The following is a 72089-nucleotide window of genomic DNA, read 5'->3' on the forward strand; positions in this document are numbered from 1 at the left end:
TTCAAACGGTATTTTTTCTTTTCAAATTATAATAAAACCTGGTGTTGCAAACACGGCCCTTCAGCGCCTCGGGGACGAAGATTTTTAAGGCTGTGTGGGTTCATATCTCAAAATGACCCAAAGGCGGCTGTTTATGCCAAATCAGCCTTCCGGCGTCCCTTTCGGGAACATTTGGCTATTTATGACAAAACAGCATCACCTGACTTATTTATAACTCTTTTTTATCGTTTTTCAATGCAAACACGGCCTTTCAACGTCTCGGGGACGAAGACTTTAGGCTGTGGGGGTCAACTGGATCAAGTCTTAAAAAAATGACCCAAAGGTGGCTGTTTATGCAAAGTCAGCCTTCCGGCGTCCCTTTCGGAAACATTCGGCTATGTCTTGTTGAAGCAGCGTCACCCAACTTCTTTATGACAAAATTAAAATTTGACATATATTTTTGTTTATTATTATTAATTTGTTTTTGGCTTTTTAGCAAAAGGTGGGGTTGGACATCACCCGGCTTATTTATGACAAGATTAAAATTTTTGATTTTTGGCTATTTTTGCAAAAGGTGGGTTGGACATCACCCGACTTATTTATGACAAGATTAAAATTTGACATATTATTCTTTTATTATTATTTGTTTTTGGCTTTTTAGCAAAAGGTGGGGTTAGACCTGATGAGGGTTGCCTACGTATCTCACATCCGGTGAGAATCAAACCCGCGTAGTTCGGGTAAATAAACTATTTTGGAGAAGACCCTTTTCCATTTTCTATTTTTTATTATATTTTTTCCACAACAATCAAATAGACTATTATTTTTCATTCATAACAAACAAACAAATTAACAAAAAAACATACAAAAAACATAAAACATTCCTTCTTTTTCCTTTGTTTTTCTTATTCTAAAGAAAAAGAAAAAAAAATTGGAATTTTTACCTTGCTTAAAAAATATTTTTTTTGAATTTTGGATTTTAAAGAAGAATCAAAATGTTTTCGGATTTTTTTTTTTAATTTTGAATTTTTTTTTTGATTATATATATATTTATTTTGGAACAGATAATAAAATCATGTTAACGCCCGACTCCCTTTTTTATTTTTATTTGGCAGTTTCATAGACTTTTTTTTTTATTTTTATTTAATGGCACAACAAACTATTTTCTTTTTGGAAAAAAAAACAAGACAGAACAATGATGATTTTTTCTTCTTTTTTTCCTTTGCTTTTAATATAACAAACTAATAAGACATTTTTTTTTATTTCTCAAAATTTCGGCAGAGTTTCGATACTACTTGGACATTGCTTTTTCTAAAAATAAGTAGTTATATCTCTACACTGTTATTTTCTCCTCTTTTTCACGATTTTCTAATTTATGGAAAATGATGACAACATACAAAATCTTTTGAATTTCATGCTCTTTATATATATATATATATATATATATATATATATTTTATATTTATTGTATTGTTTTTCAAAAATGTGGCATGGGGGACATAGGTAATTCCAAGACTTCTTGGATTCCGCAAATGTTCCCCATGTGCTTTTCCCAAAAATGAAGCATGGGGGACATAGGGAATTCCAAGACTTCTTGGATTCCACAAAGGTTCCCCATGTGCTTTTTCCCAAAATGTAAAGCGTGGGGGACATATGGAATACCAAGGCCTCTTGAATTCCACAAATGTTCCCCATGCTTTTGATTAAAATAAGATCATGCTGGAAAAACGTGCGGCCTTCTTATTAAACGTGATCAACATAACAATTCACCCTTGAATAAGTACAACATGTAGCACATAGGATGCCAAAAGATGGTCTATTATTTTCAGGTTGCTTGTCCTAGACGGACCCAACCCCTGTGTTGAGTCCCCTAAGTCAAATGCACATGATGCAAATAAACGTTCCTACTAGGGATCCGGCATGTGGCTTTGTTATACTAGGTTCAGAACCTGGGTGTTTGTTCTAGACCTGGCTTACCCGAGCGGACAGCTCGAGCCGAGGGGGGGCAGCGTACCGGGAATACAGAAGCTTCACCGGCTTAGCAACTTGTCCGAACCTCGTTCTAAATTGGGATTTGACACTATACAGAAAAGAAGTCGTATGAAGTACACCCTTCTTCATGATTTAGAAGACTCAGAAAGGATAGGGATTTCGGCACAGTTTATATACAGTTCACGTAATATCAAAGCGGTAAAAGACAACCAATTAGCACATTAAGCACAGATCATGTAACAAAATCAGATAAAACCAAATATAACAATTTATCTAAGCTCGAATTTCTAACCCTGAACCAGTGGTTCTGGGCCTATCCCCAGCAGAGTCGCCAGAGCTATTGCACCTCCTTTTTTCGCACCCGCGTGGGCGCAAGGGAGTTTTTTCCAATTAAAGGACAATCGAGACGGGATTGGTTTATTTATTTCAGAGTCGCCACTTGGGAGATTTAGGGTGTCCCAAGTCACCAATTTTAATCCCGAATCGAGGAAAAGAATGACTCCATATTACAGTCTGCGTACCAGAAATCTGGATAAGGAATTCTGTTAACCCGGGAGAAGGTGTTAGGCATTCCCGAGTTCCGTGATTCTAGCACGGTCGCTCAACTGTTATATTCGGCTTGATTATCTGATTTTATACAAGTGTGAACTTATGTGCAAAATTTAACTTTTAACCGCTTTTATCATTTATTTTAAGGAATGTGAACATCGCTTAAAACATGTCTTTGGACTGCGTCACATGAAATGCACCCGCAATCCGGAAACATATTTTATTTGACGTTTTGGGATTTGGATTTGGGTCGCATGAAATGCACACCCAAGTTTAAGAAAGTAGATTATTAAACACGCGCCTAAAGAGACTATCGTGTTATTATTTTGGGAAGGCCACGAAATTCGCTAAGCGGCCCTCCTGAATTCTAAGTAAATTTAAAACAAGTATTTACTGAGGGCCCCGCAAGTTGCATTTTTTTTGTTTGTCGAGGCTCGTCCCATTTATTATTTTAAAAAAAATGAATTTGCAACGTCATGAAAATGCATCTCAGACCACGTCACAGTCAATGTACCCGTGATTAGAGACACATTTCGATTTCGTTGAGATTTGGATTTGGGTCACATAAATGTGCACCCGAGTTTAGGGAGATAACATTATTAAGGCGCGCCTAAAGCAACTAGCGCATCTTTTGTTTTTGTAGGGCCGTGAAATTTGCTAAACGGCCTGTCCCGAGTTCTAAGCATTTAATACATATATTTTGTGAGGGCTCCGCAATCTGTACATTTTTATTTTTGGCGAAGCTAGTCTCGTTTTATTTATTATTTTTTTTCTTTTTTTTTTTAGAAAAAGGACAAGGCTAAAATGACTACATTTCTTTGCTACTTCGCGAGGTCATGAATCGTAGATTAAACTTATTTGATGAAACGAGTATTTTTTCCGCGGGATTAAATTACTACTATGATTTTAACATTACTACTACATGTATAAACAACTATTAAGACAAACATTGAGATAACAATAATCTGAGCATGAAGAAACAAAATGCCGAATAACTACTTAACATGACGAAACAAAGGAAATACATTCACGACCAAATTTCAATATCATACGGAGTTAATTAACAAGAAATAGCAACTTACAAACATCATATGAATATGTCTCGCTCATTTGCATACTATTCGCATGAACTAGGATTGTATTTCAACAAACACAGGTACATGTTACTAAACAACAAATATGAAGGACACGGACAGGGATGACCTACTTGATATTATCGTCTGATGCGTTGGACCTGCGATGAAACCTCGGACAACAACCTCGACGTACCGGACCTCGACGAACCAAAGACGACCTCAACGGACAACAGAAAACTCGGCCAAGCAGGATCGAAGCAACCCACCGTTGCTCGGAAACGCAGCTACGACTGCTTGGCATGCAGCAATAGCTGCTCGTTGGACTGAAAATGGCGGACTGGTTCTTGGCTACGGCGAAGGAGAAAAATGGTCGTGGGGCTGCTTGGTTCAGCAGGTGGTGATGGAGGTGGGAGTTGGTTGCGACGGGCTGTCGACGATGGAGCTGGGAGGAGGAGGAATGGTCGTAGGCAGTTTGGGTGGTTTGACGATGCTGAGGGAGCTGGTGGCGACTTGAGGAGATGGTGGTTGAAGGGTCGTTTGGTGGTTTACTGGAGGGGTCGTGACGAAGAGGGGGTTAACTGGAGCGACTGGTTTGGAGGTGGAACGAGGGTGGTGGTGTTTGGTGGGTGTGACGACGAGGGAGTTGGGCTGTTTGGTGGTGGTTTTGGGGTGTTAATGGTGGTTTTGGGCAGTGTCGTTTGGGTGGTGGCTATGGCGTGGAGCAGTTGACAGTGGTGATGGGAGCTGAAGGTTTGTTGATGGAGGTTTGATGGATTGGTTTTCGAGACGACGAGGAAGATGGTGTCGTCGGAGCCGGTGATCGTTTGGACGTGGAGGAGTGGTGTCGCGACTGGTTTTGGGTTGCGACGGGTATGATGGAGTTGGGAGAAAACGGGGTTTTGGATCAGTTTGACGAGGGTTTTGGGTGGTCTGACATCTTTTACAGTAGGTTTTTGTTTGGTTCTTTCAAAGGAAGAAGACGAGGCTACAGTGCCCTCCAATTTTTTCAAAAAATCCCCCCTCTTTCAAAATGTTTCATCCGTGTTTTGTAATGGGTTTGCCCAAAAAAATGAGCCTACGCGTGGTGAGGTTCGAGATTTGTGTCCCCCACGCGTGGTGGGGTTCCCCATGTGTCCTGGAATCGGTTTATTATGGGCTAGGTCCGAAATTAGGCCTTAAACCGGGTAGTTTGAACCCGAATATTATTCTTTTGCCCGGACCCGAGAAATAGGAAAACGTTGCTTAACTAGTCCTATGTAAGCAAAATAACTACCAAAAATAAGACTAGTATTTAAACAAAACTATATCTTTTTTAAATATTTTTCAAGATTTAAAATAGCTACAAAATATTAATAAAACTATTTTTTGTAATTTTCGTAAATATTAAGATAAAATATGAAGTAGTATTTTTGTATTTTTCAAAGTTAAAATGACTATAAAATATTAATAAAACTATTTTTTTGTAATTTTCGTTTTTTTAATAAAGACAAAATATAAAGTAATATTTTTGTATTTTTCCAAGATTAAAACGACTATAAAACATTAATAGAATTATATTTTTTTGTAAATTTCGAATTTATATAAAGTACCAAAATAAAGTACAATTTTTTTTGTATTTTTCAAGTTTATGAGACGTACATAAACTAAAATTTATATATATATATTTGTGATTTTTCTTTTTGCAACGAAATAAAGTAAAATAGTTAAAATGACTATATTAGACCCAATTACATATTTATGCTAAAAATGTGAAAATCCTCGGGGAGGGTCAAAAATCACGTGCTTACACATGCCATAAGTAAAATGAAGACTCAATTTCATTACTCAAATATGCTATTACAAGCCATCATTAAAAGAAAACAAACGAAAATACAGACTCCATACTTTTTCTTTTTAAGAACGTTTGAAGAGAACACAAGGGTAGACAACAGACTCAAACAAGTGCAGGATTGAGCTAGGGATACATTAAAGCTTTGAATGTTGGTGCCCGCGAGGCATCGTTCGGCCTTTCCGCGGGCTTTGGTGCGAGTCCTCTTTGCAAGATTTTTAGTTCCTCCATGATCCGGTGGACATAATCCATGACTGAGGAAAAAAGGATATCACAGGGCATCTCTTCACATGTTAGGCACTTCGTGGTGATGTAGCGCCCTATCTCATTGATCCTACCCCTGATTCTATCCCTCTCTATGCACAACTGTTCTATCGGTTGATTCTTCAGTCCCAATATTCGAGTATTGTCAATGAGCTGATCTTGGAACCTCTCCATTTGTTCTTCCATCCGGGCTATTGACTCATAGCAGCGTTCTCTATCTATTCTAGCATCCCGGGTTTGTTTAAGGACCCGATCATTGAGAATGGAGTTTATTTCTCTCAATGTTCCGACACTCATTTCGTAGTCCCTTTTTACTTGCCATAGATGCTCTCTTCGCGCTGCTGTAACTTTTGCCCACCTGACCCGCATTCTTGCTATACAAGCCTCGGATCTCTTCAAATCCTCTCGGCTTTTGCTGACCTGACTCCTCAACTCTGCTATCAATCTTTCACTGGACCGAATTTTCTGTTGGTCACCGGCATTCTTTCTGTTTTGGCGGATTCGGGCTCTCAGGGCCTTGTTCTCTTGAATCAACTTGCTTTTCTCTCCTGTATCAGCATCAATTTGCAAGCTGTTTTGGTATTTTAGCCCCTCAATTTGCTGTTTTGACTTGCCAATCTCGACCCGATATTCCTTTTCTTTTGCTAGCCAATCCCATTGTGCTCGCGATGATTCTACAAAGTCTTGGACGTGAGCTCTCTTAGTTGGTATCTGGTGCTCAAGCTCTTTTCTGTACCATGTGAGGTATTTTGGCGATACTTCACCTTTGGCCCGGTCTTGTACACGAGTATCTACTTTCAGGGTTTGACATTCATTCCAGATTCTCCGAACGACTGCTTCAGGGAACTGCCTACCAGGCCCGATTTCGATTACCTGGCAACTGAGATCCTCTTCCTTTTGGACTATTTGGTATCGCCCCAATTGTCTCAAAACTCTGTATGGTGCGTAAGGCTGGATACTTTGGAGGCCCATCAACAACAAATGAGATTCGGTGGCTGACATGTGTATGATTTCATCTATGGGTAGCCACCTAAATGCCCATTCTATCTGGTTTGCTGAGACTCAACGCAACAAAGTGACCCATTCGGCGACCCCTTCTGGTAGGCTAAACCCATTGACCCTTGTGGAAAACTCTTCTATACAAGTCTTTTGTGACGACTCATATTTCAGGAACTGAGGGCGATGACATAGGTGTTCTATCATCCACATTTGCAGTAGTACATTCCAACCCTCAAAGAAACCTCCTCCGGTTTTGCAAACAGTGAGAGCGCGGAAGATGTCTGCTATAATCATTGGAGCCAGAGTGCTGTTGTTTTGCTTGAGCAAAGTGCTGACGACCCTAGCGACTTGTATGTTAATTTTCGCGTCTTTTCTAGGGAATACTAGAAGGCCCAGAAAGGCTACCATGAAAGCAATACACCTATGTACTTCCCATTTCAGCTGGTTTTCCCCGCTGCAGATCTTTCCCTCGGGATTGTTGAACCCTCCAAAATGACCGTATCTGTCGTACAAGAATGCAAAACTACAAAAACCTTCAGATAATTCTGGGTGGTGTATAACTCTGCGGATCTTCACGGTGTCTAAAAATTTGTGTATGGTCACGGTCCTCGGTGCGATAAGATACTGCTCTTTCATAGGGACTTTGGGACTCCCGATGTACCCTGCCATCTCTTCCAGTGTCGGTGTGAGCTCAAAGTCTGAGAAATGAAATACATTATGTGTTGGGTCCCAGAATGAGATTAGCGCCCTTATAATGTCCCCTCTTGGAATAATGTCCAGTAACCCAACTAAGTTTCCTAAGTACATCTTGACTGTATCTCGCCCTGATTCTTCTAAATCGTTCCACCACATGCATAAGCCTGAAGGGATCCCATTTACAATGGCCTCAAATGAATTCCTACTCGTGCTCATTCTGCACATTTATTAAGGGATTTAGACAAAAGCAAAAATCTTTATTTGACTCATAAACTAATTTTCCTATTTTTTCCTAATTTTTGAGGAAAAGAAAAATTGATTCTTTAAATACAACCTTCTGACTCTTCGGGGATGAAGATTTTAAGGCTGTAGGGATTTAACCAGCCGAAAGGTAAAAAAAACAAAGGTGGCTGCTTATGCAGAGTCAGCCTTTCAGCGCCCCTTTTAGGGAATGTTCGGCTATTTTTGCAACATGGCATAGCCTGACTCTTTATTTATTTTTTGGCATTTTTGTAGATAAATAAATAAATAAAACATTTAAAAACAAGACCTTTTTTTCATGGTAATACAAACTATTGTTTTTTTTAAAAAAAAAATAGGCAATTAATTCTCTACACTGTTACTTCGTCCTTTTTTCTCCACAATTTTCAATATTCCTGATTTTCCAAAGCCGGTAAGCATGAAGTCTAAAGCAAATAAATGCATAAAGCAAACAGGATGCAGCAGGATGGTCTTTACATTTCAGGTTGCTAGTCCTAGACGGACCCAACCCCTGTGTTGAGTCCCCTAAGTCCGATGCAACGTGATGCAAATAAGCGTTTTCCTACTAGTGATCCAGCATGAAGTCATGTTTTACTAAGCTTTAAACTGGGCTTTGTTCTAGACCTGGCTTACCCGAGCGGACAACTCGAGTCGAGGAGGGGGCTACGTACCGGGGACCCGCGGGGTCATCCGGCTTTGTAACTTATCCGAGCCTCTTTCTTATTTCAGGTATTGACACTAACAGAATAGGGAGTCTCGACCAGCGAGCTTCTCTCCGGAGGTAAGAAGAGAAGGGTATCGGCATAGTTTATATACAGTTCACATAATATCAAAGCGGTAAAGGCAATCAATTAGCACATTTAAGCCAAAATATGTAAATAAAATTAAATAAATAAATAAATCCAAATAATAACAATTATTCTAAGCTCGAATTCTTGAACCCTGAGCCAGAGATTCTGGGTTTTACCCTCCCCAGCAGAGTCGCCACAGCTGTCACACCTCCTTTTTCCGCCTCCGCGATGGTACGTAGGAGTTTTTTCCAATTAAAGGACAATTGAATCGGGATTTGTTTGTTTATTTCAGAGTCACCACTTGGGAGATTTAGGGTGTCCCAAGTCACCAATTTTAATCCCGAATCGAGGAAAAGAATGACTCTGTGTTACAGTCCGCGAACCAGAAATCCGGATAAGGAATTCTGTTAACCCGGGAGAAGGTGTTAGGCATTCCCGAGTTCCGTGGTTCTAGCACGGTCGCTCAACTGTTATATTTGGCTTGATTATCTGATTTTATACAAATATGGACTCATGTGCAAGTTTTATCTTTTTACCGCTTTCATTATTATATTTTTTAAAGAATGTGAACATCGTTTAAAAACATGTCTTTGGATTGGGTCACATAAAATGCATCCACGATCCGGAACGTATTTTTATTCAATGTTTTGGGATTTGGATTTGGGTCGCATAAATGCATACCCGTGTTTAAGAATGTATTATTATTATATCGCGCCTAAAGCAATTAGCGATTTATTACTTTGGGGTAGGGCCGTGAAATTTGCTAAAACGACTCCTCCTTAATTCTAAGCAATTAAATGTACATTTATTGAGGGCCCCGCAATCTATACATTTTATTAAGCGAGGCTCATCTCATTTATTTTCCTAAATGGATAAATCTTAAAGCGACTACATTTTGCTATTTAAAATTAGTCTCTAAAATGAATAAAGAAAATCCTAATTAATTACGTTTTTTTTATTATTATTATTTAAGAAAACATGACACGCTAATTGCTTGATTCATACAAATATTGATGAAAAAGGGATTTTATTCTTAATTTCGAAAATTATAAATTAAATAAAAATTCAACAACTAATATTCAAAATAAACAAATATAGCTAGATTAAAACTTAGCATTGTTATTTTTTTAAAAAAATATTATTGAGATTAATTATTCACAATCATTTGAAACTAAATTTAACCATAATTACTAAAGCTTATTAGAAAGTTTATTAGACTTAAACGTTCTTCTAATCTTGCTTAAGCTCAAGTCATGCCTTAATGCCTAATTTACGATGTTTAATTTAAATTCGTGTCTTAGCTAAATTTAGCTACTTGTTCATGATCAACCTATAATCTTGAAGCCTTCATAACTAGTGAATTAACCTATTTTGCCGAACCGATTTATTACAGACTAACTTATGATATTATTTTCTTATTCCAATTATTAATGCGTGTACAAGTGGACAACTGCTAAAAATTTTAAGGCTTCAACACTTCACTTTTGTATTCATGCTTCAAATTCTCAGATTACAAGGTTCAGCCATTCGATTGTGTACCTGATATTTTGAAAGCAAAGAAGTGAGCAAAATCAGTAGAAGCAACAGCAGTGTAAGCAGCAGCACAGCAGATTTAGCGACATAGCACCAACCAATGAAGCCAATAATAACAGTAGTAGACACCCCGTGGCAGAGTTTAAAAAAACCAGGAAATAAACCAAACAGTAACCCAACGGAACAATACTCGACAGTAGAACACTAGGAAATATCCAGCTGAAATCCAACAGCACCAAAAGAACACAGACAGGGGCAAAAGAAAAGAAAAACAGTGGTTTCTGATTTCTCCAACACTCAAATGAAAACTGAAGTTCTTCTATGTAAAGCCTAGCCTTATCCGGATCAACCAATCCACTGACTTAGCAAGGTAATAGCACAGCCTATGATCTCAAAACTAAACTGCCCTTTCCAAATTGGAAGACCAGCCCCAACCTTTTTTCTTTTAAGACTAACATCTTTTTTTTTCTCTCTTTTTCAGTCTGCCTTTTTTCTAAAATCTTTGTCTCTCTTTCAAAAAATCTGTTTTTTAGATAATCTCCCCCCTCTTTTCTTCTCTTTTTTTCTTTTGTCTTCTCCTAGGTATATATAATAACCAAACAGATTAGCCCCCCTTTGAAAAGCTTCACTTACCCGACCAAAATCCCAAAAAATCTGCCCATTTTCAACAAAATCCCACTAAGGAATGCTTTTCCTTATTTTATTCCCTAAATTAAGGCATGATATAAGGGCTTGTCCTCCACTAATATTAAACTAATATATAAACTCTTGTTTTATTAGTGCTTGACTAACGGACCACTAATTTAGTCAATTCTGCCCATTTTCCATTCCCAAAATACCCCTATAATCCTACTGTTATTACTGCCCTCCTAAGACAAACACTATTGTATTACAACTTTTAAAATATGCTTACCTTTTAACAAAGATTTTAAAATTAAAACTGATTTCAAATGTACCCAAACTTATTTCTGATTACTGAAGGGCTAAAATTAGAGATCAATTGGAACAAATGGACTCGGAATTAACTCAATCTAGACTTAACACAACATAGAACTTAACACAATCCCTAAAACTGAAGCTGAAATATGCACATGAATACAAACATCAGGAATGCAAGTTCATTGTTATTAGGATGACAATGCCCTGAAATCAAATGGCCATGGATCAAATATATACAACAAACGTTTGACGAACTTTCTGTTTTAACAAACGAGAGTGAATTAACTGTCGAAACTAATTAATGGACATGCTTATAACAACTGATACCAAACAATCAGACCCCAGACAATTTAGGTAATTCATAGGCAATTTCAGGGGTATTGATAGAAACATAGATTAACTGGAAATTAATCGACGTAACTCATTAATCGATTATACAAGTTATATCACATAACAATCATATCGAACCTAAACAAATGACAGAATTGATCCTACTGAATATGAACAAGGTCAATTAAGCAAAATAAATTTTAAAATAAATACAACAGATAAGCAGATATGTAGAGAAGCAAATACGAAGGAAAGAAAAAAAAAAAGAAAATACCTCATAATAACAGAATTATACGGATCTAGTCTTCGAAACTCTGATTCGGACACTTTGAAATCGAACAGACCTTAGTCGAAGTATTCTCAACTGAAAATACTTCGATTAAGGTCGATTAGACCTCAACCTTCTACTTAATTTGGGCAGATTCCAAGATTTGGGATTTTAGGGTTCTTGAGGGTATGATTTAGGGCTCAACCACTTCTGGTCAGATTCGAACCAAACCAAAGTGAGGTTAGGAGAGTGACTGGTGTGAGTTTAGGGTACATTGGGGTAGGTTTAGGTCATGCTCGAATCTTCGATTGAAGATTCGAGACGCTGTAGGGTGATTCGAGGTGAACAACCAACAGATCTGTAACGAGGGTGGTTAGGGGGTGTTGTGGTGTTAATTAGGGATTGGTTGGTTTGGATCTGAGTTTGGCTCGAATCTTCAAATGAAGATTCGAGAAGCTCTAGGAGGATTCGAGCTAAGTGGTTACCAGATTTGGATAGAGGATGGTCAGGTGGTCTTAGGGTGTTGGTTTGGTGGCCGGCAGCGTAGTTGCCTCCGGGTTTCAGGCGAGGGGGAGCTAGGGCGGCTAGGGTTTGGGGGTATCATCTTAGGGACGATGATGAAAAGGAAGACGAGGGGGGGTTTGGTTAGGGGGCTGGGGTGAGGGATTGAATTTATATAGGGGTGGGGTGGATGGATCCTAGCCGTTGGATCAATTGAGATCAATGGCCTGGATTAATTCATTTAAACAAACGGTGTCGTTTGGTATCTTTGAGAGGCTGGGTTCACCGGGTAAAAGTGGACCGGGTTGTGGGATCGGGTTTGGTCAAAGCTCTCGGGGCCATTGGATCAAAGAATATGGGCGGCTCAGATTGAGCACTTGAAACGGCGTCGTTTCAAACCAAACCAGGGCTGCACTGAACCGTTTGATTTGTTCGATCAACGGCTCAGATTGAAGGATGACGAAACAGGGTAGTTTCATCATCCTACTACGTCGTTTTGTTAGTTTTTGAGACCAACTGGTTTGGATTGGGTCAGGGATGAGTTTTGGGCCTGAATTTCTCCTGGCCCAGTCCGAATTTCCTTTACATTTACCCATTTTCCATTTTTCTTTAATTACAAAAATTAAACAAAAATCCTAAATAAATCGTAAAAATCAAAAAATAAAATTACACACATATTATTTAGCACCTATAATAATTATTACTCAAATTAAACAAAATCAACACATTGGCAAGAAACACATATGCATATTTTTTGTGATTTTCTTTCTTTATGGTTTATAATTTCCTAAATATATTATTTTATATTATCCTTTTATATAAACCCGTGATTAATTAATTATGAAAATGCAACATTAATTCCTAAATGCACATGTACCTATATTACTATTTTTCTGTATTTTTCCTTAATTAGAATAAAATGCACATGCACATACGAAATGTCACGAAAATTCAAAAATTGCATACAAAGAAAAATTATTTGTGATTTCTTTTGGAGTAGTTATCGTGAAGCAAAAATCACGTGCTCACAGTAGTCTGTGAGCTAGTGACACCAGACTCTGGGTAGCATTTTGATTCAAACTTCCGCACTTTTGGTTTTCAGTTGCTTTAGATTTAAAGTCTTCTGCTTAGATTTTGTCTCGTTTATTATATTGTTTGAAAGAAAGCAGGAAAGGAGTTTTAAATATTTGACTTGTCTAGCTCCGATAGTAGGCGCCATCACGACACCCAATGGTGGGAAATCCGGGTCGTGACAAGTTGGTATCAGAGCACTAGGTTACTTAGGTCTCACAACTCACGGACAAGCTCAGTAGAGTCTGAGGGATCGGTACGGAGACGTCTGTATTTATCCCGCAGAGGCTACTGAGTTAGGAAAACTTCACCTTGTTCATTCTTGTCGTGCGATTCTGTTTCTCAAGTGCTGATTGTCTTTCCACTCTGTTCTTTCGCAGATGGCGAGGACACGTGCTTCCTCTTCTACCGCGCAACAGCCTGAGCCCCCAGCAGCAGCCCCTATTAGGGGCAGAGGGCGAGGCCGAGGCCATGCCAGATGCCGAGGCCGGGGCAGAGCTCAGCCCCGAGCAGCATTTCCAGCGACGGAGCCTCAGGTCGATTTTGAGGAGGAGGTTCCGGCCCCAGCTGTTCCAGTGGGCCCAGCTCAGGTCCTAGAGGGTTTCATAGCCACTCCACTGCTTCAGGACGCTTTGGTCCGACTGGTAGGCTTTATGGAGGGCATTTCTAGAGCGGGTTTGCTTCCCGTATCTCCAGCCACATCTCAGGCTGGGGGAGGAGTTCAGACTCCCGATACTCATACTCCAGAGCCGGTAGCTCCTCAGGCTCAGGTTCCAGCAGTTCAGCCAGCTGTGGCAGTTCAGCCAGCTGTGGCAGCCCAGCCAGGTATTGCGGCTCAGTCCAGCTATGGTGCGGCTATGTCTATGGATGCTTTGTGGAGGCTTGATCGTTTCACCAAGCTCTTCACAACCACATATAGTGGCACCCCCTCAGAGGATGCTCAGGATTTCATATTCAGCTGTCATGAGGTTCTACGGACTCTGGGCATTGTAGAGACCAATGGGGTCGACTTTGCCACTTTTCACCTGGCAGGATCCGCCAAGACTTGGTGGAGGGATTTCTGTTTAGCCAGGCCAGCAGGGTCACCATCATTGACCTGGGATCAGTTTTCAAAGTTATTTCTTGGGAAGTTTCTTTCAGTTACTCAGCGAGATGCTCTTCGCGGGCAGTTTGAGTGTCTCTAGCAGGGTCCTATGACGGTCACCCAGTATGAGACCCGGTTCATTGATCTTGCTCGTCATGTCATTGTGATACTCCCCACCGATAGAGAGAGGGTGCGGAGGTTTATTGATGGGTTGGCCCAGCCAATCCGTGTTCAGATGGCCATGAGTGCCGGTAGTGAGATTTCATTTCAGGAGGCGGCAGATGGTGCCCACTGGATAGAGATGGCACTGGCTCATGGAGGTGGTCATGGGTCTAATAAGAGGCCCCGTCATTCTGGTAGATTCAGTGGTACCTAGTCTGGAGGTAGGGATTCTTATGGTAGAGGCCATCCTTCGAGGCCCTTTCAGTCAGCTCTCCAGGCTTCTCATGGTACACCAGGTGGTCGTGGTTCTCAGCCGCAGTATTCTGACCAGCAGCTCTTCAGTTCACCATCAGCACCTATCAGTGCACCACCACTTCGTTATTCTCAGCAGCCGAGGGCTTGTTATACTTGCGGCGATGTGAGTCACATTGCCAGATACTGCCCTCGAGCTTCCAGCAGCTCGCAGCAGCAGGGTCATCGCCCGATGATCCAGGTACCAGTTTCCCCACAACCTGCCCAGCCAGCTAGAGGCGGGGGTAGAGGACATAGAGGTGGAGGTAGAGGTCTTAGAGGTGGAGCTCAGACCGCTAGAGGTAGGGGTCAACCAGCAGAAGATCGTCCCAGGGAGGTGGGGCCCAGCCCCGTTGTTATGCTTTGCCAGCCAGGCCAGAGGCTGAGTCATCAGATGCTGTGATTACAGGTACTATTCTGGTCTGTGATAGGGATGCTTCTGTGCTATTTGATCCCGGATCTACGTATTCATATGTGTCGTCCTATTTTGCACCCTATTTGGTTATGCCTAGTGACTCGTTGAGTATTCCTGTTTATGTGTCAACACCGGTGGGTGATTCTATTGTGGTCGACCAAGTTCATCGTTCTTGTATCGTAGTGTTTGGGGGTCTTGAGACCCGTGTTGATTTGTTGCTTTTGGACATGGTCGACTTCGATGTTATATTGGGGATGGATTGGTTATCCCCGTACCATGCTATGTTGGATTGTCATGCCAAGACCGTAACCTTAGCCTTACCGAATTTAACCCGTTTAGAGTGAAGGGGGACTTCTGGTCACTGTACCCGCAGTGTTATCTCATATGTGAAAGCTCGGCGTATGGTAGAGAAGGGATGTTTGGCCTACTTGGCGTCCCTTCTATTGATTCTGTGCCAGTTGTTCGGGAGTTTCCTAAGTTTTTCCCTTCAAACTTGTCGGGTATGCCGCCCGACAGGGATATCGACTTTTGTATTGATTTGGCCCCGGGCACTCAGCCCATTTCTATCCCGCCATATCGTATGGCCCCGCCGGAGTTGAAAGAATTAAAGGAACAGCTACAGGATTTGCTTGAGAAAGGTTTCATTAGACCCAGTATTTCACCTTGGGGTGCGCCGGTGTTGTTTGTTAAGAAAAAGGATGGTTCGATGAGAATGTGCATCGATTACCGGCAATTGAACAAGGTTACAATTAAGAATAAGTATCCACTGCCGAGGATCGACGATTTATTCGACCAGCTTCAGGGTGCGAGGGTGTTTTCAAAGATAGATTTGAGATCTGGCTACCACCAGCTGAGGATTAGGGCGTCTGATGTCCCTAAGACAGCATTTCGCACTCGGTATGGGCACTATGAGTTTTTGGTCATGTCATTTGGATTGACTAATGCCCCAGCAGCGTTCATGGAGTTGATGAACCGAGTGTTCGGGCCTTATTTGGACTTGTTCGTGATAGTCTTCATTGACGATATTCTTATATACTCCCGCAGTCAGGAGGAGCATAAACAGCACCTCAGAGTGGTCCTTCAGACCCTAAAGGATAGTCAGTTGTATGCTAAGTTCTCAAAGTGCAAGTTTTGGTTGAGTTCGGTCGCATTCCTGGGTCATGTCGTATCAGCAACAGGTATTCAGGTAGACCCGAAGAAGATAGAGTCAGTCAAGAACTGGCCTCGACCAGCTTCAGCTACAGATATTCGGAGTTTCCTAGGATTAGCAGGTTACTACCGTTGGTTCGTGGAGGGGTTTTCATCCACTGCCGCCCTTATGACCAGATTGACCCAGAAGGGTGTCCAGTTCAGGTGGTCGGACGAGTGTGAGGCGAGCTTCCAGAAGCTCAAGAAGGCTCTGACTACGGCACCGGTATTGGTTCTGCCCACAGGTTCAGGGCCATATACGGTCTATTGTGATGTGTCTCGTATTGGGCTTGGTGCAGTGTTGATGCAGTTTGGGTCATTGTTGATAGGCTGACCAAGTCAGTGTATTTTGTTCCTGTTGTAGCCACCTATTCGTCCGAAAGGTTAGCCGAGATTTATATCAGGGAGATTGTTCGCCTTTATGGGGTGCCGCTATCTATCATTTCGGATCGGGGTATGCAGTTTACCTCGCATTTCTGGAGAGCGGTTCAGCAAGAGTTGGCACCTAGGTTGAGTTGAGTACAACATTTCATCCCCAGACGGATGGTCAGTCCGAGAGGACTATTCATATTCTTGAGGACATGCTCCGAGCCTGTGTCATTGATTTTGGAGGCTCGTGGGACCAGTTTTGCCTTTAGTAGAGTTCGCCTACAATAACAGCTACCAGTCCAGCATTCAGATGGCTCCGTATGAGGCATTGTATGGTAGGCGATGTCGGTCTCCAGTTGGATGGTTTGAGCTGGGAGAGGCTCGATTATTGGGTACGGATCTGGTTCAGGAAGCCTTGGACAAGGTCAGGATTATTCAGGATAGACTTCGTACAGCTCAATCCAGACAGAAGAGTTATGCAGACCGCAAGGTCAGAGATGTTGCTTTCATGGTTGGTGAGCGGGTATTGCTTCGTGTATCGCCTATGAAGGGCGTGATGAGATTTGGGAAGAAGGGCAAGCTCAGCCCTAGGTTCATCGGTCCATTTGAGATTCTTGATCGTGTGGGAGAGGTGGCTTATAGACTTGCCTTGCCACCTAGCTTGTCAGCTGTGCATCCCGTGTTTCATGTATCTATGCTCCGGAAGTATCGCGGAGATCCATCGCACGTGTTAGATTTCAGCACTGTCCAATTGGACAAGGATCTGTCATATGAGGAGGAGCCGGTGGCTATTCTAGACCGGCAGGTTCGACAGTTGAGGTCGAAGAGTTTTCCTTCGGTGCGTGTTTAGTGGAGAGGTCAGCCTCTTGAGGCATCGACCTGGGAGTCCGAGTCCGATATGCAGAGCCGTTATCCTCATTTATTTCCCGACTCAGGTACTTCTTTCTTTTGTCCGTTCGAGGACGAACGGTCATTTTAGAGGTCCCGTAGTTCTTCCTTGTTCCGCGCTTTCGAGGCCTTGAAAACCTCGCTTTTAGTTGCCTCGATTGGCGTGCGCAGTTCGGGCGCGTAGCCGGAAAGTTTTTATGTTAGAATATGTGAATTATGTGAAACATTTGATGAATTTTGGTATTAATATGCATAATGTTGACTTCGGTCAACATTTTGGGTAAACGGACCCGGACCTGTGATTCGACGGTCCCGGAGGGTCCGTAGAAAAATATGGGACTTGGGCGTGTGCCCGGAATCAAATTCTGAGGTCCCAAGCCCGAGAAATGAATTTTTGAAAGAAATTGTTTTTCTGAAATTTGATATGAAAATTTGAAATGAAAAAGGGGTTAGAAAATATAGGTATCGGGCTCGTATTTTGGTTCCGACGCCCGGTACAAGTCTTAAATATGTGTTAAGCACTATCTGTAAAGTTTGGCTAAAAACGGACGTCATATGACGTGTTTCGGACTAAAAATGGAGAATTTGAGTTATGAAAGTTGAAGAAAGAAAATCATGTGTTTGAGGCTTGATCCTATGTATATGATGTTATTTTGGCGATTTGATCGCACGAGTAAGTCCGTAAGATGTTTTTAAGGTTGTGTGCATGTTTGGTTTGGAGCCCCGAGGGCTCAGGTGAGTTTTGAATGGGGCCCGGGAGGTCTCGGACTTAAGAAAATGCAGGTTCAGGTGTTGCAGACACCAGCGCGGCCGCGGTCATTTCCGCGCGGTCCGCGCTGGAGCCGCGCGGTCGCGATGCCTTTCTGTGCGGTTCGCGTGGCTGAGTCTGAGAGCTAGGGTTTCAGGTCAACCAGCGCGGTCGCGCACCAAAACAGTGCGGTCCCGCTGGAAGGGTTCAGAGAAGCCCCAATTTTTCTCCCACTCGGTGCGGCCGCAACACATTTTTGTGCGGTCCGCGCCAGGTCCTCAGAAAGGTATACAAGTTCGGAAAATCTCAGTCATTTTTCACTTTTCGAATGCCTTTCAGTGCGGTCCGCGTGGCTGAGTCTGAGGGCTAGGTTTCAGGTCAACCAGCGTGGCCGCGCACCAAAACAGTGCGGTCCTGCTAGAAGGGTTCAGAGAAGCCCCAATTTTTCTCCCACTCGGCGCGGCCGCAATACATTTTTGTGTTGTCCGCGCCAGGTCCTCAGAAAGGTATACAAGTTCGGAAAATCTCAGTCATTTTTCACTTTTCAAAAACCCAAAACCTAAGAGGCGATTTTCCCAACAACTTTTCTTCCCCAAAACGATTGGTAAGTGATTTCTAACTTAATTTCTTTATTCCTTAACATCTTTTAACATAATTTCAACTTCAAATCAAAGATTTTCATGGGGAAAATTGGGTGTTTTGGGTAGAACCTAGGTTTTCTACAAATTGAGAAGTTGGACCTCAATTTGGGGTCCGATTTAAAAACAAATCATATATTGGGATTCATGGGGGAATGGGTAACCGGGTTTTGGTCCGAACCTCGAGTTTCGACCACGTGGGTCCGGGGGTATTTTTGACCTTTTTGGGAAAAACCTTGAAAAATCTATTTTCATGCATTGGGGATGATTCATTTAGTAATTATTAATGTGATTAAGTAACTTATGACTAGATTCGAGCGGATTGGTGGTGGAATCAAGAGGTAAAGCTATACTAGAAGCGTGAGTTGAGTTTGGAGCATTCGAGGTAAGTGTTTGTTCTAACTTTGGCTTGAGGGAATAGGATTAGGATGATATTTGCTACTTGCTAATGTGGAGTACGGTGTATAGGCATGGTGACGGTTATCTATGCACCGGAGTCTAGCATGACCGTGAGTCTTGATTGCTTTTAATTCGAATAATGTGACACAAGCTCCTTGTTTATTTGATAAGTTTCATATAATGTGAACGGTTGAGGAAGAATGATTTAAAAGGAGAATGTGTTGTGAATACTCCCTTGCCGGGATGTGTAGACTGATATATATATTCTCCCTTGTCGGGATATTTTGGGCTGTTAGCTGTACCCTTGCCGGGTTAAAGGTATTGAGTTGTTATTCTCCCCTGAAGGGGTCTACTATATGAAGTCAGATATTATGAACTATATTATGGGATCGTGTGGCACGCCGTCCACTTATATATGATATTATGGGATCGTGTGGCACGCCGTCCACTTATATATGATATTATGGGATCGTGTGGCACGCCGTCCACTTATATATGATATTATGGGATCGTGTGGCACGTCGTCCACTTATATATGATATTATGGGATCGTGTGGCACGCCGTCCACTTATATATGATATTATGGGATCGTGTGGCACGCCGTCCACTTATATATGATATTATGGGATCGTGTGGTACGCCGTCCACTTATATATATATATATATTCACTTATATATATATATATATACATCATGGGAACCGGAGTCTCTTCTGCTTATTTCCGATATTTCATTTTTATCTGTTACTCCCCGATAGCATGTCCCCTCCCAGTTTTACTTTGTATTATCTTGTTATTATTTTCTTGCACTTGTTGTATATATATATCTGTACAGGTTAATTGTGATAGGTACTGTCTAGCCTTGTCACTACTTCGCCGGGGTTAGGCCAGGCACTTACCAGCACATGGGGTCGGTTGTGTTGATGCTACACTCTGTGCATTTTTGGTGCACAGATCAGGGAGCAGTTTACGGACCGCAGCAGTAGGACTTCTGGGAGCTATCTTCAGTCCAGGGACTCTCGAGGTAGCCTAGCTGGCGTTCGCAGGCCGAAGTCCCTTTTCATGTTTTTCTTTGTTTGTTTATCTTGTATCAGACAAACATGATGTATTTTCCCTTGAGACATTAATTGTAGTATTCTATAGTAGTCCGTGAGCTAGTGACACCAGACTCTAGGTAGCATTTTGGTTCAAACTTCCGCACTTTTGGTTTTCAGTTGCTTTAGATTTAAAGTCTTCCGCTTAGATTTTGTCTCGTTTATTATATTGCTTGAAAGAAAGCAGGAAAGGTGTTTTAAATATTTGGCTTGTCTAGCTCTGATAGTAGGCGCCATCACGACACCCGATGTGGGAAATCCGGGTCGTGACAATATTTTATATGATATGGATCGGGCTGCGCGCCACAGCAGATATATATATTATACATATTATGGATCGGACTGCACGCCACATCAATTACTTATATGGATCGGGATGCACGCCGCAACAATTATAAAGCGCTTGGGCTGAAGGATCCCCTCCGGAGTCTGCACACCCCCAGTGAGCGCAGTCGGCTATTATTATTATGGATCGGGCTGTACGCCACAGCGATATGCGAATCGGGCTGCACGCCGCAGCGGTATATATATGTATATATTTTGATTCAGTTATCGTGAGAAGTATATGAATTGACAACTAAGGATAAGAACGAATAAATGAACTGAACTGCTTGAGGAGCTGATTTATGCTGATTATATATGTTTTACCTGGTTTAAAGAATTTCACATGATTTCCTTACCCACAGAGGTTTAAATGATTTTACTGTTTTGATATAGAACTGCTTAGTGCCTTTACGTGATTTCATACTATCAGCCATTATTTATTGTTATTACTCACTGAGTCGGAGTACTCACATTAATCCCTGCACCATGTGTGCAGATTCAGGTATAGCAGAGTTCGCACTTGAGCGCTGATTCCTTCCAGGCTTGGCAGTGATTTGGAGTTACGAGGTAGCTGTTGACGTCCGCAGCCCCTTGTCTCTCTTATCCTCTATCATTTATGTTTTCTTTAGACTGTTGTATCGGATCCCGTACTTTGTAGACCTATAGCAGATTCTATAGTAGCTCATGACTTGTGACACCCCGGTTTGGGCTGTGTCGGGATGGTTCCTGCTGTTATTATCGTTAAATTCCGCAATTTATGAGCATTATATTATATGTTATTACTGTTTATGATGATTAACTGTTTAAAAGAGTTATTCTCTTTTGGTCTGGCTGGCCTTGTCTCCATAAGAGGCGCCATCACGACCGGGTTCGGGGATTGGATCGTGACAGAATTGGACTTCTTTTCCTCTTGAAAAATGAAGTAGAGAATTCTTTTATAACCTCTTCTTTTATCTGCTTAGGAAATGTTAAATTCCTACCTACACCATTACTGTTTGAAAAACATGCCATTGCCAATTCATAGTCCAATTCTTTCCATTACCATCAACCTTGTCACTCTCAATTAAACTTTTTTTCCTCTTGAAAAATGAAGTAGAGAATTCCTCTGTAACGTCTTCTTTTATCTGCTTAGGAAATGTTAAATTCCTACCTACACCATAACTGTTTGAAACACATGCCATTGCCTTCTCATCATCATTGTCGCTAATGAGAACAACAATTGATCAAAGACACATCCTGTCGGGTACTGTATCTAAGATATTCTCTGTATCCAAGTTCATCCCGAGTAATAGTACCACAAGGATAATCACCAAAGCCACGAGACAGCTTTATGTTGCCAATGAAGCAAGATGAGCTATTCAATGAGACTCGTATTGTAAAGAAGAAGAAAGAGACTGATCCAGAAAGGTGGGTCGAGGGTCGAGCCTCGACTATACATGTAAGTTTTTTACTTTTCATTAAGTATTTTGATTTACTTTTATATAAATTTTGAAATACTAATTCAATATAATTTTTCTTATAGGTTCGCTTCACAGCTGATGTGGGGGAATTCATACGCAGTCAGCCACCTAATGAGTCGGGCGAGGCAATCCAACTTTCCGACGAGGATGCTGAAAGAACACTCCTTGAGTACTTTATATACTTTGAACTAGACAATAGAACCAGTTTTCGAATGGGCTTGTAATAAGCGTTAACTTAGTTTTGTTAGCTTAATGTGTTAGTTCTATTGAACTTTATACTTTGTTGCTTTTTATTGTTGTTGTCGGCATAAAATGCCTGTTTAGGATTTTTGGTAAGCTGGCAGGTGGTGTAGCTGCCAAAACAGGCAGTTTCTGCCAAAAATATACCAAGAAAAGCGACCAAATTTGATCGGTAGTTGGTCGTTTTTCCCTTAAAAAACAATTTTCTGGGCAATAGCGACCAACCTTGGTCGCTATTTAATCCAGATTTCTCAAAAGCGACCAACTTTGGTCGCTATACCATTTATAAAAAAAACTAATTTCTGGAAATATAGCAACCAAAGTTGGTCGCTTATAATTAAAAAAAAATATTTCTTGAAGTTAGCGACCAACTTTGGTCGCTTATTTTTTAAAAAAAAATAATTAAAAAAATTAATAAAAAATGACCAATCTTGGTCTCTATTTTTCAGATTTTAAAATATAATATTTGGATTAGAGACCAAAGTTGGTCGCTTTTTTATGATTAATAATAAATAAAAAAACGTATTTTACATTTAGAGACCAACTTTGGTCGCCAAAATTATATTATTAAAATAATAAAGCGACCAAAGTTGGTCGCTATAGTCTTTACCCGGAATATTTGGTCCTTTTACCTTAGAGACCAAAGTTGGTCGCTAATTAACGACCAACTTTGGTCCCTAAAATAAATGGACCAACAATATTGCAACCAGGCATATTTGGTCGCTTTTTGGTCGCTTTTAGGCCTATAAGCGATCAACTTTGATCGCTTTTTGTGATCACTTTTTACCGAATTTCTAGTGGTAAAAATAGCAACCTTTACTTTTAAGAAGAGTGAAATAGGAAAGCTAGGGGCACTCAATTGTTTATAATGAAAACAAAAAAAGAAAACAAGAAGGGATTGGATGATCTTGGTGGGAACTTTTTGTCTGCCACGGGACATGCATTGTGGTGATCGTTCCACCATGAAAAAGGTCAAAGATAATGACTTCCAATTCAAATCCATTTATATTTATTTCAAAATTTGTGGCAAAGAAATTTTTTACTTGGTTGCCTTTGTATTAGTAACTTGTGGAGATCATAATGCAAGTATTGTTTTTTAGTAATGAAAGGATTATTATGCAATGACTAATAATGAAGGGATTATTATATATGCAAGGACAAAAATGCTATTTTTAAGACAAAGAAAAATAGCATTTTTGGTCGTATCTTTGTCTTAAAATAGCATTTTTTTCCTTAAAAAATGATGTTTTAAATCTTATTTATAGTCTGTTTGGCCCGGCTTCTCCGAGGCCAAAAGCACTTTGTTTTCTTTCAAAAAAGTAATTTTTTTCCAAAGTTAAAGTATTTGGCCAAGCTTTTAGAAGAAAAAAATACTTTTGAGTAGAAACAGAAGCAGTTTTGGAGAAACAGAAAAAAACAGCTTCGCTCCGAAAGTACTTTTGAGAAAAATATATTTAAAAACACTTTTAAAAGCTTGGTCAAATACTAATTGTTGCTCAAGGTACTTAGAAGCTTGACCCTATTAATTTCATTCAATAAATTTCTATGAGACTATGTTAACTTTGTGCATTACTCCTCCATTTATATATTACTATGAAACGAGTCAGTTTCCAAGACTATTCCAATGCTAGTCCTATCATCAATTTACAGTATCATTGCCCATATCTTTCATATGGGAAAAAGGTTAGTCACGTTTATATTCGTTTCTATTTTCCGTCTAAAATTGTTCCTACCATTAAAAAAGTAGATAAAATTACCTTCAATCCTAACGAATTTCTAACATGGCAATAAGACCCCTTACTTAAACTGCCAACTGGGCAATTATCAACCATAACGGTTGGGGGAAAAAATAATTTACTCAATTTACTCAACTGGGCAATTATCAACCCTAACGGATCTCTTCTCTTTCTATGACTGTCATGTGGCTTAATTTTAGTTTTTAATTCTTAATCCAAGCTCTTTATTCCTCATACGAGAACAACAACCCAGTAGAATCTCACAAGTGGAGTTTGGGGAGGGTAGAGTGTAAGAAGACCTTACCCCTACTCCAAGAGAGACTGTTTTCGATAGACCATCGGCTCAACCCTCCTACGAGCATCTTCCTTATTTTTACCACAAATCAGTTATCTCCCTCCCTCCATAGAAGACTTCCCTTTTCCTTCGCCACTGCTATAGTTGGTGTCTCTTACCCTACCATCCTACCCTCCCCGGCCCCTTATCATCCACGCCGTTTCTCTTTCTCCTCTATCGTCGTTATTATCGTTGTTGTCAAATAAACCTTACCTCCTACGGTAAAGAACCAATTAACAAATCCAAATTTAAATAAAACTAAGCAAGAATCTAGAAAATGGAGAAATCTAATAGCTTGGAATGAAATTTCCATTGCCCTATCTTCTATTTCAAAAAAGTAGCGGCCATTGTAGGCTATGTTTGAACCTCTCTCTTCCATTAATTTAACTTTTTTACAAACCCAACAAATTTTTGAATATTTAAGACAAAGATACGATAAACTAAAAAATTCAACAAAGTATTGAATAACTTTCTTTCCTTTTTATTATTTTTCACTTGAGCAATGTTGAGCTAAAATTTCCATAGTCTAACCTATGGGTTCTAAGAAAGATGAGAGGTGGCCACTAGCCATTAATGGGCACGGGTCTTTAAAATTTGGGTTGATAATTGCCTGGTTGGCAGTTTAAGTGACGGGTCTCATTGCCACGTTGGAAATCTGTTAGGGTTGGAGGTGATTTTATCTACTTTGTTAACGGTAAGGATAATTTTAGACGGAAAATAGAAACGAGTATAAACATGACTAATTATCCAACGTACAGGATTTGGCTTCTTTCCCCTTTCATATTAAACAAGTCCAGTTTATATTACTAGTTGAATCTTATCACGTCAATTTTACGACTTAACTTTAATTTCGTACACATATTAATTAGCACGGCTGTTTACCTTAATAAACAACACTTTATGCACCAGTTACCAATATTACTTTGTTTACCTCTTAGGTATACTTAAGCCATGCCAAACATATACGCCCTAAATATTGGTCTACTCCTCGTTTTTCCTTTCATTTTTTGGCACTGATAAGTAGGAGTGGGCGTTCGGTATTTCGGTTCGGTATGTAAGAATTTTGGTTCGGTATTTGGTTTATCAATTGTGTATACCAAATACCATACCAAAATATTTCGGTACGGTTTGGTATTTATTATTTTGGTTCGGTACGGTTTCGATTTAACAATCAATGAATAATCAATGCTAAATTGCTAAATGCTAACGCCTAACCTAACAGTGCACAACTGCACATGCAGTCATGCACAATTGGAAGAGGAATCACAAATGCAGTGTTTTCACAATCGAATTTCTAAAGTGTTTGCACTTTGCACAACTGCACAATGTGCACAACTGCACAACTGCACATGGCTCATGGCTGAAAGCCTGAAACAAGAATAACATATTATTCTGCAGACAACAACTTCACAATCTGGCAACTGCAGATGCAAACTTGCACGCCAGATCTGGCAATCAACTTAATAGTTAACACTTAACACTCACAGTGCAATAAAAACACAGTCCAAACTTAAACACATGGCAGCTGAACACTTAAACTGTTAAACAGTTAAACTGCAGATGCTAACTTGCACAACTGCAGTCTGCAGATGCTAAATCCAGTGCAATAAAAACACAGTCCAACAAATGCAGTGTTTGCACAATCGAAATTCTAAAGTGTTTGCACTTTGCACAACTGCACAATGTGCACAACTGCACATGGCTCATGGCTGAAAGCCTGAAACAAGAATAATATATTATTCTGCAGACAACAACTTCACAATCTGGCAACTGCAGATGCAAACTTGCACGCCAGATCTGGCAATCAACTTAATAGTTAACACTTAACACTCACAGTGCAATAAAAAGTTAAAAACACAGTCCAAACTTAAACACATGGCAGCTGAACACTTAAACTGTTAAACAGTTAAACTGCAGATGCTAACTTGCACAACTGCAGTCTGCAGATGCTAAACCCAGTGCAATAAAAACACAGATTCTTCTCTTCTCTAATCCAATCTTGAACACAAATAAGAGCTTGCACACATTTAGTAGTCAATGAACTCCTAAATGAATCAAGAATACGGCCACCAGTGCTAAACGCGCATTCCGACGCCACACTAGAAATTGGAATTGCCAACACATCACGAGCCAACTCCGAAAGAATAGGAAATCTAGGAGCATGTGTTTTCCACCAACTCAAGATATCAAATTCTTCACTAAAAGGCTCTTGTTCTTCACTAATGTATTTATCCAACTCCGATTTAGCACCCCCACTTCCATTGTCTTCCTTTTGTTTCTTTAAGCTAAGCTTAGTCCTAATTTTTGATGCACTTATAACACTCCCACTAGGTGTATTAGATGTGTTGTTAGATGAAGTAGAACTAGATGGACATTGAGGACAAGATTCGGTTGAATACTTTTTTAGATACTCTCCAAACAAAGAATTCATATAAGCATACACCTCAGCATTTATTTTCTTCCCTTTTTCCTCCCCAAAAAGTTCTTCAAGTGCTCCCTCAACATATTCAAATTTGTTACGTGGATCCAAGACGGAAGCAATAAAAATCATTTTATTCATCTTTTCAGGTTCACCCCAATACTTCTTGAACTTTTCTTGCATTTGCTCAGTCATTTTTCTCAAATGCCCATCCTCACTAGCTAAACACATTTTCAAATGACAATAAAGTTCAGATACATCCTCAAAATGAGAATTACAAGTGATATAACGTGAACCTGAAACCTTTTTAGTTAGCTGGTGAAATCTTGCAAGAAACTCTATACATTCCTCACATTCACCCAATCATCAGATTCAAGAGGACCTGCATTACCACCATCTTCACAAAGATGAGAACATTGATATGCAGAAAATCCATCATAAAAAAGATGCAACTTGTCAAAGGCTTTTTCAAATTGTTGTGTTGTATCCAACATCAAATAGGTGGAATTCCACCTGGTAGGAACATCCAAACACAACGTTTTGGTACATTCTACCTTTACATGTGCACAACACTGTTTAAACTTTAAGGCCCTTGCAGGCGAAGATCTCACATACCTCACAATATTTCTAACACGTGTCACAGAAACATCAAGTTCTTTCAAACCATCTTGCACAATTAGATTTAGTATATGAGCCATGCATCTCACATGAAGATGTTTACCAATCATCATATTAGTTTTCCACATATCTAACTGTTTAGACAATTCTTTGACAGTTACATCATTTGAAGAAGCATTGTCCACAGTAATAGTGAAAACCTTGTCTAATTTCCATTCAAGCAAACAATCCCTAATAGCTTTAGCCATCTCTTCACCCTTATGACTAGTGATAGGGCAAAAATTAAGTATTCTTTTATGCAACTTCCAATCCCTATCAATGAAGTGGGCTGTCAAACACATATAATTTATTCTTTGTAATGAAGTCCAAGTGTCTGTTGTTAGGCAAATTTTTGGTTGTGCTTCTCTCAAAGAACTTTTTAGATTTTGCCTCAATTCACCGTAAACTTCATAACAATTCCTTGTTATTGTTCTATGAGAAGGAATACGAAATAGTGGTTGTGTTTTTCTCATAAACTTTTTAAAGCCTTCATTTTCTACAAAGCTAAATGGTAGTTCATCAGTAACTATCATCTCAATTAAGGCCCTCCTAACCACTTTTTGATCAAATTTCCAAATTGATCCTTCATCATTTTGGCAAGATTGAAAATTTATCTTTGTTTGACTATTATCTTCTGCAATTTTAAGTGGGTATTCTTTGCATCTAAGCAAATGATTCTTCAATCCTGTTGTTCCGTTCTTAGATGAATTAGCAGCATAAGCTTGTTTACAATATCGACATCGTGCTTTCCCAACCCCATTAACCTCAAATTTATCAAAATGGTTCCAAACGTTAGACCTAGGTTGCATTGCTTTCCTTTTCTTGGAATCTTCACTATCAATGGTGTTGGTGTTACTATCTACCGTAATAGGTAAACTTTCACTAGAACCAACATCACTTACGTTACTTGTATCTTCCATCTATACAAAATTAAACAAATATAAACATAAATTAACAATCAACAAATTAACAAATTAACTAATAACTAATAAATTAACAATAACTGCTATTGTTAGTTGCTCATAAGATATGGTAAAGCTCAAAAAATCAGACCTAAACAAGGTAATACAACCAAAAGAAAGAGTATGAACGTGATACAGATGATATTTTCCTATTAAAGGGAAAAGCTCGGAACATCAGTTCATTCAATCAGCAATGTAAGCACGTGATTTTTGCCCTATATGAGAATTACTCTCAAAAATTCAAAAATAAAATGATTTTCTTTGGTGTGCAATTTTGTGATATTTTGAATAATTATTTGTAGTTGTCTGTGCGTGTTTATTTGCTAAATTAATAAAAAAATACAAAAATATGTCGCATTTTGCATGTAGGATTTAATTCTATAATTGATAATAATTAAATTTGTTTTACAAAAATTAAAAATTACAAAAATAGGCATCGTTTGCATTTTTAGCATTTAATGTCCAAATATACAATTTTATGCTTAATTAATACTTAATTGTGCGTTAATTGTTATTGGGAGTTAATTTGCACTTTTATAACTTAATTTAGTTCTTAATAATAGTTTAAGTATTTTTATAATTTAGTTTTAGAAAAATAAAAGAAGAAAAGAGAGCGAAAATATAAAGAAAGTCGGAATTAGGCCTCTTCTTCAACTTCAAGCCACAGGCCCAAAAAATGGCCCAATCTTCCCTACGACCCAGTCCATTTCGAACTGGGTCGACCCAGTCCATAACCCAACACCCCTATTATTTTACAAACAAAATAAAAAAAAAAAAAAAAAAAAAAAACCCTAAAAATGCCTAAGCATCCGCCCCCCCCCCCATTTCTCCTTCTTCTTCCTCAAAACTCCAAAGCACAACCATGGCTACCCTCACCAACGTCGACCACCCTCCACCACGAACACCCCCTCACATCGTTACACTCACACACACATACACAAGCAAACGACACAACAGTCCATCGTCCCAGCGTTGTTTCTCCATTGACGAGCTCAAGCTCGACCATGGATTACCCGCTGCTTCTGCTTCAGCGTCCGCAATAGCTGCTGCCTCACATCGTCTTCTTCAGCTCAAACAGCCATAGCCACTGCTTCGTCGTCCTCCACACCGTCGCCGCTGCTTCTCCACACGTTCGCCGCTGCTCCTCCTCGCGTCCGAGCTGCTGCTGCGTCCATTCAAGCTCTGATGTCCAGCAGTAGCGGATGCTACTGCTTCAGTCCAGTCGAGTTCGCGTACATGGAGTAGTTTTGGTCGATGTCGTCGATCACTGTCCGAGTTCGTCGTTGGTTGGTCGTTGTTCGTCGTTTCATTTCCGGTTAGTGGTTTTTCGGATCTCATTTATCGTCCATAATTTGTTTGATATTTTTCGGATCCAAAATCGATAAATGATTCAATTCTTGTTTTGTTTGTTCATCATTGAAATAATTTTTTTTAGTTTGTTTATATGTTTGGTTGGTTTAATTTTCAGATTCAAATGAAAATTTAATTAATTGATTTTCAGTTTATTTCATGTTAATTTAATTTTTGCAAAAAAGGAATTGTTAGTTTAGGTTTAATATTGTTAGATTTAGTTTAAATCGCTTGAATCCGTTGTTTGTTTAATATAGATTTCATTCATGATCATGTATCTTTGTTATATTTTTTTGTTGGATTTAATTAAGAAAGATTAATTGATTATTTGAAGATTAGTGATTTGAATATGTTTATTTGTTTTGTTTAAGTTCAATTCGAAATTTGAATAAAGTTTGTTATTGTGGTTGAATCTTTTCATTCATGTTCATATTATGTTTGTTTGATTTTGAATCCGAAATGTGTATAGTTTGATTTCTTGTTTACCATTTGTGATTATTTCTTGAATTAGTCTCATAATCTTGTTTAAAGTTTAATATAAGAATTGTTTGTTATAATGTTGTTAGAGTTGATTTTAAGTTCAATATTATTGAATTTAAGAATCTAAATATACTTGTTTGATTGTTGTTGTTGTTTAAATCCGAAAAATAGGTTTGTTGTTGCCAAAAATATTGTTCAATCAAATTTTGGTTGTTCTTGGTTGTTCAATTTGTGTTCATGTGATTTGTTGTTGAAATGTTGTTAAAATCATGTTCATGTGATATTGTTGTTATGATGTTCATCCGTGTTCATATTGTTGTTTGAACATTGTTAGAAATTGATCATATTGTCTATATTTTGGTTAAGTTTGATTAATTGATGTGTTATAGCTGATGGGTAGTTTGGTAAATTTGTAATACGTTTAGGGGTAGTTTGGTAATTTCAGTAAGGTCGGAAGGGGTAGTTTAGGAATTGTACAATTTGTAATTGTTTATTTGGAAGCATGGGGGACAAAATGAAATGGGGTGGGTTGTGATATTATTATTTAATATAAAGGGGGGACAAGATTTAATTTAAAGGGGAATCTTGCATTATTTTAAAAGAAGCATGGGGGACAAAATGAAATGGGGTGGTGTGATATATTTATTTAATGTAATGGGGATGAGTGGGAAAATAATGGATTTGGTAGAGAAAAGGATTGATTTTAATTGATTAAAGGGTGGGGATTATATATATAGAGGTCTTGAAATCAGATAGAGAGGATACACAGACAGAAAAAAAAAAGAGATAAAAAAAAAGAGCTGAACATTTATTCCGAAAAAAAATATTGAAACTCTCAAGAAAAGAAAAACATACAAAGAAAAAAAAAAGTTGAAAATTAGAAGAGAAAGTAGTACACACCTGATAAATATTCTGGTATACAGGTGTAGAAATTAAGGGTTGAAGATTAACTAGCCTTTCAAAAATCTGAAAATTTCCCTTGGTTTCTGTCCGTTATTTTCGGCATTCCTGGATTTTATTTTGAATTTTTCAAAGCTGTCACTGGGATTTTCGTTGACTGGTTATTGCTGGTTATTGTTGCTGTTGCTGTGTTACGTATTACGTTGCTGACTTTCTTCTTCTTATATTGACAATATCAGGTACACAACTGTAATTTTGGCATTTTGTAAGCTGAAATGAAGAATGGAGTGTTAAATTTTTAATTTAGTTTAATTTAGTCTTTGTATTGTATTTAGGTTATTCATGTATTATTATTCTGTAAATCACAGTCATTTGGCATAACTAGGCATATTATAGAGACATATTAAATAACGCCTTAACCAGATTATTAGGAAATATATTTAAGCCTGATTATTAATTAAAACTGTTTAAAAAAAATAGAAGAAATAACGTAAAAATGGCGTTATTGAATCAGTTTGGCAAAAGTTAACTAAGTTCCTTATTCATAAGGTTTTTCGTCAACGATAAGTTAATCGGAATCATGTAGTCAATTTCAGTTAAAACATGAATTAGTTTGCGAACAAGTATTAGGACATGATGTGAATTAAAACAAAGTTAGTTAAGGTTAAATTGTTTAAATTTTTTAGAAATATGGTTTAGTAATCAAGTTTTTTTTTCTTTCTTTCAATTTTCAGTATTTGTAAATAATTAGTTTCAATAAGCTTAAGTCTTACTAACAATTTAAATTTTAATCAAACTATGGGATAATTAGTTTTTTTTTATTTTTTTAATTTTATTTTTCGATAATTCCATTGTATTTATGATTATAATTTTTATTACTTTATGTTAATATTTGTTTTTCTCTTCTATTTAATATGTTATTTTCAAGAATGTAGATATTGATTTTATATTTATAGACAAACTTAGTAATAATAAAAAGGTAGTCATTAAAGGATTTTCTTAAAATAAGGAAGGATTTCGCTAAAAATAAATAGATGTAAATAATACAAATTTACATAATTCTCTAATCTCATTTATTTATTTAATTATTTTTTAAAAAAAAATTACTTAGAATTGGGATGGATTGTTTAGTGAATTTCACTTCCTTCCCCAAAGATAATGATGCGCTAGACTCTTTAGGCACGATTTAATTAATTTTACCTTCTTAAACTCGGATGCGCATTTCATGCGACCCAAATCTAAATCCTAAAACATTGAATAAAATATGTTCTGGATTGCGGGTGCATTTCATGTGACGTAATCCAAAGACATGTTTTAAACGATGTTCACAATTTTTATTTTTATTTTTAAAATAATAATTATAATAATAAAGTGGTAAAAAGTTAAGATTGGCACATCGGTTCACAATTGTATTAAAATCAGATAAATAAGTTAAATATGACAATTGAGCGACCGTGCTAGAACCACGGAACTCGGGAATGCCTAACACCTTCTCCCGGGTTAACAAAATTCCTTATCCGGATTTCTGGTACGCAGACTGTAATATGGAGTCATTCTTTTCCTCGATTCGGGATTAAAATTGGTGACTTGGGACACCCTAAATCTCCCAAGTGGCGACTCTGAAATAAATAAATAAATCCCGTTTCGATTGTCCTTTAATTGGAAAAACTCCCTCGTACCCTCACGGGTACGTAAAAAGGAGGTGTGACAGCTCTGGCGACTCTGCTGGGGAAAACACTGGAACCCAGAATCTCTGGTTCAGGGTTCAGAATTCGAGCTTGGAATAATTGTTGTATTTGGCTTCGTTTGATTTTGTTACATGATCTGTGCTTAATGTGCTAATTAACTGCTTTTACCGCTTTGATTTTATGTGAACTGTATATAAGCTGTGCCGAAACCCATCTCCTCTCTGAGTCTTCTAAATCATGAAGAAGGGTGCACTTCGTGTGACTTCTTTTCTGTATAGTGTCTAAATTCCCTATTTAGAACGAGGTTGGATAAGTTGCAAAGCCGGTGAAACTTCTGTATTCCCGGTACGCTGCCTCCCCCTCGGCTCGAGCTGTCCGCTCGGGTAAGCCAGGTCTAGAACAAACACCCAAGTTCTGAACCTAGAATAACTCAGCCACATGCCGGATCCCTAGTAGGAACGTTTGTTTGCATCACGTGCATCTGACTTTGGAGGCTCAACACAGGGGTTGGGTCTGTCTAGGACAGGTGCACCAAAAATGAAAATGACCATCCTGATGCATCTTATTTGTTTTATGTGCATTTATTTGCTCGGTCTTGCATGTTGACCGGCTTCTGAGTCTCGGGAGTGTAAAGAATAAAATAAAATAAAAATAGCAAGTGGAAAGTTAGATGATTAATTTAGAAAAATCAGTGTCCAAGTACTGTCGAAATACTGCCGAATTTTTTAAAAAAAACATATATATTTTTACTTTTAGAATTGTTTGTTTGCCTAGAAAGCAGAAAGTGTGTAGGAATAAGTCTTTTATTTTAATTTGCTTTATTTTCAAAAAAAAAATGAAAAAGGAAAATAGTTTTTTTTGCTATAAAAGAAAAAGGAAAAAATTTGTTTGTTTTCAAAAATTAGTTAGTTTATAGCCTGAACTACACGGGTCTGATTCTCACCGGATGTGAGATCAAAGGCAAACCTCTTTGGTTTCGGCTCACCGTATTCAAAAAAAAAATCCAAAAATATTTAACATTACTCACTTCTTTAGAAAGTTTTTCTTTTAGACCTCAATTTTTTTTTAAAAAAAAATATTTCCTTTTAATTTCAAAATCCCAATTATTTGTTTAAAAGATATTCAAAATAAAATTCAAAAATATTTTTTTCTGTAGTATTTCTTTCATAAATTCAGAATATTAGTTCAAAAATATTTCCTTTCTCCTTAAAAGTTTTTTTCAAAAAAAAAAAATTAAAATCCAAAAAATATTTCTTTAGAATAAAGATAGTTTTTAAGTCAAATAAAAGTTTTTCCTTCTTTAATCACTATAATAAATGTGCAGGATGAGCACAAGTCAAAATGAACCATTCTCAGTGTGTAGCGAGGTCCCTTCGCAACTCCACATGTGGTGGAATGATATGGGAAAGGATAGTATAAAGATAGTGGAAAGAGTTTTGGGAGGTTTTGTCGATCTGTTGAATATCAAGCCAAGGACAGATATCATCGAGGCTCTAATACCGTTCTGGGACCCAACACGCAACGTGTTTCGTTTTGCTGACTTTGAACTTTCACCTACACTAGAGGAAGTCGCCGGATATGCGGGGTTGAATGGGAAACTAAGAGGGCAGTATTTACTTTCACCAAGACCAGTATCTCCGCACGCGTTCTTGGATTTGCTAAGCATTAGTCGGAAGGTGCAGAATGATGATTTGTCGAAGGGATGTTGTACTCTCCAATTCTTGTATCAACGGTACGGAATTCCTCAGGGTTTGGAAGAACCAAACCTCGGATTAATTCACACTGGGAACAGAATCAAGTGGGAAGCAAGACGTACTTTGGCATTTATCACAGCATTTCTGGGAGTTGTGGTCTGTCCCCACAAAGATAAAAAAATAGAGATAGGCCTTGTAGGGATGGCCGATGTTGCAATCAAAAGAACCGACAGTACTGTGGTTCCTTTGATTTTGTCCGAAATCTACCGAGCTTTAACTATATGCCGAAGAAGGAGGCAAGTTCTTTCAGGGATGCAATCTGTTACTCCAGTTGTGGATGCAAGAACACCTCCATCACCGAGTGGGATACATGAACCACGGGTTGACTGAGAGAAACTGCATTAGCGGCTTTGAGAAACGAATGACAGGCGTCATATTTCCCGAAGGCGTCGAAGCATGGCTTGCACAATTGAGGTCAACAACAGCCGACCAAGTTGAATGGGCATTTGGGTGGTTGAATGATACTGAGGTAATATACATGGCGGCCGAGGAATGTCATGTTCTTTTGATGGGACTTCGTAGCATCCAGCCATATGCTCCTCATCGGGTACTGCGCCAACTAGGAAGATTTCAGGTAATTCCCACTGATGAGGATCTAAGCAAGCACGCCATTGAGTTGAGTCCAGGAGTCGTGTTCCCCGAAGGAAAAATTAGAAAGCTGTGGCACGAATGTAGATTCCTTGAACCCAAGACTATGGTTCGAGAGCTGGCTAAGGGTGAGGTAGACCCAAAATACGATGTTTGGTTCGGGAAAAGGTTCCAGATTCGTCAGAGGCCTGCCAAAAGAGCTCACGTCCAACAATTTACGGATGATTCGCAGGAACAGTGGGGCTGGTTAGTGAGAGAGGAAGGCTACCGGGTTGAAATCGGGAAGCTGAAGCGACAAATTGAAAGGCTTATGTTTGAAAACAACGTTCAAGTAGCCTCAGAGCAGGGTGAGAAGAACAAATTAGCCAAAGAAAACCAGGCACTGAAAGCCCGAATTCGCCAAGTCAGTAAGAGTGATAGCGACCGACAGAAACGTCGCTCTGATGAAAGGTTGATAGCGGAATTGAGAAATCAAGTCAGCCAAAGCCGAGAAGACTTGGAGAGATCCCAGGCTTGTATAACAAGAATGCGGGTCAGGTGGGCCACAGTTACAACATCACGGAGAGAGCACCTATGGCAAGTAAAAAGGGACTACGAAATGAGTGTTGCGACATTGAGAGAGATAAACTCCATTCTCAATAATCGGGTCCTCAAACAAGCCCAGGATGCTAGAACAGATAGAGAACGCTGCTATGAGTCGATAGCCCGGATGGAAGAACAAATGGAGAGGTTCCAAGAGCAGCTCATTGACAATACTCGAATATTGGGACTAAAGAATCAACGGATAGAACAGCTGTGCATAGAGAGGGATAGAATCAGGGGTAGGATCAATGATATAGGGCGCTATATCACCACGAAGTGCCTAACATGTGAAGAGATGCCTCGTGATATCCTTTTTGCCTCAATCATGGGTTATGTCCATCAGATTATGGAGGAACTAAAAAGCTTGCAAAGAAGCCTGGCTCCCAAGCCCGCGGAAAGGCCGAATGATGCCTCGCGGGCACCAAAATTCAAAGCTTTAATGTATCCCTAGTTCAATCTTGCACTTGTTTGTTTTTCGAGTCTGTTTTCTACCCATATGTTTTTTTTCTTCAAACATTCTCAAAAAAAAAATATATATATATATATATATAAAGTCTGTATTTTTGTTTTTTTTTGTGATGGCTTGTAATAGCATTATTTTGAGTAATAAAAAAAAATTGGTCTTATGGCACGAACTACGCTTGGTCTGATTCGTACGAGGTCATGATACGTAGGCAATCTCTATGGTATTCGACCGTAATTATAAAAAAAAAAAAAAGAAAAAAAAAAGAAGAATATATATTTGTCAGAGCAAAAATAAGCCGGGATGATGCATGCGGTCAGAGCAAAAGCATGTTAGAAATGATTAACTGCCTAGGAGCATTGCATCCCCCTAACGTGCAATTACAATATCTGTTAAGACTCTAACACTGACAAGTTTGTTGTTTTTCCAATCAATATCAGTTAGTTGTTAGAGCGTACTGGCACCGTACCATTATCAAACAAGATCAAAAGGTCCTATACCAGAAAGCATGACTGGGTCAGACAACAGCGTTGAGTCAGAAAAAACGGCCAATCAGATGCTGAAGGAAGCCCTGGAGAAAATGGAAAAAATGAGGCTAGAAATGAATGAAATGCAGATAGCCTTAGCTAGAGCCCAGAAGGGGCAAGAACTACCCGTTACTCCTACCCTCCAACCAACACACACGCCGGAATACCCCTCTCCCGGTCCTTCAACAAGTTTCCCAAGCCATCACTATTATCAGGGAAGAGAGGCTTATGATTCCCAAGCTCCACCACCCACTCAAAACCCTCCTCCACCAAATGTTCCCGTCTTTGTGGCACCTCCCCCAGCCCCATTGCACAGATCATCTAGTGAGCCACTGTTTCAGGCTCACGATACACAATATTACCCCCCTGAACTCACATTCAAAGCACCCGAGCCACATACCTATAATCCCCACTTTGAGGTCCCGGCGGAGATTGAAAAGCCGGCTAAGAGCCCAGAGCAGGACGAGGTGATGCGGAAATTTAAAAGCCTGGAGCAATCCTTCAGGAACATACACGGGTTAGGTAACCAGGTCAGCGTGGCTTACAAGGATCTATGCCCTTTCCCTGACGTTCAATTACCAGCAGGGTTCAAGATGCCCAAGTTCGATTTATACGAAGGGCATGGTGATCCTATGGCACATCTACGGGGTTTTTGTAGCAAAATGAGGGGAGCAGGGGGCAAAGATGAGCTATTAATAGCTTACTTTGGCCAGAGTTTGAGCGGGTCGGCATTAGAGTGGTATACAAGACAAGATCCGAGCAGGTGGTACACCTGGGATGACTTGGCACAGGCTTTCGCAGGACATTTCCAATACAACCTTGAGATAGTCCCAGACCGTCTCACATTGCTAAAGCTCGAGAAGAAACCCGGAGAGAGCTTCCGGGAATTTGGGTTCCGATGGAGAGAACAGGCAGCCAGAGTTGATCCCCCAATGAGAGAAGGAGAAATGGTGGATTACTTCTTACAAACTCTCGAGCCAACTTACTTTGGTCACTTGGTGACGTCAGTTGGCAAATCATTTAATGAAGTTGTGAAAATGGGAGGTATGATAGAAGAGGGACTTAAGTCCAATAAGATCCTGAGTTATTCGGCAATTAAGGCAACAACTCAGGCCATTCAGAGCGGCACGGGAGGTGCGCTAGGGAAGAAAAGGAGAGAGGAGGTCACGACATTAGAGGCCGACAATTGGTCCAGATCTAGAGGTCCTTCCCCTCATTACCAACCCAGACCCCATCGTCTAAACTACCCACACATTCCAAATTACCCTCCACAACCCTACTACCAACCACAAGAACAACATTTCACCGTCCATCAAGCCCAGACATACACCCAACCTCCGGTTCGCCCACAATGGCGCGCGCCGGTTCCCCACAATACATACCCACCTCCACATAACACATACCCACCACCACAAAACACCTATCCACCACCAAGAGCCTACAGGAACCCTCCAGGGATGGGTTTCAGGGGAAATCCGGCCGCCAGAAATGAAAGATTGCAGAGGCAAAGAACTTTTACTGAGTTGGGGGAAACTTATATTGCCTTGTTCCACAAATTGAGGCAGTTGGGTTTATTAAATCCTGTTGAGCCTAGATTACCAAATCCCTTACCCCAAAATATGGATCACTCGGTAAGATGTGAATATTGTTCGGGAGCTCCCGGACATGATACCGAGAAATGTTGGAGGCTGAAACATGCAATACAAGATCTTATTGATACCAACAAGATCGAGGTACAGGCACCGGAGGCACCCAACATTAACCAGAACCCATTGCCAAAGCACCCTGAAGCCCACATGATCGAGCTTGTGCACGAAGGAGGGGAGCCGAAGAAACCCTCACAGAACAGTGATGATGATCCGTGCCACTCCGAAAGAAAAATCGATCAATGAGGAAGCAGGGGTACAGTTGAAGGGGGAAGATGTCAAGCCAGTGGTGATATTGGGGAAGAATCCATCTGCCGCTACAAGGAAACCAGAACCAAGCCAAGTTGGTAATAACGGGAGCATCATCTGCACCCGTGGTTGTTGTGAAGGGGGTCTGCAGGGAACCGGTCATCATAAAACCAGTAGTCCAAACACCAGTGATTGATAGCAAGGCTGTGCCTTGGAAGTATGAGAAGGCAGTGGTGATGTACAAGGGACAACAAGTGGAGGAGAATAGTTGTGAGGCGCAGGGACTGACTCGATCAGGACGGTGTTTTGCTCCGGCGGAGTTGAGAAGACCCAATCCAGCTGCAACAAAGAAACCTGTGTCAGAAGAAGAAGCTGAGGATTTCTTAAAGAAGATGAAAGTGCAGGATTACTCCGTGGTCGAACAGTTGAAGAAAACACCGGCCCAGATCTCACTGCTATCATTATTAATCCATTCGGATGAACATCGTCGGGCCCTAATGAAGATACTGAATGAAGCTCATGTGCCCAATGAGATTTCTGTAAATCACCTGGAAACAATTGCCAACAAAATTTTCGAGGTGAACAGGGTAACATTTTCAGATGATGATCTGCCAGTGGAGGGCACGGAGCATAATAAAGCTCTCTACCTAACTGTCAAATGTGAAGATTCGGCAGTTACTCGGGCATTGGTGGATAACGGCTCAAGTGCCAATATTTGTCCATTATCCACCCTGAACCAATTGAAGATCGACCACGGAAGAATCCACAAGAATAGCATTTGCGTCCGAGGATTTGACGGAAATGGAACAGCCACCGTGGGGGATATTGTACTTGAGTTGACCATCGGTCCAGTCCAGTTTACCATGGAATTCCAGGTATTAGATGCTACGGTATCTTATAACCTTCTGTTGGGACGACCGTGGATCCATGCAGCCAAAGCAGTGCCATCCACCTTGCATCAGATGGTCAAGTTCGAGTGGGATAGACAAGAGGTCGTGTTGCACGGCGAGGACACTGCGTGCACCGTAGGAGGCGCCATTGTACCCTTCATAGAGACCAATGATGACAAAGGTCCCTGGGTCTACCAGATTTTTGATGCAGTGTCGGCAAACAAGATCCCCGAGGGTGAAATCATTCAGCATCCTAGGATAGCTTCCGCAACGGTTATGATGGTTTCAGAAATGCTGGGTAATGGGTTTATGCCAGGAAAAGGCTTGGGAGCTGAACTTCAGGGAATTGTTCAACCTGTTTCCTTGCCCAAGAATTTGGAGACCTTTGGGTTGGGGTTCAAACCGACTGCGGCAGATGTAAAACGAGCGCGGAAAATGAAGAAGAAAGTTTGGTTTCTTCCCAAACCTGTGCCACGTCTCTCAAGATCTTTTGTTAGAGCAAGCGCCAAGGGGTCACCGGTCCCGAAAGTTCTCGGGCCATTGATTGGGATTGACGGGGATCTGAATCAGAGCTTCGAAAGATTGTTCACTGATGTCAATATGGTAGAAGTCGGAGAGGGTTCCAGCGGAACAGACATACAGTTTATGGGGCCTGAGGCCAAAACCAACAATTGGACGGTTACTCCTCTTCCTACTCGGGGAGAGTCCTGGTAGTAGGCTTTGATTTTTGCTTTCTTATTTTTCGGATTATTCAGGGTGTAATCCAAATCTTATTTTATCTTGTAAAAGTGTGAACCCTGTTATCCCGCATTTTAATAAAATTCTTTTCTTGTCTCATTTTAATTTTGTTTTATTCTTTTCTCTTTCTGAACAGTTCTCTTTTTACTGGTTCTAATGACATGGCATGCACGACGGATCTTCGACCTAGTCTAATAAATCAATCTGACTCTGATTTAATGATACAAGAGATCGATTATGACGATGAGTCTGAATATGATGAGGATAAAGCCTTCGAAGAAATAAACCGAGAACTATGCCAATTTGAAGAGAAACCCAAGCCTAATCTGAATGACACCGAGGCTGTAAATCTAGGGGATGCGGATAATGTCCGAGAAACCAAAATCAGCATCCACATTGAGCCTAGCATCAGGGAAGAATTAATCAAAGCACTCATTGAGTTTAAAGATGTTTTTGCATGGTCGTATGACGACATGCCGGGTTTAAGCACCAAGCTAGTGGTTCACAAATTGCCCATTGACCCGGCATGCCTTCCCGTCAAGCAGAAACTGAGGAAGTTCAAGACAGATATGAGTGTGAAGATTAAAGAAGAAGTAACCAAGCAGCTGCAAGCAAAGGTTATTCGGGTCTCTCGATATCCTGATTGGTTGGCTAATGTGGTGCCAGTACCAAAGAAAGATGGGAAGATCAGGGTATGCGTCGACTACCGTAATCTGAACAGGGCAAGCCCAAAGGATAACTTTCCATTGCCCAATATCCATATCTTGATCGACAATTGCGCCGGGCGAGAAATCGGCTCCTTTGTGGATTGCTACGCTGGGTATCATCAGATTTTGATGGATGAAGAAGATGCAGAGAAAACAGCTTTCATTACGCCATGGGGGACTTATTGTTATCGGGTAATGCCATTCGGTTTGAAGAACGCTGGGGCAACGTACATGAGAGCAATGACTACTGTGTTCCATGATATGATACACAAAGAGATCGAAGTGTACGTAGATGATGTGATCATCAAATCCAAGCGTCAGGAAGACCACGTAGCAGACCTTAGGAAGTTTTTCCAAAGACTTCGAAGGTACGACATTAAGCTCAACCCAGCCAAATGTGCATTTGGTGTTCCATCTGGAAAGCTGTTAGGATTTATCGTCAGTCGGCGAGGCATTGAGTTGGATCCGTCAAAGATCAAATCCATCCAGGAATTGCCGCCACCGAGGAACAAAACAGAAGTAATGAGTCTGTTGGGAAGGTTGAACTATATCAGCAGATTCATCGCTCAGCTCACAACAACTTGTGAACCCATCTTTCGATTGCTGAGGAAAGATGCCGCGATAGAATGGACGGCAGAATGTCAGGAGGCATTTGACCAGATCAAAGGTTATTTATCCAATCCACCTGTATTGGTTCCACCTGAGTCGGGGAGGCCATTAATCCTTTATCTAACGGTCCTGGATCATTCGTTTGGTTGCGTGTTGGGTCAACACGACATCACAGGAAGAAAAGAGCAAGCCATCTATTATCTCAGCAAGAAGTTTACAGTCTATGAGAATAAGTACACCCAACTTGAGAAGACATGTTGTGCTCTAACTTGGGTAGCACAGAAGTTTAAGCATTATCTGTCGTCACATACTACATACCTTATTTCACGTCTGGATCCATTAAAGTATATTTTCCAGAAGCCTATGCCCACAGGAAGATTGGCAAAATGGCAGATATTACTCACAGAGTTCGACATTGTCTATGTGACGAGGACGGCCATGAAAGCTCAAGCATTGGCCGATCACTTGGCTGAGAATCCTATTGATGAAGAATACGAGCCTTTGAGGACGTATTTTCCAGATGAAGAAGTGATACATATAGAGGAGTTAGAACTGAATGAGAAACCAGGGTGGAAGCTTTTCTTTGACGGGGCTGCTAATGCAAAAGGAGTTGGAGTAGGAGCAGTACTTATTTCAGAAACAGGACATCACTATCCTGTTACAGCTCAGCTACGTTTCTATTGTACCAACAACATGGCTGAATATGAGGCATGTATTTTGGGCCTACGATTGGCTGCAGACATGGATGTTCAGGACGTCTTGGTCTTGGGAGACTCGGACCTCCTAGTACATCAGATCCAGGGTGAATGGGAAACACGGGATTTGAAGCTTATACCATATCGACAATGTTTGCACGATCTGAGCAAGCGATTTCGATCAGTGGAGTTCAGACACATCCCGAGAGTTCACAATGAGGTTGCCGATGCTTTGGCCACTTTAGCATCGATGTTGCACCATCCAGACAAAATCCATGTTGACCCATTGTATATTCAGGTTCGTGATCAGCATGCCTACTGCAACATAATAGAAGAAGAAATGGATGGCGAGCCATGGTTTTATGATATCAAGGAATACCTCAGGATGGGGATATACCCGGAGCAGGCAACCGGAGATCAAAAGAGAGCCATTCGACGACTGGCAAATGGATTTTTCCTCAGTGGAGGAATGTTGTACAAAAGAACCCCAGATCTGGGATTGCTGAGATGTATTGATGCAGGTCAAGCCACGATAGTGATGACAGAGGTACATGCTGGAGTCTGTGGGCCCCATATGAGCGGATATGTGTTGGCAAAGAAGATTCTGCGAGCGGGATATTATTGGCTCACTATGGAGCATGATTGTATCAGTTTCGTACGAAAATGCCATCAGTGTCAGATACACGGAGATCTGATTCATTCTCCACCAACGGAATTGCACACAATGTCCGCACCATGGCCATTTGTGGCATGGGGCATGGATGTCATTGGGCCTATCGAGCCGGCAGCTTCGAACGGTCACAGGTTCATTCTGGTAGCCATCGATTATTTCACTAAGTGGGTTGAAGCCAAAACTTTCAAGTCTGTAACCAAGAAGGCAGTGGTGGATTTCGTCCATTCCCATATCATTTGTAGATTTGGGATCCCAAAAATAATAATCACGGACAATGGTGCTAATCTTAATAGCAACTTGATGAGAGAAGTATGTGAACAGTTTAAGATTACACACCGTAATTCCACCCCGTATCGGCCCAAGGCGAATGGAGCAGTTGAGGCAGCCAACAAAAATATAAAGAAGATATTGAGGAAAATGATTGAAGGATCCAGACAATGGCATGAAAAGCTACCATTTGCGTTGTTAGGATACCGCACTACTGTTCGTACTTCAATAGGTGCGACTCCTTATTTGTTGGTATACGGAACCGAAGCAGTAATACCAGCAGAAGTTGAAATTCCTTCCCTTCGAATTATCGCTGAGGCCGGGATTGACGATGATGAATGGGTCAAAGCCCGACTAGAGCAGCTGAGTTTAATGGATGAAAAAAGATTGGCAGCAGTATGTCATGGCCAGTTATATCAGAAGAGAATGGCAAGAGCATACAATAAGAAGGTGCGCCCCAGGAAATTTGAAGTAGGGCAACAAGTATTGAAACGGATCCTCCCACATCAGATTGAGGCAAAAGGCAAGTTCGCACCGAATTGGCAAGGGCCGTATATTGTGACCAGAGTATTATCCAACGGCGCTTTGCGTCTGACAGATGTTGAAGGAAGATGCGTCGACATGGCTATCAATTCTGATGCAGTCAAAAGATATTATGTGTAATTTCTTTTGTTGTTTATTTGTTTGTTTGTACTTAGTGCTTATCGGATAATGAAATGACGGAGGCAATTCTTTCTTCTATCCAAACACTTTTAACCTTTGCTTTACCCCTTTGAGCCATACTTATCTTTTTATACCCCTCTCTTGGAATCATTAATGAAAAAATGTATGAAAAAAAAACTTTTTGAAGGTCGCAAGAAAACAAAGGAGTCAGTGAACTACGTTCGACCTGATTCCTCAAAGAGGATACGTAGGCGCCTCACGGCTCGGTCATAAGGTAACAAAAAAAAGGAAAAAAAATCAAAAGAAAAATCCCCAAGTAAGAAAACTGGGGCAGAAATTATGTTTCTAAATTTTGAAAAAAAAAGAGTTTGATTCCAAGAGTTGTAATACTTTACCCATCAAAGTTATTTTGAATTTTATATCCTTTTCTTCTAAAACCTATATTGATATCCAAAAAAAGACCTCCCGATCAGTATCCGAGAGGTGTTAAGATAGGCAAATGAAAACCAAGAATAAAACGTCGGTCCCTGACTGAATGAGGATCATGAATTGAAAGAATTGATAGCCAAAAGAATTCCCGGCAGAGAAAAATCTTATCGGCAACACTCCAATCCCAAGCTGAGAAAATAAGATGAGAGAGTCTTATCGGCGAAAACCTTCACAGGCGCCATAAGGCGACGTAAGCTGAGAAATACAAAATGAGAGAGTCTTATCGGTGAAAACCTTCACAGGCACCATAAGGCGACGGGAGTTGTGAGAAATGAGAGAGCCTTGTTAGTGAAAACCCCGCGAAGGGCACTATAAGGCGACAAGATAGATTGACGGAAAAGATCCGTATTTTGCGAAGAATTGGGCACCTATTTATCCCCAGCAAGTGAAGACATCAGAAAGTTTGATCGACACAAATAGACTGGGTTGATTAATCCGGAATGCACAACATGATCATTGGAATCGGTTGTATCACCCAGATAAGTTCATTTTTTTCCCCATCATTTGTTCAGAAAGATTTTCTCTTTTTCTATCTTTTCATTTCTTTGTTTAAAAGAATTTTTCTAGAAATTTATGTTTTAAGGAAGGTCTTTCAGAGCTTACTACCAGTTGCCAAAATGGTACAACATAAAATGTGAAAAGGGCAGGCAAGAGACAAGGCAATAAGACAAAAGACGTTGGTTGCTAGGCCGAATAATACTGTCCTAAAATGGCAAGGAAAGTACGGGGAAGAGCCGAAAAAAAACATGTTGAGGAAATTGTAAGCCAAGTTCCAAGACGATCCCCAGAGTACTCCGACCGAATATCGACCAAGCTCCGAGGTGGTCGGACAACACAGAAGGGGAAGGGAAGAAAGGAAAATCCCTCTTCGGCAAAATAACCTCCAGAAATTTTTGAGATACAAAATGGTGAAGGGATAAATGGAAAAACCATCCCCAGCAGAATGTTATCCCCAGCAAATAACATCATCCCCAACAAGTTTTGAGAACGCCGAACAAGAATAAGGGAAAGGGAACAATCATCCCCATCAGGAGTGACATGACCACTCGCCATATTTCATCAAAAAAAAAAAAACTAACTAAATTTTCTTTGATTTGAACAGGAAAATAAAGTGTTGATGATGGCCTAAAGATACGCCATAAGAAAGATCGCCAGAATTGGGGCAGAAAATTTTCTGCCACAAGTGGAAATTTTCTCGGAGAATCGAGGAAACAAATTCAAATTATTCTTTACCAATTAGGCGCCCACCAGTATAATGCGGGAATACATTCTGTCTTTTCATTTCTGTTCTAGGTCACCCACCAGTATAATGCGGGTATACATTTATGTTTTCATTTCATGTTCTAGGTCACCCACCAGTATAATGCGGGTATACATTTATGTTTTCATTTCATGCTCTAGGTCGCCCACCAGTATAATGCGGGTATGCATTTCTCTTTTCATTTCTGTTCTAGGTCACCCACCAGTATAATGCGGGTATACATTTATGTTTTCATTTCATGTTCTAGGTCACCCACCAGTATAATGCGGGTATACATTTATGTTTTCATTTCATGCTCTAGGTCGCCCACCAGTATAATGCGGGTATGCATTTCTCTTTTCATTTCATGTTCTAGGTCACCCACCAGTATAATGCGGGTATGCATTTATGTTTTCATTTCATGCTCTAGGTCGCCCACCAGTATAATGCGGGTATGCATTTCTCTTTTCATTTCATGTTCTAGGTCACCCACCAGTATAATGCGGGTATACATTTATGTTTTCATTTCATGCTCTAGGTCACCCACCAGTATAATGCGGGTATACATTTATGTTTTCATTTCATGCTCTAGGTCGCCCACCAGTATAATGCGGGTATGCATTTCTCTTTTCATTTCATGTTCTAGGTCACCCATCAGTATAATGCGGGTATGCATTTATGTTTTCATTTCATGCTCTAGGTCGCCCACCAGTATAATGCGGGTATGCATTTCTCTTTTCATTTCATGTTCTAGGTCACCCACCAGTATAATGCGGGTATACATTTATGTTTTCATTTCATGCTCTAGGTCGCCCACCAGTATAATGCGGGTATGCATTTCTCTTTTCATTTCATGTTCTAGGTCACCCACCAGTATAATGCGGGTATGCATTTATGTTTTCATTTCATGCTCTAGGTCGTCCACCAGTATAATGCGGGTATGCATTTCTCTTTTCATTTTATGTTCTAGGTCGCCTACCAGTATAATGCGGGTATGCATTTATCTTTTCATTTCATGTTCTAGGTCGCCCACCAGTATAATGCGGGAATACATTTCTGTCTTTTCATTTCTGTTCTAGGTCGCCCACCAGTATAATGCGGGCATACATTTCAGTTTTTCATTTCCAGGTCGCCCACCAGTATAATGCGGGTATACATTTTCATTTCATGTCCAGGCGCCCACCTGTATAACGAGAGGAATACTTTTCAGTCTTATACTGCAGATTTTGAAGTCAGTAACCCCACCGGAAGGCAGAAGGTTACAACAAGAATCCCCAGCAGGAAACAATAAAAATCCCAACACCGGAAGGCAGAAGGTGGCAACAAGAAGTCCCAGCGCAAATTCAAGCGCATGAGTCAAAAGAAAGAAAAGACGCGTCTTGATGAATCTGATGAAGATAATCGTGTCCCAAGAGGAACAGCCAAAAAGCTTAATGAAGAAAGCCATGTCCCCAGCGGACCGAACAAAATGACGAAAACTGGTATTTAAAAAAAAAAAAAAAAAAAAAAAAAAAACCAAGGGCCAGAAGTCTTGGTAAAAAGGCACCAGAGGAAACACAAACCGACAAAAAGCAAGGCAACCGGAGCAAGGGGGAAAACAGATAAGATTCTGTAATTTCTAGCTTAGTCTAGCTTCTTATTTTTTTAAGCATGGTGTAATAAGGAGGTCAGCAAACAGTAAAAGTAGCATGCAACAGCAGTAACTTTGCAGTCCCATGGTAGTCCCAGCTACCAAGACTTCCCGAACTACATTGACCTGATTCCTGTTTAGCCCAGGATATGTAGGAAACCTTTGAAGCAAAGGTTCGGTCAAATCTTTTTCAAAAAATGCTTCAACAGAGTACTCGGATGGGCAAAAATCGCTCGCTTTATCTTTGCACGAAAACCCTTCGTGTCTCCGGGCAAAGAGGGGCAGCTGTAAGCACGTGATTTTTGCCCTATATGAGAATTACTCCAAAAAATTCAAAAATAAAATGATTTTCTTTGGTGTGCAATTTTGTGATATTTTGAATAATTATTTGTAGTTGTCTGTGCGTGTTTATTTGCTAAATTAATAAAAAATACAAAAATATGTCGCATTTTGCATGTAGGATTTAATTCTATAATTGATAATAATTAAATTTGTTTTACAAAAATTAAAAATTACAAAAATAGGCATCGTTTGCATTTTTAGCATTTAATGTCCAAATATACAATTTTATGCTTAATTAATACTTAATTGTGCGTTAATTGTTGTTGGGAGTTAATTTGCGCTTTTATAACTTAATTTAGTTCTTAATAATAGTTTAAGTATTTTTATAATTTAGTTTTAGAAAAATAAAAGAAGAAAAGAGAGCGAAAATATAAAGAAAGTCGGAATTAGGCCTCTTCTTCAACTTCAAGCCACAGGCCCAAAAAATGGCCCAATCTTCCCTACGACCCAGTCCATTTCGAACTGGGTCGACCCAGTCCATAACCCAACACCCCTATTATTTTACAAACAAAATAAAACAAAAAAAAAGAAAGAAAAACCCTAAAAATGCCTAAGCATCCGCCCCCCCCCCCCCCCCCATTTCTCCTTCTTCTTCCTCAAAACTCCAAAGCACAACCATGGCTGCCCTCACCAACGTCGACCACCCTCCACCACGAACACCCCCTCACGTCGTCACACTCACACACACATACACAAGCAAACGACACAACAATCCATCGTCCCAGCGTTGTTTCTCCATTGACGAGCTCAAGCTCGACCATGGATTACCCGCTGCTTCTGCTTCAGCGTCCGCAATAGCTGCTGCCTCACGTCGTCTTCTTCAGCTCAAACAGCCATAGCCACTGCTTCGTCGTCCTCCACACCGTCGCCGCTGCTTCTCCACACGTTCGCCGCTACTCCTCCACACCGTCGCCGCTGCTCCTCCTCGCGTCCGAGCTGCTGCTGCGTCCATTCAAGCTCTGATGTCCAGCAGTAGCGGATGCTACTGCTTCAGTCCAGTCGAGTTCGCGTACATGGAGTAGTTTTGGTCGATGTCGTCGATCACTGTCCGAGTTCGTCGTTGGTTGGTCGTTGTTCGTCGTTTCATTTCCGGTTAGTGGTTTTTTGGATCTCATTTATCGTCCATATTTTTGTTTGGTATTTTTCGGATCCAAAATCGATAAATGATTCAATTCTTGTTTTGTTTGTTCATCATTGAAATAATTTTTTTTTAGTTTGTTTATATGTTTGGTTGGTTTAATTTTCAGATTCAAATGAAAATTTAATTAATTGATTTTCAGTTTATTTCATGTTAATTTAATTTTTGCAAAAAAGGAATTGTTAGTTTAGGTTTAATATTGTTAGATTTAGTTTAAATCGCTTGAATCCGTTGTTTGTTTAATATAGATTTCATTCATGATCATGTATCTTTGTTATATTTTTTTGTTGGATTTAATTAAGAAAGATTAATTGATTATTTGAAGATTAGTGATTTGAATATGTTTATTTGTTTTGTTTAAGTTCAATTCGAAATTTGAATAAAGTTTGTTATTGTGGTTGAATCTTTTCATTCATGTTCATATTATGTTTGTTTGATTTTGAATCCGAAATGTGTATAGTTTGATTTCTTGTTTACCATTTGTGATTATTTCTTGAATTAGTCTCATAATCTTGTTTAAAGTTTAATATAAGAATTGTTTGTTATAATGTTGTTAGAGTTGATTTTAAGTTCAATATTATTGAATTTAAGAATCTAAATATACTTGTTTGATTGTTGTTGTTGTTTAAATCCGAAAAATAGGTTTGTTGTTGCCAAAAATATTGTTCAATCAAATTTTGGTTGTTCTTGGTTGTTCAATTTGTGTTCATGTGATTTGTTGTTGAAATGTTGTTAAAATCATGTTCATGTGATATTGTTGTTATGATGTTCATCCATGTTCATATTGTTGTTTGAACATTGTTAGAAATTGATCATATTGTCTATATTTTGGTTAAGTTTGATTAATTGATGTGTTATAGCTGATGGGTAGTTTGGTAAATTTGTAATACGTTTAGGGGTAGTTTGGTAATTTCAGTAAGGTCGGAAGGGGTAGTTTAGGAATTGTACAATTTGTAATTGTTTATTTGAAGCATGGGGGACAAAATGAAATGGGGTGGGTTGTGATATTATTATTTAATATAAAGGGGGGACAAGATTTAATTTAAAGGGGAATCTTGCATTATTTTAAAAGAAGCATGGGGGACAAAATGAAATGGGGTGGTGTGATATATTTATTTAATGTAATGGGGATGAGTGGGAAGATAATGGATTTGGTAGAGAAAAGGATTGATTTTAATTGATTAAAGGGTGGGGATTATATATATAGAGGTCTTGAAATCAGATAGAGAGGATACACAGACAGAAAAAAAAAAGAGATAAAAAAAAAGAGCTAACATTTATTCCGAAAAAAAAAATATTGAAACTCTCAAGAAAAGAAAAACATACAAAGAAAAAAAAAAGTTGAAAATTAGAAGAGAAAGTAGTACACACCTGATAAATATTCTGGTATACAGGTGTAGAAATTAAGGGTTGAAGATTAACTAGCCTTTCAAAAATCTGAAAATTTCCCTTGGTTTCTGTCCGTTATTTTCGGCATTCCTGGATTTTATTTTGAATTTTTCAAAGCTGTCACTGGGATTTTCGTTGACTGGTTATTGCTGGTTATTGTTGCTGTTGCTGTGTTACGTATTACGTTGCTGACTTTCTTCTTCTTATATTGACAATATCAGGTACACAACTGTAATTTTGGCATTTTGTAAGCTGAAATGAAGAATGGAGTGTTAAATTTTTAATTTAGTTTAATTTAGTCTTTGTATTGTATTTAGGTTATTCATGTATTATTATTCTGTAAATCACAGTCATTTGGCATAACTAGGCATATTATAGCGACATATTAAATAACGCCTTAACCAGATTATTAGGAAATATATTTAAGCCTGATTATTAATTAAAACTGTTTAAAAAAATAGAAGAAATAACGTAAAAAATGGCGTTATTGAATCAGTTTGGCAAAAGTTAACTAAGTTCCTTATTCATAAGGTTTTTCGTCAACGATAAGTTAATCGGAATCATGTAGTCAATTTCAGTTAAAACATGAATTAGTTTGCGAACAAGTATTAGGACATGATGTGAATTAAAACAAAGTTAGTTAAGGTTAAATTGTTTAAATTTTTTAGAAATATGGTTTAGTAATCAAGTTTTTTTTTCTTTCTTTCAATTTTCAGTATTTGTAAATAATTAGTTTCAATAAGCTTAAGTCTTACTAACAATTTAAATTTTAATCAAACTATGGGATAATTAGTTTTTTTTATTTTTTTATTTTATTTTTCGATAATTCCATGTTGTATTTATGATTATAATTTTTATTACTTTATGTTAATATTTGTTTTTCTCTTCTATTTAATATGTTATTTTCAAGAATGTAGATATTGATTTTATATTTATAGACAAACTTAGTAATAATAAAAAGGTAGTCATTAAAGGATTTTCTTAAAATAAGGAAGGATTTCGCTAAAAATAAATAGATGTAAATAATACAAATTTACATAATTCTCTAATCTCATTTATTTATTTAATTATTTTTAAAAAAAATTACTTAGAATTTGGGATGGATTGTTTAGTGAATTTCACTTCCTTCCCCAAAGATAATGACGCGCTAGACTCTTTAGGCACGATTTAATTAATTTTACCTTCTTAAACTCGGATGCGCATTTCATGCGACCCAAATCTAAATCCTAAAACATTGAATAAAATATGTTCCGGATTGCGGGTGCATTTCATGTGACGTAATCCAAAGACATGTTTTAAACGATGTTCACAATTTTTAATTTTTTTTAAAATAATAATTATAATAATAAAGTGGTAAAAAGTTAAGATTGGCACATCGGTTCACAATTGTATTAAAATCAGAAAAATAAGTTAAATATGACAATTGAGCGACCGTGCTAGAACCACGGAACTCGGGAATGCCTAACACCTTCTCCCGGGTTAACAGAATTCCTTATCCGGATTTCTGGTACGCAGACTGTAATATGGAGTCATTCTTTTCCTCGATTCGGGATTAAAATTGGTGACTTGGGACACCCTAAATCTCCCAAGTGGCGACTCTGAAATAAATAAATAAATCCCGTTTCGATTGTCCTTTAATTGGAAAAACTCCCTTGTACCCTCGCGGGGTGCGGAAAAAAGAGGTGTGACAAGCAATACAACCAAAAGAAAGCGAAACATACCTTTGAAATTGAAATTGAATCGAGCTCGGAAGACTGGAACAGGACAGCAGCGTCTTCGACACTTCGTTTGCCCGGAATCGAATCGAGCTGGAAATCGCCGCCTATAACCCTAAAATAGTTTGATGCAGAAAATCAGAAATTAAATCTCAAAAAAACCTCAGAGAGTAGTCGAGTACTGGGATGAGATCATGAGAATGAGATGAGACTTACAAAACTTACAAAAGTAGTGAAGTTAATCGGTGAAGATGAGATGAGACTCGAGCTCGAATGTCGACTGGTCGTAACTCGACTCGCAGACTGATATCCTAGAGTCGCAGTCGATTCTCGTCTTCTTCTTCTCGTTCTCGATGATATCTCCTAAGCACCGAAGGCTGAAGCAGTAAGCAAACCCTAATACCCTATCTCGATCTCGAATTCTCGATGATATCTCCGACTCCCAGCCCTAGACCCCAAGTGTATTAACTGAGTCTGAGACTCTGAGTGTTGGACTGTTGAGTGTTGGGTAATCGTCTAAGTCTAATACCGAAAATAGGTAATTGGGTTTGGGGCGCAGCTGAGCCTGGGTGTGGACGTGTGGGCTGTGGCCCAAAGTCAAATAAAATAGGTAATTGGGTTTGGGGCTTTGGGGTTTGGGCTGTATGATATATTACCAAATTTCGGTATTTCAGTTTACCGAAATAATTCAATTATAAAACTGAAAACCGAACCGAAATACCGAAATACCGAAATTCAAGTACAGAGTTAGACCGAAATACCGAAAAAACCGAAACCGAAATACCAAATTAATTTGGTTCGGTTCGGAATTCGATTTTTCGGATTTTATGCCCACCCCTACTGATAAGCTCCTGAATTATGACATCAACCTTGTTCAATTTGAACCCATAAATATAGAAGCCTATAGGTAATGGCTTTCTTCTTCTTTTTTTATCCCCTGGTTTGATCAGTCGGTATCCAAAGCATAGTTTGATCATTTGGTATTCGAAGCACACTAGCACAACTGATACCGATAAGGGGTAAAAAGGCCCCCACCAAAAGATTCTCCATTTTAAGAGCTTAAATACACTCTGACCAATCAACCTACCACACCCAATAGCGGTAACCAGAGGCGGATCCAGGATTTAAATCATATGGGTTCAACTCTTAAGGTTTTTAACATTGAAGCCATTATACTTTTAAAGTTATGGGTTCATATCCACTATTTTTGTAATTTTAGTGAATTTTTACATATAAATTTTTACACCACATCGAAAGTTATGGGTTCAGTTGAACCCGTTCGTTGCTAACTACATCCGCCTCTGGCGGTAACAACTTGTTGCTCGGAAAGAAAATCCACATGAGGTGCACATGACCATCTCTGTTAAAAATCACAGCTGTTTGGGAAAGGACCATTAGTGCACCATTTGTCAAAGAGTGCGTACTATTCGCACTTCGTGTAAAGGAATATGATTATTTTGAACCTACGTCCAAAATAGTGGACTATGTTGGGCTTTTTCTCTTTAAGAGCTATTATCATGCTAGAAAAAGCCCAAAATAGTCCATTATTTTTGGACTTATAGCCTGTTTGGCCAAGCTTCTCAAGAGAAAAAAAGTTTTTTTTTTTCAAAAGTATTTTTTTTTCCTAATTTGAAGTGTTTGACCAAGCTTATTTGAAAAAAAAAGTGCTTTTGGGAAGAAGCGGAAGCAGTTTCAGAGAAGCAGAAAAAAGTACCTTCTTTCCAAAAGCAGAAGCAGTTTTGGCTTTTCTTCTTACCTAAAATACCCTTAACAAAATATAGTATATACCAAAATAACCCTTAAACCTAATACTTAGGATATTAATTTATAAATATTTCTTCTTATTTTTAGGAAAACTTTCTAATATATAGTGACTTTAGGGGTGAATGCTTTTATATTTGTTGAAGGAATTTTAATATATTTAACTTATATTAAAAGAATTAAGTACTTTTTAATTTTATTTTCATATTTTACTTAAATAAAATGAATTTTTTTTAATTATTGCATGTAATAACAAAATTTTGATATTATTTATTTACTTATAATATTAATTATTAAGTAAATCTATTCATATCCTTATTCTTAATTTGACACTTAAAAGCATTTTCTAAAAAGCTTGGCAAAACACAAATTATTTATCAAAAGTGCTTTTCAGACTAATTAGCCAAACACAAACTGTTTCTCTCCAAAAGTACTTTTTTCAAAAGAATTTTGAAAAAAAGCACTACTCAAACTAAGCTGATTTCTCCGGCTTGGCCAAACATGCTATTAGTCTCAAAACGATCCTACTTTTTCCTCATAGTCCACATTTTTGATAAAGTGGTGCACTTCCAGTTCTAAACCAAACGTCTATGAGAATTTTAACGGATAAAATCTCTCGTTTACTAATAGGTATCTCGCCAATTTGAAAACAAGGGTTCTAAAAAATTTGGGAAAGAAATGGGGATCAATTTTTTAAAAAGAAAATAGGAGTAGTGACATAGGAGTAAATTCCATCTGCCTAAGTGCACTCTCGAGTAGTGACATAGGAGTAAATTCCGTTAAGGTTAAAGGAGTAGCCAAAAATAGGAGTCTCACTGTATTAGTGGATTCAGGAGCAACCCACAACATCATTGATGAACAGACTGTCAAAGAGACTGGTTATGTTCCAACATATTGTACACCAATGAGAGTAACAGTTGCAGATGGCAACTATATCCTATGTAACTCCAACTGTGCTGGATTTCTTTGGAAGATGCAGGGTAAATCATTCTAGGAGGATCTCAGAATCATTAAGTTGGGGGGTTATGACAATGTTCTGGACGATGATTGGATGAAAAACTACAATCCTACCAAGTTTTATCATGAGAAGAAATGTGTGACTATTGGGAGGAAGGGAAATAAAATTGTGCTTCATGCAATTCCAGAAGAAGGTAGCCTCAACATGATCAACAACAACTTTATGGGAAGGCTACTGAGGAAAGGACAAGTCATGGCTCAGTTATTTTTTTATAAGTGTGGATCAATCACCTGAACCAGAAGAATCTATCCGAGAAGTACTAAAGGACTATTAAGATATCTTTGAAGAACCCAAGACTTTACCACCTGTTAGAATACTTAATCACACTATTCCCTTAAAGCCTGGAGCTGCACCAATTAGCTTGTGACCTTATAGGTATAATTACTACCAGAAGGAAGAGTTAGAGAAGAAGGTGATAGAGATGCTAACCACGGGAACTATTTAGCAGAGCCAATTTCCCTTCTCCTCACCAGCTTTATTAGTGAAGAAAAAGTATGGGACCTGAAGATTTTGTGTAGACAATAGGGGTCTGAATGAAAACACCATCCATGACAAATATCCATACCCATTATTGATAATCTCTTAGATGAATTGCACGGATCAATGATTTCTCCAAAGGTTTTGAGAGATGGTTATTACCAAATCAGAATGAAGGCAGAGGATGCCTACAAAATAGCTTTCAGGACTCGCATGGGAAATTGTGAGTTCCGAGTTATGCCCTTTGGGCTAACTAATGCAGCTGTTATATTCCAAGCTTTGATGAACTAGGTATTCCAGCCTTATCTCAGGAAGTTCATATTGGTATTCATTGACGACACTCTTATCTATAGTCAGTCCCTGCATGATCATATGAAGCACTTGAAAACAATCTTCAGCATATTGAGAGTACAATCACTATTTGCTAAGAAATCGAAATGTTTAAGTAGAGTACCTGGGCCATGTTATCACTGCAATTGGTGTGTCCACTGATCCTAGAAAGATTCAAGCCATGGCCGAGTGGCCTAGGCCAAATGTAATAAAGGCAGAGGATTCTTTGGGTTGATTGGGTATTACAGAAAATATGTGGCAAATTATGAGACTTTGCAGGCCTTTGACTGAATTTCTTTAACAAAAAAATGCTTTCAGATGGTATGAAGAAGCTGAGAAGGAATTCAGAGCACTCAAAATGCCATGACCAACACATGTATACTAGCATTACCAGGCTATCCTCAGGAATTTGTGGTAGAAACGGATGCTAGTCACTCTGGACTATGGGCTATGCTCATGCAGAAAGGAAGACTTGTAGCCTATTTCAGCAAGGTTTAGGCACCAAAACACATGGACAAAACTATATATGAGAAGGTATACATGGCATTGTTAAATAATGTTGACAAATGTAGATATTATTTTCAGTACAAGCACTTTGTGATAAGGACTGACCATCACAGTTTGAAGTACCTGTTGGAGCAAAAGGTAACCTCAGCTATTCAACAAAAAGGGCTTACAAAGCTACTTGGTTTAGACTACAAAGTCCAGTATAAAAGGGAAGCAGAAAATAGGGTAGCAGATACACTTTCAAGGCAACATAAAGGGCTGGTTACTGCACAAGACTCATCACAAACTGCCTATCTTCAAGTTATTAGTGTGACAGTACCAATATGGATGGAAGAAGTTAGTGCTAGCTATCAAGGAGATGCTCAGGTATCAGACTTGATTACTCAGCTCTCAATTGATCTGCAAGGTCCCCACATATGGCACTATACATCTGGAGTCTTGAGAAAAAAGGACAAGGTCTATATTGGAGCAATAAGAGGACTGAGGTAACAACTCAGCAATAAGAGGACTGAGGTAACAACTCATTCTGATCTTTCTTGACTTCTGTTGGAGGTCATTCTGGACAACTAGGAACATTGAAAAGGAGTTTTCAGGTGTTTTACTGGCTTAAAATGAAACACATGGTTGTGCAAATTGTGGCTGAGCGTGATGTTTGTCAAAGGAACAAAGAGAATGTAGCATACCCTGGTTTGCTTCAACCACTCCCAATTTCGGACTAAGCATGAAGGCACATTAGCATGAATTTTATAGAAGTGATCTTTGAGGTAGTGGACAGAATAACAAAATTTGCCCACTTCATGGTCTTATCTCATCCATTCACTATCTGCAATTTGTGTGGCTTAAAAATTCTGGAAAAGGGTACACACTTTGCATGGAGTTCCTGAGTCAATAGTTAGTGACAGAGATAGAATTTTCCTAAGCAATATTTGGCAAGCTTTGTTCAAATTAGTGGGTACTCAATTGCTATATAGTTCGGTCTATCACCTCCAAACGGATGAGCAAACTGAGAGGTGAACAAATGTATCGAGAACTACTTGAGTTGTATGACTGCTAGTAGGCCTAATCAGTGAAAGCAGTGGTTGCATCTAGCAGGTTGGTGGTATAACACCAACTTCCATTCTAGCCTACCATGTACCCCATTTGAAGCCTTGTATGGGTACTCACCTCCCCAACTGTCTATACCTCTGATAGATAATATAGTACCTGCAACGGAAGATATAATCATGAAGAAATAGCAGATGCAACAGATATTGCAAGATAACTTGCAGAAGGCACAAGAAAGGATGAAAGTGCATGCTAATCGGAGAACTGAGAAGAATTTCTAGTGAACGGTATGGTGTATTTGAAGCTACAGCCATATAGACAGACATCTCTTGCCTTTAGAAAAAAAAAATTTGAAGCTTAGTTCCAAGTATTATGGCCCTTAGCATGTTATTTCAAGAATTGGCAAGGTTGCTTACAAGTTGTAATTGCCTCCGGAATCCAAAATACACCTAGTGCCCCATGTCTCATTGCTCAAGAAAAATGTAGGTTACAAGGTGGTGGTTCAGTCAGCATTACCAAGTAACAGTGAGGATGGCCAATTCTTGGTTAATCCAGATTGCAAAGGCAGATGGTTCGAAGAGGAGACGTAGCAGTTGTGAAGGTGTTAGTCCAATGCTCCAACTTGAACCCTGAAGATGCCACTTGGGAAGATTATAATTTTCTCAAAGCCAAATTTCCAGGTTTTGATACTTAATCCTTGAGGTCAAGGATTATTCGAAGAGAATGTAGCCAGCGGGGCTCGAAACTGGAGGTAAGGAATTAGTCATTTAATTACCAAGAAGATCAGATAAGAATAAATGAGTATCAATGGCCCATGTATTTCCAACTAAGCTCTTTCAGGTAAAGAAGAAGCATTGGAACAGTTTCAAAAAAGAGATTGTGGCTGCTAGAGTAGGACCTTTGTTATACCATATATGAATATACCAGAACTGAAAATTGTATAAAGGTATAAGTGTGAATAGAGATTTTGTGATACAACAAATACAGAATGAGATTAGGAAGAGGGTAGGAATGTTGAGAGGAGGGAAAAGAGCTAGAAAACGTGTTTTTTTCTTTTGTTTTCCGATTATGTACTTAGTTTTTTTTTGTTCCTGAGGTCATAAGACCTTGCTTCCAGTCAAAAAAATATGATTCTCTTAGGTGTATCCATTTGTTTGTTAATGATAATTTTAACAGTTATTACTAACAAAAGAAAGTAAAATTTTCGTATTTATGAAAGATAGTTAGAGTTTTTTTGTAAAATCCATACAAATCCGATCAAACTATATAATTTATAGAGAAATTTTCAGAAACCACTATGTTTTAATGGTTATTAGCTAGTTGTAGCTACTATTTATTATATTATTTCCTATAGCTATATTTTCAGATTTTTTAGAGTGTATTCAATGCATTTAAGCTATTGTATTCATGAATACAATAACATTTCTAGACGTGAAACAAGGGATTACAGCTAGACAGATTTTTGTATTAGAGTGTATTCGACTGTATTCATGACGTGAAACATGAGATTACAGCTGGACAGATTATTGTATTCGGAGGTATCAACCTTTATTATAGGAGGTAACTAATCCTAATTTATATGCAACTTATATACAACTTTTTATTATACAAAATTAGGTCAAAATATACAACTTGTGCAGAACTTTTCATGGTAAAGAATTCGGTCAAACACATATAATTTCTATACAACTTACATATACCTTGCATACAAATATGTTAGTTGTATATTTTCTATGTTGTTTGTATACCTTTACACCTGACATACAATTTATTTATGTCTTTCTTCTTCGAGTTACAATTTGAATGTCCAACCAAAACCAACTTGAATCTTCGCCAAACTCCCTCAAAATTAAGATATAAACTTCTAAGGATGTTCTAAATTATTATAACATTACTCGACCCAAACAAATAATAATTTCGTAAAATCTAATTTTTAAATTCAAAGCTTTGGAGCTTTTTAATAGATCCCAATAAAATTTTAATGAATTCTATTATTTTGGATGAAATGATTGAGAATTTGAGATCATTTAGTATTTGCCAAGATTTATGTTTCAATATAACAATTTCCAAGACCATAATTCTATTAATTAGTTCGTAGTATCATCTGTCTGAATCCTAATGAATTCGATTATTTTGGATAAAATGATTGAGAACTTGAGATCACCTAGTATTTGTCAAGGTGTATATTTCTCTATTACAATTTTCAAGGCCATAATTCTATTTAATTCGTAGTATCATTTGTTTGAACTTAATAGTCTTCTAATATATTTTGGAGCCTAATATATTACTTTATATATAATTGATAATTATGTATAGGATACGTAACTAAATAAGACTCTCTCTTATAGTGGTAATTAGATTCATAATATGTATGGTAAAAATTCGTGAAAATTTAGAAAATAGCTACTTTTAACTCATGCAATTAAAGTTTAGCCACTATTTAAAAAACTATTAGAACTTAGTCACTTCTTTCATATGAAATAATATTTGGACAAAAATATCACTACCTGAAATACTGGAACAACTACATGAGTCGGTATTGAATTTTAAAGTTTTGACAAGTAAACTCCCAACACACTATACTAGAATTTGAAAATTCCTTATAGGTGAAACCTAACACCGTATGCTGGAGTTTGGAGTTCGGAACCTTTAAAGGTTAAACTCCAGCAAAGAGTATTGGAGTTTGAATGTGCAAATGGTTAACTACTTTTCAGTTTCTTCTTCACTCAATTAACATCTCCGTTGCGGCCAAAATTCAAGCTCCATGAAACCCTCAATTTAGTCTTTGCCTTTTTTCTCCTTTATTTTATTTCCATTATAGTTTGCTAATACATCTCCTACATATAAGTCTCCAATTATTGTAATTTCTATTTTATCTGCTACTCTCTTCTTTTTAGACATCACTTAGAGGTTTCAATGTGTTTGAAGTTGCACAAGAGATCAACGATGACATGGACAACACAAATGCAAGATTGAAGCAGTCATTGGTGTTTCTGAATTCATATGCTCTCATCTCAGCATTATAAAAAAATTCAAGAAAGTATTAAACTCAAAATTCAATATCAAAGCAGCAAACTCAAACTTCAGTAATCGTTCATGGAGTTTGAATTGAAAAAGGTATAAATTCCGCTAATTATTCCTGGAGTTTCAACTATAGATTTTGAACTCCAGAAACTGTTCCTGGAGTGCGAACTGGTAAATGTTTAAACACTAGGAATTATTCCTGGACTTTGAATGCCTACATATTTTACTAGGGTTCCACTTGTTAAAGTTTGGAAATCTAATATCGAATGTTAGAGTTGTTCTGTGCGTTAGTCTAGAGTTGTCTCGTGTGTTAGTTATGGATAAAAACGTTAATTTTGTTAGACCAGTGGTTACTTTATTAGTTACGTCTAAAAAGCTCGTTAAACTCTAGTAGCCATTCCAAAAGGTTAAACCAACTAATTTTTATTAAAAATTGAGATAATGACATTGTATGGCTATTCAAAGATTTTATTAGCCCATATTTTGATTATATATCCGAAATGGCCTTCCGGCCCAATTTATCCTCAACTTGTAACTACCATCTATTTTCAATGTATTTATCTTCCCAAGACCATATTTATTCCCAAACACTTTCTCTTTATCTCATTCTATCCAATGTATTCGTCGTCTTTGTTCCTTCGACATCTTTATTTTCTTCGTCTTCCTTTTTTTTCTTTGGTTATTTTTTTCCTTCCCTTCTCCATCTCTCATTTTAATATCTATATTTGTTTTCTCTTTATTTTTTACTTCACAGTGAAAAATCTTGTTTGAGAACCTAGAAAAATCACAAAAAATTCAATTTAATTTTTAAAAGGAATTACTCGATTAATGCTACGGTGCATGATACTAGAGTTACAGTAGAAGTCGATAGGCTTTCTAGTCAAGCTTTCTGATCTCTAGTCGTGTTTTATTGGTGGTTAGGAAAATTTCTTTAAGGCTATAAGACTTTATGATAGCTCGGCAAGTTATTCTTTTTTTATACAGGTGATTTCTTCTTCTCTTCTTCTTCTTCATAATATATTTTGTGAGTGAAGATCTTTTGAAGTAGGTATCAGTAGTGGGTTTGGGTTTAATGGGGTGACTAGATGATATTTGTATTATAATTTTTTATTAAAGGAGCATTAGCGTTGTATACCCCTCTATAAATCTCTTTACTCACTATGTCTTAATTAAGAAAGTTACATTGTATACCTATAAAGAAATTACATTGTATATCTTGATAGAGAATCTTATATGTGTAACAATCACTATTAATAAGGGGATAATATCCCTTAAATGTAGGCTTAATTATTGAATTCTGTACTAAATGAATTTTGAGATTCACATCTCCTTTAATTAAACCATATTCCTATTTTCCATCAGAACTTCATTTTTGATATTGTATACTCTATACTTTCAAATCTTCCCATATATTTTGAGCATACCACAATATTTAAATTTGAAATACAATTCAAACCGAATATATCACAATATTCTAATGACAAGTATGCTATCTAAACCAAGCATATCATAGTATTCAAATTTAGAATATATTATTCAAACTAAATATACAATAATATTTTAATTTATAATACATTATTCAAGTACTATAATATTCTATTTTGGAATACAATATCCAAACTAAATTTACCATAATATTCTAATTTAAAATACAATATTGAAATAGAACATACTATAATATTCTAATTTGGAATACAATACTCAAACAATATTTTAATTTGGAATACAATATACAAACCAAATATTCTACAAATTTTTAATTTGAAAAAATCTGGTTTGAATATTGTATTCCAAATTAGAATATTGTGGTATGTTTGATTTGAATATTGTATTCCAAATTAGAATATTGTGTTATATTTGATTTGAATATTCTAAAGTGGAATATCATCGTTGTTTGATTTGAATAATGTATTTTTTATTAGGATATTGTGGTGTATTGGTTTGAATAGCATATTCTAATATTTTATTTTAGTTTATATATTATATCCCAAATTAGAACATTGTCACGTTATTTTATTTTTCTTTTGATTACATAGATGAAAGAGAAGAAAAAGATTATGGAGGACTTCATAGAGAAATTAGTGGGGTGGATTTTTTGGTGAACATCTATAATTCCAATTCCTTAAAACGTGGGATGATGGAGTATTTTAAAGAATTTTTTAAGTTGGAATGAGAGATAATTTAGTTCCTTAAAAGGTGGGATTTATTTAATGGAATATAATGATATTAAAAGTTTAAAAAGTAATAAACTTTTATGAAATAGGTATACAAGGTAAAATAAATATTTTAAAGGTATATTGGAGTTAAATAGCATTTCCAGTGGGCATACCGTGTAGATTACTCTTTATTAAATATTGTATATGTGATGACCCCTTTTGGGTCATCATACTTGTTTTAAAACAAAATTTTCATGTTCTAAGGCCTTGAAAACCTCATTTAGAATTATCTCGATTTGCGTGCGCAGTCCGGGCGCGTAGCCGGAAAGCTTAAATATGATAATCTGTGAAAAATAATAAGTTTTGATTATAAAATGAGCTAATTTGACTTCGGTCAACGTTTTGGGTAAACGGACTCGGACCCGTAATTTGACGGTCCCGGAGGGTCCGTAGGAAAATATGAGATTTGGGCGTATGCCCGGAATAGAATTCTGAAGACCCAAGCCCGAGAAATGAATTTTTAAAGGAAATTATTTTCTGGAATTGTTTAAAGAAACTTGAAATATAATTTGATTAGAACATGATGGTATCAGGCCCGTATTTTGGTTCCGGCACCCGGTACAGGTCTTATATATGATTTAAGACATTTCTATGGAATTTGGTGAAAAACGGATGTCATGTCACGTGATTCGGATTTAAATCACAAAAAAAATTATGTTTAAAGAAGTTTTGAGAAAAGTTTATTGATCTCGAGATTTAATTTGATGTTCATGATGTTATTTTGGTGATTTGATTACACGAATAAGTCCGTAGGATGTTTTTGAGGCTTTGTGTGCATTTGGTTTGGAGTTCTGAGGGCTCGGGTGAGATTTTGGGTAGGTTCCAGGATGTTTTAGGCTTAAAACCAAAAGTTGCAGGCCTCTGAACCCGCCAGTGCGATCCGTGGTCGGCCTTGTGTGGTGCACGATGTAGGGCTGTGCGGCCGCAGTCGACTTTGTGCGATCTGCATAGGGCACTGGACCGCAGTACCCTCAGGAAGGCCTGTGCGGCCGCAGTCCATTTTGTGCGGTCCGCACAGGGGGTCTGAGAGGGGTATAAATAGACGATATTTTCAGTTATTTTGCATTTTTCAAAAACCACAAAAAATATAAGAGGCGATTTTTCAAACAACCTTTCTTCTGCAAATCAATTGTAAGTCATTTTTAACTAGTTTTCTTCAATTATTAACATCTTTTAACATGATTTCAACTTCAAATCAATGATTTTCATGGGGGAAAATTCGGCGTTTTGGGTAGAACCTAGGTTTTTTCAAAAAAGGGGGATTTGGACCTCGATTTGAGGTTCAATTTCAAAACAAATTATATATTTGAGTTCGTGGGGGAATGAGTAATCGGATTTTGGTTCGAACCTCGGGTTTTGACCACGTGGGCTCGGGGGCGATTTTTGACTTTTTGGGTAAAAATTTGAAAAACTCATTTTTATGCATTGGGGTTGATTCATTTAGCGTTTATTGATGTAATTAAGTAATTTGTGACTAGATACGAGTGAATTGGCGGTGGAATCAAGGGGTAAAGCTATAATTGAATCTTGAGTTGTGTTCGTGGCATCGAGATAAGTGTTTGGTCTAACCTTAGCTTGAGGGATTAGGAGTTGTGTCCTATTTGCTAATTGCTTCATGTTGAGTACGACATATAAGCATGGTGACGAGTATCTATACGTTGGTGTCGAGCATGACCGTGAGTCTTAAATTGTTATTTGTTGTGTTCCTAAATGATTTTACGGATGCTTTAATTGGTGATTCTCGGTATTGGGCAAGGAATTAGTTTATTTTCATGGAACTTATTTATGACTGAGTATTGATATTAATTGAACTGAGTAGAAGTTGAGTTAAGATTGGTTATAGCTGATTCTCCCTTGCCGGGATGTTTGTTTCAATATTGTTGTTCCCTTGCCGAGAAGTTATTATATTGTTTTGTTCCCTTACCGGGATTTCCTTGTGATTTTGTATTGGCTTGAAATAGGAGCGGGTGGTACGCCTAAATGATTTTACGGATGCTTTAATTGGTGATTCTCGGTATTGGGCAAGGAATTAGTTTATTTTCATGGAACTTATTTATGACTGAGTATTGATATTAATTGAACTGAGTAGAAGTTGAGTTAAGATTGGTTATAGCTGATTCTCCCTTGCCGGGATGTTTGTTTCAATATTGTTGTTCCCTTGCCGAGAAGTTATTATATTGTTTTGTTCCCTTACCGGGATTTCCTTGTGATTTTGTATTGGCTTGAAATAGGAGCGGGTGGTACGCCTACCACGAGATATATTGAAATAGGAGCGGGTGGTACGCCTGCCACAATATATATTGAAATGGGAGCGGGTGGTACGCCTACCACAAAATAAAATAAAATGGGAGCGGGTGGTACGCCTACCACGAGATATAATAAAATGGGAGCGGGTGGTACGCCTACCATGAGAGTTAATGAAATGGGAGCGAGTGGTACGCCTACCACAAGATCTGAGAAATTGGGATCGGGTTGCACGCCAGCAACAAGATGTAAATCGAAAGTGAAAGTTGCCTTAATTTTCCTTATCCTAGTTAGAATTTAAATTGTTGGTTTCCGCATTATTCTTCTGATATTCTGTTTTATCTGCTATCCCCGAAGCATGTTTTTCCCCTCCCCAGCTTTAATTGTTTATCTCATTCTATTTTTCCGTCGTATATGTATAACTGCACATGTTTATCTGGAGTCTGTTCCTAGCCTCGTTACTACCTCACCGGGGTTAGGCTAGGCACTTACCAGCACATGGGGTCGATTGTGCTGATACTACACTCTGCACTCTGTGCAGATACAGGAGCAGCACTTGATCAACAGCAGTAGGGGAGCCATCCTTCAGTCCACCGAGACACCGAGGTAGCCTTGCCGGCGTCCATAGGCCCAGCGTTTCCTCTATCTTTTACTATGTTCTACTATCTCTTGTATCCGAGACAGACAGTATTTTCTTTCTTCAAACAGCTATATATAGTAAATCTTAGTAGTCTGTGGGTGCTGTGACACCAATTTCTGGGTAGAGGCATGTGTTAGTTTTCGATATATTTTGGTTTTATAAATGTTTAAGACTTCCGCTTAATTTCACATTCCGTTGTTATTTAAATGTTGATCATCTTTTAATTTGCAAGTTTTTAAAAAGATTTAAACAAAAGAGTTAATAAATTCTAAGTTCATGGCTTGCCTAGCTTCTACGAGTAGGCGCCATCACAACTCCCGAGGGAGAAAAATCTGAGTCGTGACAAGTTGGTATCAGAGCTCTAAGTTATATAGGTCTCACAATTCACGGACAAGCTCAGTAGAGTCTGAGGGATCGGTACGGAAACATTTGTATTTATCCCCCAGAGGCTACATAGTTAGGAAAACTTCACATTTGTTCTTTCCTATCGTGCAGTTTTGGTTTCTCAATGCTAATTGAATTTCCACTCTGTTCTTTCGCAGATGACGAGAACACGCGCTTTCTCATCCTCCGCTCAGCAGCCCGAACCCCCAGCAGCAGCTCCCACGAGGGGCAGAGGGCGAGGCCGAGGCCTTGCTAGAGGCCAAGGTAGGGACAAATCTCAGCCCTGAGCAGCATCCCTAGTGACAGAGCCTCAGGTTGATTTTGATGAGGAGGTTCCGACTCCAGTAGTTCCAGTGGGCCCAGCTCAGGTCCCAGAGGGGTTTATTGCTACCCCAGTTCTTCAAGATGCTCTGGCCCGATTAGTGGGCCTTATGGAGAGTGTCACCTGGGCAGGCTTGCTTCCTATAGCACCAGCCGTCTCTTAGGCTGGAGGAGGGGCCTAGACTCCTGCTACTCACACTCCGGAGCAGGTAGCTCCCCAGATTCAGACTCCAGCAGTACAGGTTAGAGCAGTTCAGTCGGGTGTGGTAGCTCAGACCGGCAATGGAACAACTATGTCTGATGATGCTTTGTGGAGGCTGGATAGGTTCACCAAGCTCTTCACTACTACTTTCAGCGGTGCATCTGCTGAGGATCCCCAGAATTACCTAGATAGCTTCCACGAGGTTCTCAGGAACATGGGTATTGTTGAGACCAATGGGGTCGATTTTGCTATGTTTCGCTTATCTAGATCCGCCAAGACTTGGTGGAGGGATTATTGCTTAGCTCGACCAGCCGGATCGCCAACCTTGACCTGGGAGCAGTTCACACAGCTATATCTGGAGAAGTTTCTCCCTATTACTCAGAGAGAGGCCTATCAGAGGCAGTTTGAGCGCCTCCAGCAAGGTTCCATGACGGTTACCCAGTACGAGACCGGGTTCATCGACTTAGCTCGCCATGCTCTTGTTATACTTCCTACTGAGAGAGAGAGAGGGTAAGGAGGTTTATCGATGGTCGTATTCAGTCGATTTGTCTTCAGATGGCTAGGGAGACTGGGAGTGAGATATCTTTCTAGGAGGCGGCCAATGTGGCCAGGAAAGTGGAGATGGTTCTGTCACAGGGAGGTGGTCATGGGTCAGATAAGAGGCCCCGTCATTCAGGTAGATTCATTGGTATCTCGTCTGGAGGTAGAGATTCATATGGAAGAGGCCATCCTCCTAGTCCCTTTCAGTCAGCTCTTCAGGTTTCTCACGGTGCTTCAGGTAGCCGTGGCCCTCAGATGTAGTATTCTGATCAGCAGTCCTTTAGTGCATCACCAGCGCCTATCAGTGCACCACCACTTTAGAGTTTCCAGAGTCGTCATCCCCAGCAGCCGAGGGCTTGTTTTACTTGTGGTGACACGAGGCACATTGCTAGGTATTGCCCTCGAGCTTCGAGCAGTTCTTCACATCAAGGTTCCCATGCTATGGATCAGGCACCAGGTGTCCCACCGGCCACCCAACAGCTAGAGGTGGGGGTAAAGGTGCTAGAGGTGGAGCTCAGGCCACTAGAGGTGGAGGCCAGCCAGCTGCAGGCCATCTGAGAGATATAGTTCAGGGTGGAGAGGGCCAGCCCCGATGTTATGCTCTCACAGCCAGGCTCAAGGCTGAGTCATCAGATGTAGTTATTACAGGTACGGTTCTTGTTTGTTATAGAGATGCTTCAGTGTTGTTTGATCTAGGGTCTACATACTCGTATGTGTCATTTTATTTTGCATCGTATCTGATCATGCCTAGTGATTCATTGAGTGTTCCTGTTTATGTGTCTATACTGGTGGGTGATTCTATTGTAGTTGATCGAGTCCATCGTTCTTGTATCGTGGTGATTGGGGGTCTTGAGACTCGTGTAGATTTGTTGCTTTTAGACATGGTCGATTTCGATGTTATATTAGGGATGGACTGGTTATCACCTTACCATGCTATCTTGGACTATCATGCCAAGACTATGACCTTAGCTTTACCAGGTTTGCCTCATTTAGAGTGGAGAGGAGCTCCTGATCATTCTACCCGTAGTGTTATCTCTTATGTGAAGGCTCGGCGTATGGTCGAGAAGGGGTGTTTGGCCTATTTGGCATATGTTCGTGATTCGAGTGCCGAGGTTCCTTCTATTGACTCTGTGCCCGTTGTTCGTGAGTTTCCTGAGGTTTTCCCTTCAGACCTGCCGGGTATGCCACCCGACAAGGATATTTATTTTTGCATTGATATGGCTCTAGGCACTCAGCCCATTTCTATCCTGCCGTATCATATGGCCCGCCTGAGTTAAAAGAGTTGAAGGAGCAATTGCAAGACTTGCTTGAGAAGGGTTTCATTAGACCCAGTGTTTCGCCTTGGGGTGCGCCGGTGTTGTTTGTCAAGAAGAAGGATGGGTCGATGAGAATGTGTATTGATTACCGACAGTTGAACAAGGTTACGATCAAGAATAAGTATCCATTGCCGAGGATTGATGATTTGTTTGATCAGCTTCATGGTGCCAAGGTATTTTAAAAGATTGACTTGAGATCTGGCTACCATCAGTTGAGGATTAGGGCATCCGATGTCCCTAAGACAGCTTTCCGCACTCGGTATGGGCATTATGAGTTCTTGGTTATGTCATTCGGGTTGACAAATGCCCCAGCAGCTTTTATGGATTTGATGAACCAAGTGTTCAGGCCTTATTTGGATTCGTTCGTGATAGTCTTCATTGATGATATTTCGATATATTCCCGCAGCCGGGAGGAGCACGAGCAATATCTTAGAGTGGTTCTTCAGACCTTGAGGGATAGTTAGTTATATGCTAAGTTCTCAAAGTGTGAGTTCTGATTGAGTTCAGTTACATTTTTGGGTCATGTTGTATCAGCAGAGGGTATTCAGGTTGATCCGAAGAAGATTGAGACAATCAAGAACTGGCCTAAACCGGCATCAGCTACAGAGATTTGGAGTTTCTTGGGATTGGTAGGCTACTATCGTCTGTTCATGGAGGGATTTTCATCTATCGCAGCCCCGATAACCAGGTTGACCCAGAAGGGTGCCCAGTTCAGATGGTCGGACGAGTGTGAGGTGAGCTTTCAGAAGCATAAGATAGCTCTGACTACAACACCAGTGTTGGTTTTGCCCATAGGTTCAGGGCCTTATACAGTTTATTGTGATGCATCTCGTGTTGGGGTTGGTTCAGTGTTGATGCAGGATGGCAAGGTCATTGCTTATGCTTCACGACAGTTAAAGATTCATGAGAAGAACTATCTGGTTCATGATTTGGGTTTGGCATCCATTGTTCACGCATTGAAGATTTGGAGGCATTATCTGTATGACGTGGCATGTGAGGTGTTCACGGATCACAAGAGTCTTCAGTATTTATTCAAGCAAAAGGAGTTGAACTTGAGGCAGAGGAGGTGGCTGGAGTTGTTGAAGGATTATGATATCACTATCTTATATCACCCAGGAAAGGCCAATGTGGTGGCCGATGCCTTGAGTAGGAAATCAGCCAGTATGGGCAGTCTTGCTTATATTCCGATCTGTGAGAGACCGCTTGCATTGGATGTTCAGGCTTTGGCCAATCAGTTCGTGAGGTTGGATGTTTCTGAGCCCAGTCGGGTGTTAGCTTGCACGGTTACTCGTTCTTCTTTATTAGAGCATATCCATGATCGATAGTATGATGATCCCCATTTGTGTGTCCTTAGAGACACGGTGCAATACGGAGGTGCCAAGCAGGTTACCTTAGGTGATGATGTAGTTTTGAGATTGCAGGGTCGAGTTTGTGTGCCTAATGTAGATGGGCTCCGAGAGTTGATTTTAAAAGAGGACCATAGCTCCCGGTACTCTGTTCATCCGGGCGCCGCGAAGATGTATCAGGACTTGCGGCAGCATTACTGGTGGCACAGAATGAAGAAGGATATTGTTGCATATGTGGCTCGGTGTTTAAATTGTCAGCAGGTTAAGTGTGAGCATCATAAGACGGGTGGTTTATTTCAGAGGATTGAGCTTCCCGAGTAGAAGTGGGAGCGGATCACTATGGACTTTGTTGTTGGACTCCCGAAGACTCGGAGGAAGTTCGATGCAGTATGGGTCATTGTGGATACGATGGCCAAGTCAACGCATTTCATTCCTATGGCAGTCTCCTAATCATCCGAGAGGTTAGCTTAGATATATATCCGGGAGATTGTTCGTCTTCATGGTGTGCCTGTATCTATTATTTCAGACCGAGGTACGCAATTTACCTCGCATTTTTGGAGAGTAGTTCAGCGAGAGTTGGGCACCCAGGTTGAGTTGAGTACAACATTTCATCCTCAGACGGACGGGCAATCCGAGCGGACTATTCAGATTTTGGAGGATATGCTCCGAGCTTGTGTCATTGACTTTGGAGGCTCGTGGGATCAATTTTTGCCTTTAGCAGAGTTTGCCTACAATAACAGTTACCAGTCGAGTATCCAAATGGCTCCCTTTGAGGCTTTATATGGTAGGCGGTGTCAATCTCCGGTTGGATGGTTTGAGCCGGGAGAGGCTCGATTGTTGGGTACGGATCAAGTTCAGGAGGCTTTGGACAAGGTCAGGATTATTCAGGATAGGTTTCGTACAGCTCAGTCCAGGCAAAAGAGTTATGCAGACCGCAAGGTTCGAGATGTGGCTTTTATGGTTGGAGAGCGAGTATTGCTCCGAGTGTCACCTATGAAGGGAAAGTTTAGCCCTAGGTTCATCAGTCTATTTGAGATTCTTGATCGAGTGAGAGGGGTGGCTTATAGACTTGCATTGCCGCCGAGCTTATCAGCCGTGCATCCAGTGTTTCCTGTGTCTATGCTCCAGAAATATCACAACGATCCATCCCACATGTTAGATTTCAGCACTATCCAGTTGGACAAGGACTTGTCTTATGAGGAGGAGCCTGTAGCTATTCTAGACCGGCAAGTTCGTCAGTTGAGGTCGAAGAGTTTTCCTTCCGTTCGTGTTCAGTGGAGAGGTCAACCTCCTGAGGCATCAACCTGGGAGTCCGAGTCCGATATGCGGAGCCGTTATCCCCATCTTTTCCCTAACTCAGGTACTTCCTTCTTCTGTCCGTTCGAGGAAAAACGGTTGTTTTAGAGGTGTAGATGTGATGACCCAAAAGGGGTCATCACTTGTTTTAAAACAAAATTTCCGTGTTCTGAGGCCTTGAAAACCTCATTTAGAATCACCTCGATTTGTGTCCGCAGTCCGGGCGCATAGCCGGAAAGCTTAAATATGATAATTTGTGAAAAATGATAAGTTTTGATTATAAAATAAGCTAATTTGACTTCGGTCAATGTTTTGGGTAAACGAACCCGGACCCATGATAGGAAAATATGGGACTTGGGCGTATGCCCGAAATCGAATTCCGAGGTCCCAAGCCCGAGAAATGAATTTTTAAAGGAAATTGTTTTCTGGAATTGTTTCAAGAAATTTGAAATGAAATTTGATTAGAACATAATGGTATCGGGCCCGTATTTTTGTTTGGCGCCCGGTACAGGTCTTATATATGATTTAAGACATTTCTGTGGAATTTGGTGAAAAACGGATGTCATGTGACGTGATTCGGACTTAAATCGCAAAAACATTTATGTTTAAAGAAGTTTTGAGAAAATTTCATTGATCTCGATATTTAATTTGATGTTCATGATGTTATTTTGGTAATTTGATTACACAAATAAGTTCGTGTGATATTTTTGAGGTTTTTTGTGCACTTGGTTTGGAGTTCCGAGAGCTCGGATGAGTTTTGGGTAGGTTCCGGGATGTTTTAGGCTTAAAACCAGAAGTTGCAGGCCTCTGAACCCGCCAGTGCGGTCCGCGGCCGGCCTTATGCGGTGCGCGGTGTAGGGCTGTGCGGCCGCAGTCGACTTTGTGCGGTTCGCACAGGGGCGCTGCTGTGCGGACGCAGTCGACTTTGTGCGGTCCGCACAGGGCACTGGACCGTAGTACCCTCAGAAAGGCCTGTGCGGCCGCAGTCCATTTTGTGCGGTCCGCACAGGGGGTCTGAGAGGGGTATAAATAGACGAGATTTTCAGTTATTTTGAGTTCTTAAAAAACCTCAAAAATATAAGAGGCGATTTTTCAAACAACCTTTATTCTCCAAATCAATTGTAAGTAATTTTTAACTAGTTTTCTTCAATCATTAACATCTTTTAACATGATTTCAACTTCAAATAATTGATTTTCATGGGGGGAAATTGGGTGTTTTGGGTAGAACCTAGATTTTTAAAAAAAACAGGGATTTGGACCTGGATTTGAGGTCCGATTTCAAAACAAATTATATATTTGAGTTCGTGGGGGAATGGGTAATCGGGTTTTGGTTCGAACCTCGGGTTTTGACCAGCTGCGCCCGGGGGCGATTTTTGACTTTTTGGGTAAAACTTTGAAAAACTCATTTTAATGCATTAGGATTGATTCATTTAGCGTTTATTGATGTAATTAAGTAATTTGTGACTAGATACGAGCGAATTGGCGGTGGAATCAAGGGGTAAATCTATAATTGAACCTTGAGTTGTGTT

The 72089-nt window shown here is 39.3% G+C and overlaps 1 long non-coding RNA gene across 1 annotated transcript; it reads right to left on the reverse strand.

Annotated features, from left to right (window-relative positions):
- Positions 1 to 9896: 9896 nt before the first annotated feature.
- On the reverse strand, positions 9897 to 52513 carry LOC138891061 (uncharacterized). The gene is made up of 3 exons (XR_011407374.1): positions 52120 to 52513; positions 51901 to 52009; positions 9897 to 9971 (listed from the first exon to the last, which is right to left on the reverse strand). It is a non-coding gene; the product is annotated as an uncharacterized lncRNA (long non-coding RNA).
- Positions 52514 to 72089: the final 19576 nt, after the last annotated feature.

The sequence above is a fragment of the Nicotiana sylvestris genome, chromosome 5, assembly GCF_000393655.2.
Source record: "Nicotiana sylvestris chromosome 5, ASM39365v2, whole genome shotgun sequence".
NCBI lineage: Eukaryota > Viridiplantae > Streptophyta > Magnoliopsida > Solanales > Solanaceae > Nicotiana > Nicotiana sylvestris.